General features: G+C 46.8%; 2 protein-coding genes across 5 annotated transcripts; both read right to left on the reverse strand.

The window, feature by feature from the left end:
* Positions 1-3047: 3047 nt before the first annotated feature.
* LOC133764407 (L-lactate dehydrogenase C chain) lies at positions 3048-37946 on the reverse strand. 4 transcript variants are annotated; one of them, XM_062198083.1, is made up of 8 exons: positions 37855-37946; positions 37204-37338; positions 30373-30490; positions 25052-25225; positions 24644-24817; positions 13465-13582; positions 8038-8161; positions 3048-3321 (listed from the first exon to the last, which is right to left on the reverse strand). In XM_062198083.1, the coding sequence occupies exons 2-8, from the start codon at positions 37327-37329 to the stop codon at positions 3157-3159; spliced, it is 999 nt and encodes a 332-aa protein (XP_062054067.1). In that variant the 5' UTR covers positions 37330-37338; positions 37855-37946; the 3' UTR covers positions 3048-3156. The 4 variants fall into 4 exon arrangements, with proteins under 4 accessions (XP_062054067.1, XP_062054064.1, XP_062054066.1 ...); XM_062198080.1 differs by lacking the exon at positions 37855-37946 and adding an exon at positions 37602-37752; XM_062198082.1 differs by lacking the exon at positions 37855-37946 and adding an exon at positions 37434-37752.
* A 4406-nt stretch (positions 37947-42352) lies between these two features.
* Positions 42353-55267, reverse strand: LDHA (lactate dehydrogenase A). Its single transcript, XM_062196400.1, has 8 exons — positions 55159-55267; positions 52812-52961; positions 50761-50878; positions 49057-49230; positions 48701-48874; positions 46839-46956; positions 43607-43730; positions 42353-43125 (listed from the first exon to the last, which is right to left on the reverse strand). Exons 2-8 carry the CDS (start codon positions 52935-52937, stop codon positions 42961-42963), a joined length of 999 nt encoding a protein of 332 aa, XP_062052384.1. The 5' UTR covers positions 52938-52961; positions 55159-55267; the 3' UTR covers positions 42353-42960.
* Between the last annotated feature and the right edge of the window lie 14067 nt (positions 55268-69334).

Here is a 69334-nt window from a genome sequence, read left to right on the forward strand (position 1 = left end):
GTGAGCCGAGTTTCCTGATCAAGCAAGAGGAGACTTCCTCACATTGTCACCACCACAGTGAAAGTGAAATATCAACATGCTGGGGCTGGCGCTGGCACAGCAGGGAAAGCCTCCGCCTGCAGGACTGGCATCCCATTGGGCGCCAGCTTACGTCCCTGCTGCTCCACTTCTGATCCAGCTCTCTGCTATGGCCTGGGAAAGCAGTGGAAGGTGGCCCAAGTCCTTGGACCCCTGCACCCACATGGGAAACCTGGAAGAAGCTCCTGGATCCTGGCTTCGGATTGGTGCAACTCCGGCCGTTGGCGGCCATCTGGGGAGTGAACCAGCGGATGAAGATTCTCTGTCTGCCTCTGCCTCTCTGTAACTTTCACATAAGTAAATCTTTTTTTAAAAAAAATATCATTTCACAGAGACGCTTCTAGCACATATGGCACCATCACAAAATTCCGAAAGAGGAGCCCCTAGGACCGCTGGAGAAGAGCACCTGTTCCTCCAGCATAAACCGCGGGCCCTGCGTGGGGCCCACTCACTCCCTGGCCGGGACACAACCTGTGGCTCTGCCTCGGAGGAAAAGTGACTGCTGTAGCGCAGAGCACTTACCTTCAGTACGAAGCGGAGAGCACGGGCCCAGCAGGCGATCCGGCTCCTAAATGGACATCGCCCTGGGCCCGGTGGCCTCCTCCCCAGGGAAATTCTTGGTAGGCTCACGCCTGACAGCCGCCATCAGAGCGGATGAAGAAAACCCGCACGTCCGTTTACAGATCTGGAGTTGGCGTCCAGGACCGGGGAGCTGCAGGCCACTCGCAGGCCCCAGTGTGGAAGGGGCTGGCGCGCACACGACAGGGGCCCACACAGTTCACCAGCCGTGAAGCTCGGCGGTTTCTTACCAGAGGCCCGGGATCCACAGGCAGCGATGGGAAAAGCGTCGCCACGAAAAGGGGCCGCTCCTGCCTGGACGGGCAGCCCCCTTTCTTCCCCTCACTCTTCCACCCCTGCCCTATCCCCCGTCGTCGGGGCCCGGCGCACCCCGAGGGCTGCTCCCCTCCACGCCCGCAGCGCGGCTCTCTCGTGGTTCACTCGATAGGAGCAGCAAGAGAGGAAAGAGGCGGCCACCCGCTCACTGCGACTCAAGGAAATGGATCACGGCCCTTCCCTGGGCCCCCTATAGCGGCTGCGCCCAGCTCGCGCGGACTCGCCGGCGCCGGCACACCTGGCGCTCAGGCGGCGCGGAGCTGGTGCACCTGCGCCCCCGCGGCCTCCTGCCGCCGCTTCGCACCTGCGTGCCGGCAGCGGCGCTGAGGTTCCTGTGGTTGGCGGGCACGATGAACTGCAGGGCGCTGGCTCTGCTTGCCCAGAACTCGTCCACCAGAGTCCAGGTGATCTTCCTAACCAGGCCGTCCGTGTCCCCATGTACCAGGAAGGGCTTTCTGATTCTTCTGAGCATAATTCACCAGCGCTAACCTCACGCGTTTTTTTTTTTTTTTTTTTTTTTTACCACTTCAAATGTGAGCTAAAGTAGAAAAAAAAAAAAAAATTTAAGCCCCTGTATACAAAGGGAACTTTGGAATATAAAGCCTTGAGAATTTGATCAGTGCGGTGCTAATTGGTAACCAGTTCTCCAAGTGCAAGGGAAAGTTCAACCCACTATTATATGAAAGTTCAATGTGGTATCCAACATTCCCCCCTCATCCCTTAGTCTGGGGTAAGCCAAGGTTTACCTAATTAACTGTTATCTAACTCATGCGAGACCCATAGTACATAATACACACCTGAAAATCATTATAAAACATGGAGCAGCGCTTCTCAATCTTGTTTTCTTAGCACCCTTTCAAGAGCCTTCTAGGACAATCCCCCTCTGCTACCCTGCCCCGTGGAGAAGTATTTTCTCAGTGCAGGTTGAAATCTGGAGCGCCAAAGCCCTGTAACAGCTACGTTTCCTCACCTCTCCACCACCCAGAACAAAGTTTCAACTGCTTGGGGCCAATATTGCCTTGTGGAGAGTATATGACAAAAAAATAAAATAAAAACAAAACCCACAGACGATTCCCCTCGCCCTCTATCCAAAATGAACCATAACCATATCTTATCCAATCAGGGGATGAATTAAAAAAAAAAAAAAAAGGAAAGAAACAATAGGAAACGACTCATGTTCAGTAAGTGACCGGACTGAATGCTCCCAGGATATCGAGAACAGCAGACAGTGAGCGAGAGTCCTGCCTCTGACCCATGGCGACGCGGGAGTCCACAGCACCTGCGGATCCGCCTTCTCGTTCTTCCCTTGGTCCTGTTCTGTGCTAACTTGTAAGTTACCTGGGTCTTGATTTTTTTATTTCACTGTTTACTTTCCTGGAGTTGCCTTAAATTCTTCATGTAGTTTAGGAACTATTTCATTTACACATCTATTTGTATGTATGTATCAAAAGAAATATACACACTCTCCCTTGGACAACAAGGAATTACTGATTGTTACCAAGCAGCAGGCAATAATCGATTAGTTGAGGCACCTTTAAATACTGTGGATTCTTGAGAGCAAAGATTGTAACTTGTTAGCCATAACAGCAGGTGCAGTAAATAGTGCAGTAGCAGCTGAACAAGAGCTAGAAGATGGTCTGCATTTCCTGTAGGAAAGGCACCAAAGCAGCTACTGGAGTTTATGTGGGTTGCGTATACTTGCAGTTGAATATATCATCTCCTTGAGACATTTTTACAGCATAAAGTTATACCTCTGTTTTTCCTTCTGACACCTATGCTCTTAGAAACAGGTATCTAGTAAAGTTCATACAGACACATGAAGTGATACACAGTGAATATGTTGGTTTCCTACCAGGAGAAGGCACAAGATGAAATTTCAATATTAGAAAGAGTACTGCTTCGTGAGAAGGGTTCTAAGTTCTGTGTTATCATAGGTAGTTCTGCATATGCTGTAGCTCTGCTGGCAACTATTACGCGTGGCAGGCTGGCTGCCATTAGAACAGAGCTACCTCAAGAGGAAAAACCTCCTCACCACTCGGGTTTCTCATCTTCAGGGACAAGTTACATCACAGGTCTCCAATGTTGGTTTTTTTTATTTTACAGGTCAGATAAAAATATTTTCAAAACGTAAAATATACAGCCTACTATCTTCTTTTCTATGAGACAGCAGGAAAGTGGACGGCTTTAAAATACTAGGTCCTTCTGGACATCCCACAGTGTGTTTGCACTCTTCTTGAAAAGGGTCTCCTCCTCAGAACTCAAGTTCACTTTCACAATGTCCGAGACGCCGTTCCGCCCCAAGATACAAGGGATGCTGAGGAAGATCTCTTCTTTTATTCCATATAAGCCCTGGAAGGGAAGGGGGGTTACTGGCCAGTCACCTGAGATGGAGAAGCAGCTGTGCAAGAGAGCTTCTGCGTATACGGCGAGACCGAGGGTGCTAGCACTCAGCAAGAACCACCCAGGTGGCAGGTGCTGGGGCGCAGCTGGTTAAGTCACCACTTGGGATGCCTACATCCCATACCGGGGTGCCTGGTTCGAGTCCAGGTACCTCTGTGCTTCTGATCCAGCTTCCTGCTAATGTGCCTGGGATGCAGAAGGCGATGGCCCAAAAACCTGGGTTCCTACCACCTTCATGGGAGACCTGGAAGGAGTTCCTGGCTCCTGGTCTTGCTCTGACCTAGCCTTGGCTGTTGCTTGCATTTGGAGAGTGAACCAGCAAATGAAAGCTCGCTTGCTTGCTCACTCTCCCCCTCATCACTCTGCCTTTAAAATAAATAAACATTTGGGAAAAAATAATCATGCAGAGAGCAACAGAGTAATTGTCAACAAAACCCGGGCATGTCCTATGGTCATGTGGAATTTAGGTTCAGTGACATGAAGAATGCACTCACAGGCCTTTACAAGAACCAAAAACATACACTCTCGCCCTCACCAAGCCACCTTTCTGTCACACTTCGGAGTTCCTAGGTTCAGTGCCCAGATCCAGCTCCTGATTCCAGCTTGCTGCTAATGCAGACTCTAGCAGTGGTTACAGCTCAAATAATTGGGCCCCTGCCATGCCCACTGGAGACCTGGATTGAGTTTCTGGCTCCTGGCTTTGAGCCCCAGCTGCTGCAGCCTTTTGGTGATGAATCAGCAGACAGGAGTCCCTCTCTCTCTCTCTCTTTCTCTCTCATAAACAGATAAATTTTAAACACCTGCAACTTGCCCACTGACTTGTTTAGTAAAGGCCATTAAATCAATCTCTTCTCAGACCACTCACTGGCACTTCCTAGGAGCCCTGTGAGGGTCGCTGTGTATCTCCCCACTGGTGTGTGGTATCCACTGTGGACTCCTCATTGCCTCTTCCAAATCCTGAGCCCCCTGTTCTTGTGGAAGCACAACATTATTCTCCCTTTTGTTGTTCTCGTTTGAGGCTCCTCTTAGATCTCCCCTTCCTGCTATTGTCCTGGTTACTCCATCTCATTCAGAAGACTCCGACGCACGGCCCACGGTCTTCCCTGTACATCCCCATGTCTGCCATTATCACTGCTGACGTCACTGTCCATACAGATAAGCCAAGCAGTTCCCTCTCTGTCCAGGTTCCTGACTTCAGCTCACAGCACTTTCTCTTCCCACTCCAATCACCCTGGACCTTGTCATGCGGTTCCTCCACACCCAACTTAGAGTCTATGACATCATTCTCTAACCCTTTTACCGCATCTTAAGCCGTTTTGCCCATTTTAATTTTCAGTTTTATAAATATTTTGTCTTTATGTTTAATAATTGATTCATATTTAGAGATAAAATCAAAGGGCGAAGTCTTGAATTCATATGTGATCCTTAAGCAGATCAAACCCTTTCCCAACATGTGTGCAAATTAAAGTTGCATGAGTCTCTCTCATACTTCTCCCTCTCAGCCTCTCAAATCTCTGTTTCTCTTTCTTTTCCTTCCACATTCCACAAGTAAACTCAAATCCCAATGAATTTAGCCATCTGCTTCCTCTAGTTCTATGGCTGGGTCACTGGAAAAAACTACAGCACAAAACGTTACCTTTCCCTCACATTGCAAGTGCATACAAACCAACCCAAAGCAAGCATCCAACCGTCCAGTCATTCCGTGCTTTTTTCTTAGCATTCTGTCGCCCATTATTCCCAACAACTATTCCAAATCCTGTACCTCCTCTGATTCTCCTCCACTAAAAAGAGAAGCCACCAGATGCTTCCACTGCCCGACTTACAAATCCACAGCCTGTGATGTGCTCTTAGAGCAGAGAGCTTTCCCGCCTCTCTAGGGCTGCCCCCTCCATCTGTGCCCTCCTTCCCCTGCCCTCTGTCTACTGCTTCTCCCTGCACCCTCTCCCTTACCGTCAGCACTCTGTCTTAAACACAAACACCACCACAAAGCCCACTTGGCTTGGCTAACGTTCCCCTCCAGTTCCTGCTGCTTCTCCTTGCCTTCACAAGTATCTCAGAGCAGCCGTTTGTACTTGCAAGGGTTTCCTCAGTCTACCCCAGGGCTCTGAAGCAGAGGTAATCTGCTGCCCAGGGAACATTTGGCAATGCCCAGGGACATTTTCAGTTGTCACCACTGGGGAAGAAAGTCTGCTACTGGCATCTAAATGGGGAGAGACCAGGGATGCTGCTGACGTCCCACGGGGCACAGAAGGGCTCCCACAGTGGAAAACTGCCTGGCCCATATGTCTAGTGCCACACTTCAGTTAACCCTGGAGTGCCCCAACCATGCTTTCCTTCCCATTACTTCATTAAACAGCCTCTGTCATTTTATCCTACTGGACTCTTAATTCTCATTATATATGACTTCACATCAATCATCCTTTGTTCCCTTGGTTACCATATTCCACATTCTCTTGGTTTTTCTTTGAACTCTCTCTCTGACCACAACTTCTTAGTCACAACTCTAGACTCACTATAAACTCAACCTTTAAAAAAATTTGGTTTTCTTATATTCTTATTTATTAATTTGAAAGGCAGACACATAGAAAGAGAGAGAGTACTCCAATTTGATGGTTCACTCCCCAGATATGTGCACCAGTCCAGGTGGGCAAGGCCACAAGCCAGGAACTCAGTCCAGGTCTCTCACAAGGAGGGCAGGGACGCAACCGCCTGAGTTGTCACCAGCTGCCCCCCGGGGTGTGCACTGTCAGGAAGCTGGATCAGCAGTGGAGCCAGGACTCGAACCCAGGCTCTCCAATATGAGACACAGATGTCCCAAGCAGCATCTCAATCTCTGTGCCAAACACCCGCCCCACACTCAACTCTGAGTCCAGAATCCAGCAAGGTCAATCTGCCTTCTCACATCGCATGCCTGCCTTTGGCAAGCTCACTACAATTCAGGCTTCGGTTACCATGGGTAAGGGGTGTCTACTGTCTTTGCCGGTCCAACACCTCTTCTCCTCTTTTTGTTTTCTCCTTTTGGGAACTGCCCCTCCCCCGAGCTGACAAGTACCATAGCAGTGGGTGTGTGATTTTGGAAAGGCCATTTATCTGTAAGGTAACATGGGCAAAGGGAGACTCAGAGTCCTGGGCTTATAAACTGTGAACCTGCAGCACCGGGCAGCCATCTCAGCTGCCCCGCAGAAAAAGTCTGCCAAGATCGACGCCAACAGAGTGAACAATAAGCCAAGAGAAGAGATGGCTCTGATAAAATAATTAGGCCTCCTTGGCACCTCAGTTACGTGAGTCAGTAACTTTTTTTTTCTGCTTAAACTACTTTAAATTTGCTCCTATGCCTTTTAATGAAAAGAGCACTAATGCTGTGGTTATATGCTGATGGTGCTCATATTCATATTTCCAACCCAAAACTCTTTTATGAGTTCCCTCTGTATCCCAGAACATGGGCCCAACTGCCAATGCAGATTCCTCAAAGGCATCCCAAATTCAGCTCATCAAAACTGCAAATATGATCTTCAAACCTTACTCTGAGTAGTCCCTGCCTCGGGGAATAATTTCACCAACTAAGTGTACAAACAGAAACCCAAGGATGACTTCTCTCTCCTCACTTCCCCTCATTCCACTGCTAAGCCCCATGACTTTCATTTCCTAAATATAGCCCATCTCCGATTCACCCTCTTCTCTTCACCTGCACAACTATCATCCTCTCTGCTCTGAGCTAGACAGCCCCTTAACAAGTTTGTCCATACAGACTCGCATCCGCTTCCAGTCTGCTCTCTTCATCACAGCCACAGAAATCTTCCCAGCAACACCAAAAAATCCCCACCCTCGCTTTCCCCAAGCCCCACTTGTCAGACTTCCGTCGGTCTGATTCTGGGCTTCCCTAGCCTCATCACACACACTTCCCTTTACGCTACGCATTTCACAAACTGAACTTACTCCAGATCCCCCGGTGCCCTGTACTTAGACCTCCCTCACATCCTCTGCACATGTTCCCTCTGCTTGGAATAGTAGTCCAGCCTTCCAGACGAACTGCAACTCATCATTCAGATTCGACCTTGTTTTACTTCCTTGGAAGTCTTCCCTGCCTAGCACCCATGCCTTTCCTCAGCGTAGGGAAGCTCTCCTGTTGACTATTTCTACTCCTCCACACTTTTTCCATTTCTTTTTCTTTTTTTTTTAAGATCTATTTATTTGAAAGGCAGAGAAACAGAAAGAGAGGGAGAGGGAGATCTTCCATCCACTGGTTCACTCCTCAAATGGCCACAATGACTCAGGGCTAGGCCAGCCAAAGCCAGGAGATAGGAGCTTCATCTGGATCTCCCACATAGGCCACCTGGGCCATCCTCCACTGCTTTCCCAGGCCATTAGCAGGGAGCTGGGTCAGAAGTCGAGCAGCTGGGACTTGAATGGGCACCCTAAGGGGATGCCAGCGCTGCAGGCAGAGGCTTAACCTTCTATGCCACAGCGCCAGCCCCTCCTCCACAGTTTTTCATCACAACACACACCACAATCTGCTACCATGCTTACTTGTGTGTTTTATTAAGTTCATTTCTTTTATTAAACTGTGAAATTAGATACTATATCCTCAACATTTTATACAATTTCTGGCACATACTAGGGACTCAATAAATAGTAAAGTCAAGACACAGATTCAATTTAACCTACCTTAACCATAGTGGAAACTGGATGCACTCTCCTAAGATTTTTCAGAATTGATCCTACCAGATCTGTCACAGACAGTCCGATAGCCCAGGAGGTATATCCCTTCAGCTTGATAATCTCATAGGCACTACCATCGTAGAAAGGAAAGCAAATGCATAAGAAGTCAACTCAGAGAAAGTATAATATTCTCAACTATCTGTTTTGAAGCAATCGTCATGTCAATGCCAATCTATTAAAATTTTATCAGAGATTTCTTCTAGAAATTATTTATGAATAGGCAATAAAAGTTTCTATGTTCATCTTATAAAATCTCACTGCTCACTTTAAATAAGAATTCACCTGTCTTTTATCATAAAAATAGAGTACTAAGATATATGCCACTCAAAATAGAACTAATTTTTAATATTTTGTATTGTTGCTTAAATATCCAAACATAGAGTCTCATCTCCTTGAAAGTTATCATATATATCTCTCTGAACATTTAAAATTCTTACAAGTGTGCCAATGTGACTGTATATAGCTTCATGACATGTGTACAGATTTTTCTGATGAATAGGTCATTAAACCTACAGCAAATGGATACAGAGGTATGTTTATATTTTCAAAGGAAAATTGAACATTATATACTTTCTTATCTCTGAATTATAAAATATTTTATAGGAACTTCAGAATTACATCAATTCTCCTAGTTACTAACAGTAATTAGTTTTGAATGACAGGTCTACATGTGAGCTTTCTTTCTACTTTCCTAGATTTTTAAATTTTCTACAATAAATATGCATTTCACTTCTATTTTGGCATTATTATCAACCGTGATTTCAGGTTTGAACTGGCAGTCTAATTTATAGGACAAAGAGGTTTTCCCCTTGCACTGAGTCTAGTTTTGAGAAACATTGCAGGACAAGAAACAGAATGCCCAGCGTCATCTTCCCTGTCAGGAGGCCGTAGAACCACCCTGGCCCAGGACTGCATATAACACACTTGCCTGCACAAGGTAAGGTACTGTGCACACAGACCAGTACAAGGAAGCTGAGCCCAGACTAGGCCTATTGAGGTGTCCTGTGATTTATCTGCCAGTCCCCAGCCCAGAGTCACTGTTGAAAGCTGTGTGGATTGACGTCAGAAGTACTGTAAGACCTTCAATTCAGTATGACCAAGATACTGTGGGGCTACAGTAAGTAAAAGAAAAGGGAAGCAGATCCTGCCTAGTTACTGTTAGAAAGCTCTGAAGAGAGAGAGACAGAGAGAGAGAGAGGTACAGAGAGGAGAGGAGAGGAGAGGAGAAGAGAGGAGAGAAGAGGGGAGGGGAGGGGAGGGGAGGGGAGGGGAGGGGAGGGGAGAGGAAGCAAAGCAGGCTCTGCAGTAGACAGCTGGGGACAGCTCTCACCAGTGAAATCTGGATGGCAGATTTATCCTTTCAGAAATGAACAGAACGGACTCAGAAGGGTAGAAAGTTAAGAAGAAAATGGCTAAATATGTGATCGTTTAGTTGCTATGAACCATTCTGCTGAAAAATAAAACTGCTGGGGGTCAAAGGAAGGGTAAAGGCATGAATAGAACAAGCAGTTTTAAGGCACTTTTTTAAAATGTTTATTTATTTGAAAGGCATAGTTAGAGAGAGAGATACAGACAGACAGACAGAACTTTCATCTTCTGGTTCACTCCTCAAATGGTTGCAACAGCCAGGACTGGGCCAGGCTGAAGCGAGAAGCCAGGAACTTCATCCAGGTCTCCCACGTGGGTTCTGGGGCCCATGCATGTGAGCCATTCTCCACTGCTTTCCCAGACAATTAGCAGGGAGCTGGACTGGAAGTGGAAGAACCAGGACTCAAACAGGTGCCCATATGGGATATTAGCTTTGCAGGCGGTGGCTTAACCTGCTATACCACAGCACCGGCCCCAAGGCTGGTATTTTAAGACAAAAACTGATCCATACTGTAAACTGAGTGTCCTGCTAGAAACCTGGAAGAACATCCTAGGAAATCATCACTCATACCCCTGCAATTGTTGGACAGGCCCTGGGAAATCAGAGGCTAATAGTATAAAAAAGTTAGTTTTTGGATAAATACTTTAGAATTCTTTATTAAATATAGGCCCTATACTAAATCATAAATGGGTAAATAATTTAATTTTGGACACACAGAGTTCAAAGTAGTAACTGGAATGAATCCTGATCTATAACATTTTACAATATTAGGTATTCAGATCCTACAGGATTTCAATGGGAAATGTGGTCTTGATTTTTATTTCCTTATAGTAACAGTGTGTCAAATTAAAAAGAAACTAACATTCCCAATGTACAACTATTAGGAATTGGGTAGGCAAAAAACCAACAGTGTAATATCACTGTAGGAGGTAGATGGGCTGCACCACGGAACTACACACTAGTATCGGTTAAAACACGTTCCTCAGTGGCTGTGGTATGCTTGTGCCTCCAGATCAGTTATATCCCCCAATCGACTGGAATCTATGGCCCCTATAACTGAAAATATAGGAGTAAGAAACATTCCTATTAAAAAGAATAAGAAGGAACACTGTAACATTGTACTGTTATCATGTTTGATAGACACTGATTTTAATAAGATTCAACCTCTCATCCAAAGCTATTTGGTATAAGAAAATAGCAAAGCCTTTGTAGGTTCCACTAAGGAAATTTAACAAAATAACACGCCAATAATTACTAGCAAAGTGAAAAGATATTTGGGCCAAATTTCCTATTGCTGTGATCCCTATGGAAATAGCCTGGCCAGGAGAAGAAACAGATCTCCTTTAGAGATATAGAACACACAATGAATGTGCCTGTGAACACCTCTAATGAGGCGCAGTAAACAAAAGAGGAAGGGAAGTACAATCAGCTAAGGACTACCAAAACTACCTGTGAGAGATTCTGCTAACTTCCTGGATCTTACAGATCCTCGTGGCGTAGCTGTACTAACTTGTCTTTTTCTAAGTATAAAATATGCATTCATGTTTGCCAGTGGAACTCTGAGTAACACAGGACATGATGGTAGTGCCCCAAGGTCATGGAAAGGTACTATGGGTAAAGGGTTAACACCAGGTATGAACCCTTCCAAAAATCCAGGAGTAATGGATGATGGCCTTCAGTTTGCCACTAAGCAATTTAGTGTTCTGAGTGTAGTTTTAATTTTTCAAATTAAAAGGCATTTAGAGAATAAGACTCACCCTTAATCACATAATCATGTAGCTTATTAGTCTCTTCCCCAACTCTTACACATTTTTGTAGTGTTGTTACTATTAAGTACACATATGAAAGATCTTCAAAGAGTTCATGGAAATGCATATTATCAAAAAACTGTGCATGAAGGCCGGCATTGTGGCACAGAGGGTTAACACCCTGGCCTGAAGTGCCAGCATCCCATATGGGCACCAGTTCAAGTCCTGGCTGCTCCACTTCCTATCCAGCTCTCTGCTATGACCTGGGAAAGCAGTGGAGGATGGTCCAAATCCTTGGGCCCCTGCACCTGCATGGGAGATCTGGAAGAAGTTCCTGGCTTCAGATCGGCTCAGCTCTGGCCGCTGTGGCCAACTGGGGAGTGAGCCATCGGATGGAAGACCTCTCTCTTTCTTTGCCTCTCCTCTCTCTGTGTAGCTCTGACTTTCAAATAAATAAATAAATCTTTTTTAAAAAAACTGTGCATAGATTTCATTTTTTGCACCAAAATAAACATCTTAATTCCATATTTTCTGTGAACTTTTTGAAGTACTCTCATGGTAGACTTGTGGCATTTGTAGGTATAATATTCCAAAGTGTGATTATCCAAAAGTGATTTATAAGTTAGATAACTTCTATTAACACATAACTGGGCTGATTCATGGAAAATCACATGTGCTGTAAAGGCTGATGTATGCCTAAATGGCGTCAGATGCTTCATTCATTAAAAACACCTGTTGACTTCTGACCCTCATCAAATCATATGATAAACACTTAGTAAGCTCCAAGATATGATTCTACATTTTAAATGAACTAACTTATTTACTTTTCATTATAGTCCTAAGAAATAGCTTCTATAGTTATTTGCACTTTAAAGATGAATACAGGGGCCAGCAGTGTGGTGTAGCGGGTAAAGCTACCACCTGCAGTGCCGGCATCCCATATGGGTGCCGGTTCTAGTCCTGGCTGCTCCACTTCCAATCCAGCTCTCTGCTATGGCCTGGGAAAGCAGTAGAAGCTGACCCAAGTCCTTGGATCCCTGCACCTGCGTGGGAGACCTGGAAGAAACTCCTGGCTCCTGGCTTCAGATCAGCTCAGCTGTGGCTGTTGCGGCCAATTGGGGAGTGAACTAGCAGGTGGAAGACACCTCTCTCTCTCTTTCTGCCTCTCCTTCTCTTCTCTGTGTAACTCCAATTTTCATATAAATAAATAAATAAATAAATAAATCTTTATTTTAAAAAATATGAGTACATTGAGCTTTTGATACTTCAAATAATTTCCCAATATTACACCACTAATAAATAGTGAAGACAGGGACAGAAGTTTGGCATAGTGGGTAAGATGCCACCTGGGGGTTGGCGCTGTGGCATAGGTTAAGCCACCGCCTGCAGTGCCAGCATCCATCATCCTGGTTGCTCCACTTCTGATCTAGCTCCCTGCTGATGCACCTGGGAAAGCAGTAGAAGATGGCCCAACTCCTTGGGCCACTGCCACCCACCTGGGAGACCCGGAAGAAGCTCCTGGCTCCTGGCTTTGGCCTGGCCCAACCCTGTCCATATGTCCATTTGGGGAGTGAACCAGTAGATGGAAAGTATCTCTCTCTCTCTCCCCTTCTCTTTCTCTTTATCTCTGCCTTTCAAATAAATAGATATTTAAAACAAAAAACAAAGAAGACTCCACCTGGAACGCCCACATTCCATATTGGAGTGCCTGGTTCAAGGCCTGGCTCCTCGGCTTCTCACCCAGCTTCCTGCTAACATGACCCTGGGAGGCAGCAGATGATGGATGGCTCAAGTACTTGGATCCCTGCCACCCATTTGTGAGGCCCAGACTTGGTTTCAGGCTCCTGGCTACAGCCTCGCTTAGCCCTGACTGTTGTGGGCATTTGGAAGTACAGCAGCAGATCTGTGTCCATCTGTCTCTTCCTTTCAAATAAAATGAAAAATAAATAAAATTGTCTTTAAAAAAATGGTGGAGGCCAGTTTAAAACATGGGCAACCTGGCTCCAAAGTCCATGCTCATACTCACCATGTCTTATTATCCCTCAGATACGAGTTTCTCTGAAAGGACAGGTGCTTTTCCTTTTCAAAAAAAAATGCCCCCAAAAGAAGACATGCATATTATAAATCTGAATTTATGGATTTTCAGAAACCTAGTGTTATTGGTCTCACAAAATGCAAAGCACGAATGTTTTGCCTGTGAAGTTTATTCCTAATATTAATTATTATGGCATTAAGAAATTGAATGAGAACTTTTACCTTTCAACGACTTGTTTATGAATAGTTTTCCACTGCTCCTTGTCTGCGTCAGTTCCTAATTTAGGGTCCAGAGACTTCAGGGCAACTCCAGCAACATTCACTCCACTCCATAAAGGCACTAAAAAATAGGTATCTCAGAATACATTTGCTGCTAATATTACAAAAGTTGTTGGGGTTTATTTTAAGCTAGGTTATTGCCTTACACCATACATAAAATAAGTTTCAGATTGACAAAAGATGGAAATATAAAAAATAAAATTATACAGTATTATATTATGTATCGAATTCCTTTATAACTGTATGGTATGAGGCATTTTTAAGCAATATAAGAAATGCTTACTTCACAAAGAAAAGGACTGATAGGAAAGATAAAATATAAACAACAAGAAAGAAAAGAATACAAAGTAGTACCATACTTCTTAACTGTAGCAAAGAGCTGAGGCGGAATAACCATCAGTCTGGAATCTCATGTCTACTTAAACTGTGATCCTGGAATGCAGTGAGACTAAAACACTTCCGTATAAACAACACCGACAGGATATAGTTCAGGAGGAAACAAAACAACTCCAGAGTAAGGAGTTGTATGCCACACATAAAGATAAGCAACGAAATTGGTAAATATGTACACAGGTCAAACCAAGTATTGGCTACTGAACAATAACTACCTTGCAAGATATAAAAACAGGATGGAAACAGGGAAGGCACTAATAATTACATATGTGGCAGAAAGAAGGTGAGCAAACTTAAAGATGATAATTACTTAGAGGATATTTAGTATGAGTGCTTAAAATTTACTGATGGGGGTCAGCACTGTGACAAAGCAGGTAAAGCTGCCACCTGCAGTGCCGGCATCCCATATGGGTGCTGGTTTGAGTCCTGGCTGCTCCACTTCCGATCCAACTCCCTGCTATGGCCTGGGAAAATACGAGATGGCCCAAACCCTTGGGCCTCTGCACCTGTGTTGGACCTGGAAGAAGCTTCTTGCTCCTGGCTTCAGATCGTCACAGCTCCAGCCATTTCAGCCAATTGGGGAGTGAACCAGTGGATGGAAGACCTCTCTCTCTCTCTCTCTCTCTCTTTCTTTCTTTGCCTCTGCTTCTCTGTAACTCTGCATTTCAAATAAATAAATAAATCTTTAAAAAAAATTACTGATGACCATTTACAAGGTGAATGTATACTCCAAAGTAGTAGAGGAATTTAATTGATCCAACAGAAAGAAAAAAAGAAACAAAAGGAAATCACTCTATATAGAAGAGTAAATACATTCAAATTAATACTATTCAGAAAATACTATTTTCACAGAAATAAAGTCATTGAGTATTAAATGTAGAAAATTATTTTTAATGACCTTCAGGAAGAATATCTGAGTTATGATAATAACATGAATCAATCTGGTCTATTTAAGGCACTAGTCAAAGAAGTATTTGTCCAAGTCAGATCAAAGGCAGAGTGACAGAGAAAGGAGGACAGATATCTTCCGCCCACTGTTTCCCATATGCCTGTAACATCCAGAATTGAGCCAGGCTGAAGCCAGGAACCAGGAATTTCATACATGAGTCTCCTATGTGGGAGGCAGGGACTTAGTGTTTGGACCTCATCAGATGCCTTCTCACGCACACAGCAAGAAGCTGGATTGGAAGCAGAACAGCCAGGACTCAAACCAGCCAGCACTCTAACACGGGACTCTGGCATCCAAGCAGTGGCTTAACCTGCTGGGCCACAACTCTGCTCCTCATGTACAATTTCTGCTGCTGGAGAATCCTGCAATCCTTGGAGTTGTCCTTCAGCATCATCTAGGGAGCTGCCTGTAACACACAGGATTAAACAGTTCTGAAAAGTGGTCTACATGGTACTCCCAGCTCCTGGGACCCAGGCCGCTGCTGTACAGTGTCATCTCAGCATGAAAGCCATTACTAGAAGGAGCCAGTAGTCATGATATTGCTCCATCCTGACGTGCTATGCCACTGATCTGTGCTCACACACATAGCTACAGCACCATGACTCCATTATGGGGAGCCCAGGCCCAGCAGAATAGCCATGACCCACGCAGAGCCCAGTCAGCCCCTATATGCCCAGGATCTTACGGTTTCCACCCACAGTGTGGACAGTGCCACATACCACCTGGGCCTTGAGCCATGCTTCAGCCAAGAAGCCATGCTCAACTGGCAGAGCAACTGCACAGACCCCACAGCCAGTCAACTGAGGTACACTTAGACACTGCTGACACTGACTACAGCTGAAACAACCCTACAGAGACTACACTACTGTGCCTACGTGTAACCCAAACCAACACACCCTACCCAACCAACACCTTAGGTGAAAATTATTGCCTACAAAAGCTACTCCATAAAATCTCAAGAGACAGTGTACAGATCAGACAAACAGATATCAATGCAAGGACACAAAATGCATAACAAAACACAAAAAATAAGAAAATAAGACACTGCCAAACAACAACAATAACTCACCAGTAACTGAACTCAATGAAAAACATTTTTGAAAGGTCTGAAAAGGAATTCAAAATAATGATCCTAAGGAGTCAAGATACAAGAGAATACACATAAGCAATTCAGCAAAACCAAGAAAATATTTTGTGATCTAAATGCAAACTTCATTAAGGAAATAGATTTTATGTAAAGAAAAGAAAAGCCAGGGACAAGTATTTAGCCTAGTGGTTAAGATGCCAGTTAAGACAACTGCATTCCATGGGAGTACTGGGTTAGATACCCAGATCCAGATCCAGCTCCTGACTTCAGCTTCCTGCTAATGCATACCCTGGGGAGGCAGTGGTGATAGCTTAAGCAGCTGAACCCCTGCCACCCATGTGGGAGACCTGGATTGAGTTCCTGGCTCCTGGATTTAGCCTGACCCATGTCTGGCCACTGAAGGCATTTGAAGAGTAAACCAGCAGATGAAAGTTTTCTATCACTATATCCCTCTCTTTTCCCCCTCTCCGTCTTTCTCTCTCTAAAAAACAGCAAGGTGGGCATGGTGGCAGGGATTAAGCTGCCACTTGGGGTGCCCACATCCCACTTTGGAGTGCCATTTCACATTCCAGCTACCCTGCTTCCAATATGGCTGCCTGCTAATGCACCTTGGAAGCAGCAGATAGTGGCTCAAGTACTTGAGCCCCTGCCACCCATATGGGAGACCCAGATGGAGTTCCTGACCCCTAGCTTTGGCTTGACCCAGCCTTGGCTATTTTGGCCACTTAGGGACTGAACCAGCAGAAGGAAGATATCTCTTTTTCTGTTTCTCCTCTCTGTTTTCAAATAAATAGATAAATATTAAAAAAGAAAAGAAAAATAACAAAAAACTAAGTGTAACCTTGTAACTAAAGACTTCAATGCATGAAATAAAAATTACAACTGAGAGCATCAAAACCAGATGAGAAGGGACCGCACTGTGGTGTAGCAGGTAAAGCTGCCATCTGAGATGCTGGAATCCTAAATGGACACCAGTTTGAGCCCTGGCTGCTCCACGTCCAACCCAACTCCCTGCTAATGCACCTGGTAAAGCAGTGAAAGATGGCCCAGGAACTTGGGCTCCTGCCACCCACATGGGAGACCTGAACAAAACTAGCCTGGCATAGCCCTGGCTGTTGTGGCCATCTGGGGAATGAACCAGTGGATAGAAGACCTTTTTCCTGTGTGTGTCTCTCTCTGTCTCTGTAGCTCTGCCTTTCAAATAAATAAATAAATAAATAAATATTTTTCTTTAAAAAAAAGATTAGCTAAAGAAGAAAAAATTTCATGACCCAAAGACAAATCTTTTGAAATAACATAGTCAGAGGGGGAAAAAAAAGAAAACATTAGCCTAGCAGTTGAAACACCCACGTCCCACATCACAGTGCCTGGGTTTCATTGTCAGCTCACATTTCCAGCTTCCCACCAATACAGATTGTAGGAGGCAACAGTGATGGTTCAAGTAACCGGGATCCTGTCACTTTTGTGGGAGACCTGGATTGTGCTTCCAACTCCTGGTTCTGGACCTGGTCAGACCTCAGCTGTGGTGGCCATTTGGGTAATGGATCAGTGGATTAGTTCTTTTGGCCTATCTCAAATAAATTAAAATATAAAAAAGACATGCAATGGCTGAATGCATAAACAAGCAAGATCCAACCTAATAGAAACTATCTAAAAGAAACTCACTTCACCTTTAAGGTCACACACAGAGACTGAAAGAGATAGAAAAAGATATTCCATGAAAATGGAAACCTAAAGGCAGCAGCTAGAGCAGATACATTTACATCATATGAAACAAACTTTAAGGGTGGTGCTGTGGCACAGAGAATTAAGCTGCTGCCTACAGTGCTGGCATCCCATATAGGTACCTATTTGAGTCCTTGCTGCTCCACTTCCAATCCAGCTCCCAGCTAACGCACCTGGGAAAGCACTGGAGAATTGCCCAAGTCCTTAAGCCCTTATAACCCCATAGGAGATCCAAATGAAGCTCCTGACTCCTGGCTTCAGCCTGGCCCAGCCCTGGCCATTGCAGCCATTTGGCGAGTGAGCAAGTGAGTGGAAGATCTCTCTGTCTCTCCTTCTCTCTCTGTAATTCTGACTTTCACATAAATAAATAAATTATTTTTAAAAATAGACTTTAAATAAAAAATCTTATCTAGGGGGCCAGCATTGTGGCATAGAAGATAAAGCCACCTATGATGCCAGCATTCCATAGCAGCACAAATTCATGTCCTGGCTGTTTCACTTCCAATCCAGCTCCCTGCTAATGGCCCAAGAAAAGCAGCAGAATATAGTCCAAGTGTTTGGGCCCCTGTTACCCACATGAGAGACATGGATGAAGCTCCTGGCTCCTGGCTTCACACAGGCACAGCTCTGGTTGTTGCAACTATTTGGAGAGTGAATCAGTGGATCAAAGATTTCTCTTTCTCTCTTTCTCTGTTTCTCCTTCTCTCTCTGTACCTCTGCCTTTCACATAAATAAACTTTCAATCACACAGAACATACTAAGATTGAATCATGAAGAAATAGAAAGTCTGAACAAATCATTAATGATCAACAAGCAGAAATCAGTATAAAATGAAAAATCTATAAATCAACAAAAAATATATCAAAGAAAATCCCAGGACTTGATAGCTTCACTGCTGAATTCTACCAAATGTTTAAATAAGAATCAATGACAATTTACCTCAAACTATGCTAAATAACTGAAGTGGGAGGAATTCTCCTGAACTCATTCTACAAACACAACATCATGATACCAAAACCAGACAAGTATACAAGATAAAAAATAAAACTGTAGTGCAATATTTCTGATGAAGATAAATGCAAAAATCCTCAACAAAATGCTAGTAACCTGAATTCAACAGCATATTACAAAGATTATTCATCATGATCAGTAGGATTCATCCCAAGGATCCAAGAATAGTTCAATATATACAAATCAATAGGTGTAATGTATAATATTTAACATAATAAAGGACAAAAATAGGATCATCTAGAAAAAGCATTTGGGGCGTAGGTAGTCAGTCTAATGGTTAAGACACCAACCTCCCAAATTGAAGTGCTTGGTTTCATAGCCTGGCTCTGACTCCTGACTCCAGCTTCCTGACACAGCAAGCCCTAGGAGGCAGTGGTGGTGGTGCAAGCGGTTGGTTTCTTGCCACTTATGTGGAAGACCTCGATCACATGCCTGGCACTTGGCTCCTGGCTTTGACCCTGGCCCAGGCCAAGGCCTAGGCCCATCCCTAGCTATTGTAGGCATTTGGGGAATGAACCCAATGGGTGGGCAAGCTGTCACTTGCTCTCTCTTTCTAATTTTAAAATAATTTTTTAAATTTTAAAAATAAAAGAAAAATCATTTGATAAAATTCAATATCCATTCATGATTTAAAAGAAACTATTAACAAACTAAGTACCAAAGGAATAAAGACCATATATAACAAACCCACAGCAAATATCATACTGCTCAAATCTTTAACAAAATAAAGATGTCCACTCTATTTTATGCAGTATAGTATTGGAAACTCTATTCAAAAAAAAAATTAGGCAACAAAAAGAAATAAAGGAACCTCAAATCGGAAAGGAAAAAGTTAAATTGTCCTCATTTGCTGACAACAACAAAGCAAAGCTACAAGCCTTAATAAACACAGATGCAAAAATCCTCAACAAAATTCTAGTAAACCAAATACAGCAGCACCTTAAAAAGACCATTCACCATGATCAACCGAGATTCATGCCACGGATGCAAAGAGGGTTCAATATATGGAAATCACTAAGTGCAATACACACAGCAACAGAACGAAAATCCCATGATCATCTGAATAAAGGCAGAAGTGCTATTTGCTAAAATTTAATATCCCTTCATAAAAAAAAAAAAAAAAAAGACCCTCTGGCCAAACTGGGAATAGAAGGAAAATACCTAACATAATAAAGCCATATATGAGAAACCAACAGCTCAAATACCACTTTTATTCTCCATTTTACTGGAGGTCCTAGCTAGAGCAAGAAAAATAAAGGACATCCAAATCGGAAAGAAGGATGTCAAACTGTCACCGTCTGCAGATGACGTGGTCTTATCCAGAGAGAACTAACTCCCAAGACTCCACCAAAAAGCTCTTTTTTTTTTTAACTTTTATTTAATGAATATAAATTTCCAGTGTATAGCTTATGGATTACAATGGCTTCCCCCTCCCATAACTTCCCTCCCACCCACAACCCTCCCCTCTCCCGCTCCCTCTCCCCTTCCATTTGCATCAAGATTCATTTTCAATTCTCTTTATATACAGAAGATCAATTTAGTATAAAGATTTCAACAGTTTGCACCCACCCAAAAAGCTCTTAAAACTAATAAATTCAGCAAGTTACAGGATACAAAGTCAATGTACACAAATCAGTAGCATTATTGCACACTAATAGCGAATCACCCGAAAAATAAATCAAGAAAACAACCACACCTGCAACAGCTACAAAAAAGTTAAAATAATTTTAAACAAATAAATCATAATAAATTTAACCAAAGAGGCTGGCACCGTGGCTCACTTGGCTAATCCTTCGCCTGCAGCGCCGGCACCCCAGGTTCAAGTCCCGGTTGGAGCGTCGGATTCTGTCCCGGTTGCCCCTCTTCCAGTCCAGCTCTATGCTGTGGCCAGGGAGTGCAGTGGAGGATGGCCCAAGTCCTTGGGCCCCGCACCCGCATGGGAGACCAGGAGGAAGCACCTGGCTCCTGCCTTCGGATCAGCACAGTGTGCTGGCCTTAGCAGCCATTTGGGGGGGTGAACCAACATAAGGAAGACCTTTCTCTCTCTGTCTCTCTCTCTCTCACTGTCTAACTCTGCCTGTCAAAAAAAAAAAAAATTAACCAAAGAGATGAAAGATCTCTATAATTAAAACTGTAAATCACTGATGAAAGACATTAAAGAGGATACAAAGAAATGGAAAGATATCCCATGTTTATGGATTAGAAAATCAATATCTTTAAAATGTGTATACTACCAAAGCAATTTACAGGTTCAATGCAATCCCTACCAAAATCTCAATGTCATTTTTAACAGAACTAGAAAAAAACACTATTAAAATTTGGATGGGACCACAAAAGGCCCCAAATAGCCAAAGAAATCTTGAGTAAAAAGAACAAAGCAGGAGGCATTATACTACCTGACTTTAAAATATATTACAAAGCTACAGTAATTAAAACTGTATGGTATTTGGCATAAAAGAGATAACAGATCAATGGAACAGACTAGATAGAAACCCTGGAAGTAAAACCATGTATCTATAGCCAATTGGTCTTTGACAAAGCTGCTAAGAATATGTATTGAGAGGCCAGTGTTTTGCCATAGTGGGATGGGGATGTGGGGAGAAGCTGCTACCTGTGACACTGGCATCCCATATCAGAGCACTGGTTTGAGTACCTGGCTGTTCCATTTCCAATCCAGCTCCCTGGTAATGTGCCTGGAGAGGCAATGGAAGATGGCCTAAGAACCTGGACCCCCGCCACCCATGCAGGTGACTGGGATGGAGTCCCAGGCTCCCGGCTTCAGCCAGAAGTGACAGTCATTCAGGTTGTGAACCAGCAGATGGGAGATAATGTTCTCTTTCTCTCCCTTTCTTTCTCTGCATTCTGCCTTTCAAATAAATAAAAAATAAATCTTTTTTTAAAAAAACATGCATTTACAAAGGATAGCTTTTTAAATAAATGATGCTAGGAAAATTGGATACCTTCATGCAGAAGAATGAAACTAGACCACTATCTCTCACCACATACAAAAACAGTTGGAAATGGATTAAAGACCTATATATGGGGCCAGTACTGTGGCGCAGTAGGCCACTTGCAGTGGCCTTGGGAAAGCAGTAGAAGATGGCCCAAGTCTTTGGGCCCCTGCACCCATGTGGGAGACCTGGAAAAAGCTCCTGGCTCCTGGCTTCAGATCAGCCTAACTCTGACCTTTGCAGCCATTTGGGGTGCGAACCAGCAGATGGAAGATCTTTATCTCTGTCTCTCCCTCTCACTGTCTGTAACTGTCAAATAAAATTTTTAAAAAAAGAAAAAGACCTATCTATGCGACCTGAACCTTTGAAATTATTAGAAGGAAACAGAGAGAAAACACTTGAAGACACTGGAATGGGCAATGATTTTCTGGATCAAAACCCAAAAGCATGAAAGTAAAAGCAAAAATAGATAAATTGAATTTCATCAGACTAAAGGGCTTATACACAGGAAATGAAACAATTAAAAGAGTAAAGACACAACATATAGAATGAGAGAAAATATTTGCAAGCTATACATCTGATAAAGGGTTAATATCTAGAATATATAAAACACTCAACTCAGAAGCAAAAACAAAATTTAATTTTAAAATATGTAATAGATCTAAACAAATATTTCTCAAAGGAAGATACACAAATGGTCAACAGGTACATGAAAAAATGTTTCACATCACCAATCATTAGAGAAATGCAAATCAAAATTACAGTGAGCTATCACCTCCCTCCAGTGAGGCTGGCTAGTACCAAAAAGACAAACGTTAACAAGTGTTGGTGACAATGTAGAGAAAAGGGAACCTTGCACATTACTGGTGGGAATGTAAATTTCTATTGTGGAAAACAGTATGGAGATTCCCCACAAAGGAAAAGAGGGCCTACCATATGATCCAGCAATTCCACTTCTGGGTATTTATCCAAGGGAAATGAAATCCGTCTGTCAAAGAGACATCTGTACTCCCATGTTTATTGTAGCACACTACTGACAATAGCAAGGAAATGAAAGGACCGAAGAATTCATCAACAGAAGTATGGGTAAAGAAAATGTGCTACATATACACAATGGAATATCACTCTGTCACTAAAAGGGATGAAATGTTGTCACTTGCAATAACATAGGAGGAACTGGAGGTCATTATGTTAAGTGAAATAAGCCAAACACAGAAAGACAACTCTCACACGATCTCACTCATGTGTGGAATCTTAAAAGATGCGATCTAGTAGAAGTTAAAAATATAACTGTGGTTACCATTGGCTGGGGAGGGAAGAGAGGAGGGAGGGTTGGGAAGAGCTGATTGACAGGTACTTGGTTATAGCTAGATAGGAGGAGCAAGGAGTTCGGGATTCTGTTGCAAGTAGGGTGAAGACAGATAATGTGAATTTACTGTGTATTTCTCTATTTCAAAACTGGAAGATAGGGGACAGCATTGTGATACAGTAGGTTAAGCTGCCACTTGGGAAGCTGGCATCCTATATCAGAGCGCCAGTCAAATCCTGGCTGCTCTGCTTCCGATACAGCTCCCTGCTAGTGTGCCTGGTAGAGGAGTGGAAGATGGCCCAAGTACTTGGAACCCTGAATGGGAGATATGGATGGAGTTCCAGTTCTAGGCTCTTGGCTTCTGGGGAGTGAACCAGTGGATGGAAGATCTCTCTCTCTCTCTTTCTCTGTAAACTCTGCCTTTCAAATTAATTAATCAATCTTTCTTTTTAAAAAAGTAATTCAGTAATTTTATTTTCATACAAAAAATTTGAAATTCATTCATATGGGGAGCATCAAAAAATTCATGATAGTGCACACTATGTATGAGGAACTCAAACATCTCAATAGCAAAAAAAACTACTTCAATTTTTAAAAATTCACTAGCAAAAGATTTGAACAGACATTTCTCAAAAGAAAATATACAAGTGGCCAACAGGTAAATGAAAAGATGCTCAACACCACTGATCAGTGATATTCAAATCAAATCACAACAAGATAGCATCTTAGTGTAGTTATAATGGCTACTTTCAAAGTCAAGAAAAAAAAAATGCTGGAGAAGTTATGGACAAAGGAGAACTCCCATACACTGCTGATGAAAATGTAAATCAGTATAGCATTGCAAAAAACCATTTTTGTCTTAAAAAACTGAAAACAGAATTGTCATAACATCCAGCAAGCCTGCTACCAGGCATAAAACCAAAGGAAATAAAATCATTATATCAGAAAGATAGCTACACACTCATATTTATGGCAAAACTATTCATAACAGCCAAGATTAGAAATCAACCTAAATTTCCAAAGACAGATGAATGGATAAAATGTGTATGTGTATACACACACACACACACACATACTCACACACACATACACACACCATGGAAGGCTATTCAGTTGGAAAAAAGAAAGAAATTCTTGTCATTTGTGACCTGGGGGACATTATACTAACTGAAATAAACCAGACACAGAATGACAATGTATAACTTCACTCACGTGTGGAATCTAAAAATGTTGAGCATACCCAAGCAAAGAGTCGAACAGTGACTATCAGAAACTGGGAAGGGGCAGGGGAAGTGTATGATGGGGACAGACTGGTCACAGGCCCAGGAAGACAGGAGGAACAGGTGCCTACAGTTAACTATAATGCACTGTATATTCCAAAATAGGTAGAAGAGTGCTTTTTAAATGCTCTCACCTGAAAAAACATGTGAATGTATAAAGTGATAGATAGGCCAGTTACTCTGATTTGGTCATTACATGATATACACATGTACTACATCATTACATTGTACCTCATAAATATGCACATTATGTGTCAATTAAAAAATTTTGAAAGCAATAGAAAAAGATACCAGGGAAATAGCAACAAAATGAAAGTTAGAGAGCTACATTAACATCATAAAAACAAATTTTAAAGAAAATAAGCATTATTAGAGGTAGGCAGAGTAATTCTATAATGATAATAGGTTTATACTCACCACTAGAATCACCATGTTCTCCAATAATCCAGCCATGGCAGCTTGTGGGATGGACACCCAACTTCTCTCCAATGAGGTAACGGAAACGGGCAGAATCGAGATTACAGCCACTTCCAATTACACGAGTCGCAGGTAAGCCACTTAGCTTCCAAACCACGTATGTCAAAATATCCACTAGTAAGAACAGTGGTATCATGTTGGAAAAGATTCATCATAACTTTTTTTCACAATTTGCTTTTCTGAACAGTGATTTCATCCTCCAAAATGCCTTCCTTACTATGCACTGAATGAGTGCAGTTTGTTGTACATAATGTTACTACAGCAATGAAATTGTTTTTGTAAAAAAAAAAAAAAGCAATGATACGGAATATCATCCTTAGGCAGTAAAAACGAGGGGGAAAGACTCACCTGGATTTGAAACAATAAGCATTTTGCAGTCAGGGCTGTGACGGACTATGGTAGGAATGATTGATTTCATGATATTCACATTACGTTGGACCAGAGCAAGGCGACCTTCTCCCTCTTGCTGCCTTGCACCTGCTGTGACAATAACTAATTTGGAGTTTGCAGACACGATGTAATCTGAAAAGGAGCAGAAAACAAGATGTGGATCAAGATTCCTAGGATCACTATGCCTTAACTCTTGAAAAGTCTACTGCATGTTCTTGGTGTTAAAATACTCACGGGCTCTCAAGCCCAACATCTGCAGGTAAACTGACTTTCTCTGTAGTACGATTATTTTGCATAACCTGAAGGAGCACTTGTCACAACTACTTGCCAATTTTCACATAGTCGGCTCCAAACTTCCAGAACAACAGAATTTACCATCCCCTTTAACCCACATTCTCATTTGTCATTAAGGCCCAGCTCTCTGACTTCTCAGAAACACCATAATAAATCAGAAATTTTGAGAACCTGCATCTATTTCTGCATTCTAAGAGTAGAAATGCATTTATTCCTATTATGAAGAACTGGATTTGAGATCACAAACAAGTTCTTGATGCACATAAGAAGATACAATGCTTAGTAAAATTAACAACCAACCTCCACTGTTTCACCCATTGAGTCCAGTGCCAACATGATGCAATGCTTACTAACCCATGCTGGACTGTTTGTTTTTTTTTTCCAAAGTGTTATACAGCTGAGAGTTCTTTTCCAGGTTCTATTATTGAAGACTTAAGTTATATAGAGGTAACAAAATTCTAAAAACAAATAAATGTGGATAAATTTTAGTTAAGTTTTAAAGATGAGAAGAGCTCAAAGACTAACTTCATTAGCATGTGAATTAAATTGTGAAATTAGCTAAACTATTCTCTATCCCATTAGTTTTGTTTTTTTTGGTTTGTTTTTTTTACAGGCAGAGTGGATAGTGAGAGAGAGAGAGAGAGAGAGAGAGAGAAAGGTCTTCCTTTTTGCCGTTGGTTCACCCTCCAATGGCCGCTGTGGCCAGCGCATCGTGCTGATCCGAAGCCAGGAGTCAGGTGCTTCTCCTGGTCTCCCATGCGGGTGCAGGGCCCAAGGACTTGGGCCATCCTCCACTGCCTTCCGGGGCCATAGCAGAGAGCTGGCCTGGAAGAGGGGCAACCGGGATAGAATCCGGCGCCCCAACCGGGACTAGAACCCGGTGTGCCGGCGCCACAAGGCAGAGGATTAGCCTGTTGAGCCACGACGCCGGCCATATCCCATTAGTTTTTAAATTTAATTTGAAAGAGACACAGACAAGAGAGATATTTGCTAAGTTGAAATCTATAGTAATCTATTTCTATTAATTCAACTTTTTTGCTTGTACATTTTCTTGAAAGTTTATTTTGGGGCCAGCACTGTGGCATAGCGGGCAAAGGCACTGCCTGCCGTGTTAGCATCCCACATGGGCACCAGTTCGAGTCCTGGCTGCTATTCCTCCAATTCATCTCTCTGCTATGGCCTAGGGAAGCAGTAAGAAGATGGCCCAAGTGCTTGGGCCCCTGCACCCACATGGGAGACCCAGAAGAAGCTCCTAGCACCAGGCTTCAGATCAGCCCAGTTCCAGCCATTGTGGCCATTTGGAGAGTCAACCAGCAGATGGAAAAATCTCTCTCTCTCTCTCTCTCTCTCTCTCTCTCTCTGCCTCTCTGTAACTCTGCCTTTCACATAAATTTTTTTAAAATGTCTTTAAAAAAAGGAAAGTTTAATTATTTCTACTATGAGATGTTCAGTTTCCTTGGAATTTTGTGGAAGCTCTTTACAAACTGAAAGAGAGTTTCCTCCAGGTTATCTGGTTGCTTCACACTTTTCATAACTCAATTAAGAACCAGCTTGTGACTGCAAACCCTCAGCAGTCGTTTCCCCCCACTGAACTGTCTAAGACACTTAATTTTTCTTGTGGTCCTCAGAGGTAGCCGAGGATGGCTGTCCACTGACTTATGTATTATCTACAACAGAGTTGAGTAGTTGAGACAAAGATGACATTAGCCAGGAAAAACTAAACTATTTCTCATCTGGCCCTTTACAGAAAAAGTTTACTGATCCCAGCGTGGTCCACTGGGACACAGCTTAGACTCTCTCTGGCTCCCTAAATTCTGTGAGCAGTGAAAACCAAAATTGGTGTTAACTAGTTTGGCTAATGCTGTTGAGTGAAAACTAGCTACAGTGTTCAGTTTAACTCTCTGGTTTCCTTCACTTCACTCAGGGTCTGTTCCGAAAATGCCTTACTTGTTATTCAAAATTGAAGGCAGAATGATTTTCTTAAAAGTATTTTAAGGCAGTAGCAGGTCTTTTAACTTGACTCCACAAAACCAGTCCACCAGAGATACACTGAATGCTGGCAGCTGGCTGATTACCATCTAGTAAGCCAGTGCACTTGCTCATCTTGTCACTGCACATGCAGAATTAGCCACGTTTGTAACCAAATGTATTTAAAACAGTTATATTACAATGTATTTATACCAGTTATATTACAATGTATTTATACCAGTTATATTACAAACCATTAAGTATGAAAGAAATCATGGTAAACAGCATGGTCAAGGTGGAGGTTTGGGAGCTGGCATTGTGGTGTGGGGGGTTGAGCCTCCCCCTGCGGTGCCAGCATCCCATATGGGCAATGGTTTGAGAACTGGGTGCTTCACTTTCAATCCAGCTCCCTACTGGTATAACTGGGAGAGCAGCAGAGGAAGGCCTAAGTCCTTGGGCCCCTGTCACCCATGTGGGAGACCTGGAAGAGGCTCCTGGCTCTTGGCTTCAGCCTGGCCTGGCCCCAGCCATTGTGAACATCTGAGGAGTGGATCGGCAGATGGAAGATCTCTCTCTCTCTCTCCCTTTCAAATAAATAATCTTAAAAAAAAAAATTGAAGTTCGGAGGACAGTAGGATATGAATAGGTAGCTTTAATCTCTGTCAAATCTTTCATAATTAGTTAACCTTAAAAAAATAATCGTCTCTATTAAAACTAAACTGAATGCTTTGGAAAGATTAACTAAAAGTCAGTTGCTTAAAAATTGTCTTTTTAGGGGCCAGTGTTGTGGCATAAAGGGTAAAGCTTCTGCCTGCTATGCTAGTATCCCATGTGGGCACTGGTTTGTGTCATGGCTGCTCCACATCCTATCTAACTCCCTGCTAATGGCCTGGGAAAAGCAGCCAAGGATGGCCCAAGTGTTTGGGCCCCTGCCACCCACATGGGAGACTCGGATGAAGCTCCTGGCTTTGGTCTGGCCCAGTGCTGGCCATCGCAGCCATCTGGGAAGTGAACCAGCAGATAGAAGATCTCTCTCTCTTTGTGTCTCCTGCTCTTTAACACTGACTTTGAAAATAAATAAATCTTTAGAAAACAATTCTTATAGGTTTAAGAGAAAAATGAAGGAAAACCACAAAACTGAGTTTCATGATCAAATTGCTACATGAGTATCTTTAAATTTCTAATATTATTCTTTTTAATATTTATTTATTTTGATAGAGTTACAGAGAGAGAGGGAGAGACAGAATGACATCTTCCATCCACTGGCTCAATCCCCAAATGGCTGCAATAGCCAGGGCTGAGCCAGGTCAAAGCCAGAAGCCTGTAATGTCATTCAGGTCTCCCACATGGGTGCTGGGTCCTATACACTTGAGGCCATCTTCCACTGCTTTCCCAAGCATGTTAGCAGGAAGCTAGATCAGAAATGGAGCAGCAGCCAGGACTCAAAATAGCACTTATATGGGATGTCTGTGCAACAGGTGGCAGCTTAACCTGCTGTGCCACAACACTAGCTCTCTTAAAAAAAATCACTTTTAAAAAAATCAAAATGACCATTTTTGGTGTGCCTTCAGAAAGACATTTCAGGTGGCTGGCACTGTGGCATAGCGGGCAGAGTTGCTGCCTGAGATGTTGGCATCCCAAGTGGGCACAGTTCATGTTCCGGTTGCTCTACTTCCAATCCGGCTCCGTGCTAATGGCCTGGGAAAAGCAACCAAGAGTGGCCCAAGTATCTGGGTACAGGTCACTCACATAGGAGACCTGGATGAAGATCCTGCCTCCTGGCTTTAGCCTGCCCCAGCCTTGGCCTTTGAAGCCATCTGGGTAGTGAACCAGCAGATGGAATCAGTCACCCCTGTAATTCTTTCAAATAAAACTCTTTTTTAAAAAAAAAAAAGAAAGCAAAGAAAGATAATACAAAATTCTCATCTGGTAATCCATACTCAAATGTCCCCCTATAATCAGAATATTGGCAAATAAACTTCTGAGTATAAGTCAATATACAAAGTTTGTGGTTGTCCTTTCTTTTATTTTTTTTAAGACTTCAATTATTTATTTATTTGAGACGTAGAATTAGTTACAGATAGAGAGAGGGAGAGACAGAGAGAAAGGTCTTGCAACCGCTGGTCTACTCCCCAAATGGCTACAGTGGCCAGGGCTGGGCCAGACCAAAGCCAGGAGCCAGGAGCTTCTTCTGAGTCTCCCACATGGATACAGGGGCCCAAGCACTTGGGCCACCTTCTACTGCCTTCCCAGCCCAAAGCAAAGAGCTGGATTAGAAGAGGAGCAGCTGGGACATGAACCAGTGTCCATATGGGATGCCAGCACCGCAGGCAGAGGAACAACCTACTGTGCCACAGCACGGAACCCAGTGGTGGCCTTTTCTAACAGTTACATTTACATTAAGTTGCCACCTTCAGTTCCAATCATGTTAGATGACAGAGCTTAAGCAGACAGTCCACCTGTTGAGCCATATTACCAAAGATGGCACTACAGGAGTACACGTTAGTGTATAACAAAACAATTATTTTTTTCCTAATTTTCTGAAGCATCTTAGTTGGCCTATGCATGATGGTAATGATAATACAGCAAATTCTGCATTTCCTGTGTTCTGTGGCCTCATCTCATGTCTTAAAACTTGGTTCTCTGCTATAGAAAGAAAACCATGTTAAAGAGTACATATAAATATACTGATTATATTACAAAGTTATTCAAGACTACAGAACCTTAGGTAAATATATAAGACTAAATGACAAGTTTAAAAAATATTCATATACTATAATGCCAATTAAGTAAAAAACAAAGATAGAGAGAAGTAAACAAAATCATAACAGAAGAGATTCAAAATTTCTTTACACTTTCCTGTATTTGCCAAATCTCCTCTAATTATAGCGTTCTTCTCTTATAAACTTTGTCCTAATAACAAAGAGATTTTTTTATTTTATGTTTATTTATATCAACTTAAATAAACATTACTTTTTCTTAAGCTCTGAAAATAACTTCATACAATGAAAATTAACCTTTTCCAGATGTAATCTTTGAAGTACTAAAGAAAAGGCTGCCATGCTGAAGATCCATCATCTCTCCCTTCAGTTTGTCCTCTGCAACATCAACAAGGGCGAGTTCATCAGCCAAATCCTGGAATACACGGAAGTTCTAAATAAGATGTTCCAGGAAAGGTTCCTGTGTGAGTTTTAGGAGAATAAGAACCTTTATAATCAAAGGAGTCTCATATTTATGGTAGGAGAATAAATGATACAAAAATAGTTTTTGAATCTTTTTTTAAGGGCCAGACAGGTTCTCAGGTCCTTATCTTTCTGTTTTTTCTTTTTTGCCCCCAGATTTATTTATTTGAGAGAGAGAGAGAGAGAGAGAGAGAGAGAGAGAGAGAGAGATCTTCCATCTGCACTAGTTCACTCCCCAAATGGCTGCAACTGCTGGAGCTGCACCGGTCCAAAGCCAGGAGCCAGGAGCCAGGAGCCAGGAGCCAGAAGCTTCTTCCAGGTCTCCTGCTCAGGTGCAGGGGCCCAAGGACTTGGGCCATCTTCTACTGCTTTCCTAGGCCACAGAAGAGAGCTAGATTGGAGGAGAAGCAGCCAAGTCTCGAACCAGTGCCTACGCGGGATGCCAGCTCTGCAGATGGTGGCTTCACCCATTTCACCACGGTGCCGGCCCCTTGAATGTGTCTTAAACACACCAGAATTCAAGGTAAATATTAGGAAGTGGCAAAAAGTATTACTGTCTTTGCCTTCACATAATTGTTTTGAAATTGCTAGAATTGGGACTTTTTTACCTTTCACAAAACAGTTATAAAGCCAGTGAAGAAGAGGGCATTGTGGCACAGTGGTTTAAGCCACCACTTGGGATGCCCGTATCCCATGGTCAGAGTGCCTGGTACGAGTCATGGCTACTGCACTTCCTATCCAACTTCCTGCTAATGCACCTGGGAGGCATCAGATAATGGCCCAAATACTTGCGTTCTTGACACCCATATGGGAGACCTGGATAGAGTTCCAGATTCCTGGCTTCAGCCTGGCTTACCCCAGTCTGCTGCAAAGTGTTTGCAGAGTGAATCAGTAAATGGAAGATCAACCTCCATCTCCCTCCCCTTCAATCCACCCCCTCTCTCCCTCCCTCCCTCTCCCATCCCTTTTTCTCTCTCTGCCTTTCAAATAAATAAATAAATATTTTTAAATATGGAAAGTTATGAAATTCTTTGAAAGGAATTTTTATACTTGATATCAAGCCTATTTTCTGAGTTGGATCAAGCTGCTTTTAGCATGCATGCTTACAGCCAAAAAAAAAGAAAGAAAAGCAGTGACAGACAACGAACATCTGCTGTTTTCACCAGTCTCTTCTTGCTATTTGTCCCCAGTATCCCCTTTTCTGGTAATAGAATTCCTCTTCCCTGCAGGAACCCACTGAATGTGATGTGGTGCCATACAACAGTTAACCACTGGTCCTCCAAACCATAACCAGAATCAGCCAATTGTTCCATCCCTTCCTTCTAGCCATAGCAATTAGTTCACAAATCAGCATATGGCACAGGCACAAAAATGGACACAATTTCCACAAGGTTTGAAAATGGAAGTTAGGATACTAAATCTCACTTCTCTTTGGAATCCTGAGCTCTAAGAATGACATAAGATTAAGAATAGGGGCCGCCGCCATGGCGTACTAGGTTAAGCCTCCGCCTGCGGTGCTGGCATCCCATATAAGTGCCGGTTCTAGTCCTGGTTGCTCCTCTTCTGGTCTGGCTCTCTGCTGCAGCCTGGGAAAGCAGCAGAAGATGGCCTGGGTGCTTGGGCCCCTGCACCCACATGGGAGACCAGGAGGAAGCTCCTGGCTCCTGGCTTCGGATCGGTGCAGCTCTGGCCATTGCGGCCACTTGGGGAGTGAACCAACGCAAGGAAGACCTCTCTCTCTCTCTCTCTCTCTCTCTCACTGTCTGTAACTGTCTGACAAATAAATTAAAAAAAAAAAAGACTAAGAATAAACTGCATAGCCATCTTCCATATAGGAAGACCATGCCTAGGAATTAAGTCAATGAAATAAATCTGAGCCAAGATATCAGGAACTAAACTATGCCTTGATATATCTGAACGCCAGAATCCAGTACCACCAGAAGCTAGTTCTGCTCAGATTTTTCAGCTGCCTGCTCAATGAAGTCTCTTTTTGCTGACTCTAATTTGAATTTTCACTAGACAAAAATGGAATGCAGAAATACACAGCAGAAATGTATTTTCTCAGATTCCAGTGGCCAGATTTCCAAAGGTTACCAGTAAAAGACAAGGGTTGGGGCCAGCACTGTGGTATAGCGGGAAAAGCCAGCACTGGAAATGCCATCCTATATGGGCACCAGTTCGAGTCTCAGCAGCTCCACTTCCAATCAAGCTCTCCGCTATGGCCTAGGAAACCAGCAGAAGATGGCCCAAGTCCTTGGTACCTTGCAATCACGTGGGAGACCTGGAAGATGCTCCGGGCTCCTGGCTTTGGATCAGCATAGCTCTGGCTGCTGCAACCAACTAGGGAGTAAACCAGCAGATAGAAGACCTCTTTCTCTTTCTCTCTGCCTTTGCCTCTGTAACTCTTTCAAACAAATAAATAAATCTTTAAAAAAAAATTAAAAAAAAAAAAGGCAAGGGTCAAAGTCCCTGCTTGCTACTGTTTTTTTCTGAGATCAGATACCATCTGGCCTTTGTGGAAAGCTGTATGTAGTCATTTCGTGTTATCCATGGATGGATGGATGACTGGTTTCAAGACCCTGTTCAGATCCCAGCATCCAGAGATGCTCCAGTCACTCATTTCAAATGGTCATATGTGAGGCTGGCATTGTGGTATAGCTGGTTAAACTGCTGTTTGGGATGCCCACATTCCCAGCTGCTCTGCTTCCTGCTAGTGTATCCTAGGAAGCAGCACATGATAGTTCAACTGCTTGGGATCTGTCACCCACATGGGACACCTGAATGAAATGCCTTGCCCCTGGCTTTTTATAATTTCAATTCTTGGTTGATTCAGTCTATGTATGTGGAACCTGTGGCTATAAACAAGCCCAACAATATTCTAAAATTTAGTAAATCATGTGTAATATATCAGTAATCAGGGGAGAATAAGAAATTTTATCTAGAACCATCACATAACACTTCTTAGCTAATTGAAAAGAAAACCAGATCATATTTATAGATTCACTTTTACAATTATAGATTCACTTTTACATCAGTCTGTGTCTCTATCTGGGTCTAATCAGGAAAACAGAAACCACTCTAAGAATTTCAACAGAGAGAAATTAATGTAGACTGATGTTGGGGCCAGCGCTGTGGCACAGTGGGTTAAAGCCCTGGCCTGAAGCACCGGCATCCCATATGGCTGCTAGTTCTAGTCCCGGCTGCTCCTCTTCTGATCCAGCTCTCTGCTATGGCCTGGGGAAGCAGTAGAAGATGGCCCAAGTCCTTAGGCTCCTGCACCCATGGGGGAGACCTGGAAGAAGCTCCTGGCTCCTGATCAGCGCAGCTCCAGCCATTGCGGCCAACTGGGGAGTGAACCATCAGATGGAAGACCTTTCTCTCTGTCTCTACTTCTCTCTGTAACTCTGTCTTTCAAATAAAATGTAGACTGATGTTTAAAGGCTCAAAGAACATAAAGGGAATACTTGAGGTAAGCAGAGATAGACAGCAAGTGCAGTTGGAAGCCACCATTCACAAGGCTAAGGGGAACAGAGAGACTACAGCAGTACTTTATGGAGCTAGGCTGAGACCTCTGCCAAAGGCAAAATACAGCTGCTGCTGCTGCTATCACCAAAGGGACAAGATGGGCTGAAGCTCAGAGTTCCAAAAGAAACCAGAAGCTAAAACCAACCTCTAGCACTGGGGCAAAGAGCCATGGCTGGGATGACAGAGAACAACAAGCAAACACTCCTCTCCTCCTGTTACCTTCCAATTTCCCTCCAGTGCCCCTTCTCGGTAGAACCTAACGGGATGCCAACTGGCAAAGGAGGGAAATGTTATGCAGAGATCTAGCACCAACACCACAAAATGGAGTACACAAAGTTGGCTTTGGAGCTGAGTGACAATCATTTAATAACCAATACAATTTTTAAATAATTCTTTCAATTTGATTTCTATCCCTTTTCAACAGGCTACCAGACAATTCTTTTACAAAAGGAATCTTCCCACCTCCATCCTCCTTAATTATCAAAACAGAGTGAACATAGTCTCTAAAAGTTTTTGTTTTCTTGCTTGTTTGTCTGGTATTTTTTAAGAATTACTATGTCTTTGTGAGTCATTTCTCAAATAGAATTTTTTAACAAGAGGCCTGAGCTTGCTTAGCCTACCAGAATTTATAAGAGCAGTTATATGAGCATCTCCAGGATCTTTTCTCCAGAGAGTATCAGAATGACCATAGTAAAGTAAAGAACAGAAAATGAAAATCGGTCTAAGTGGGGTGGATGTTGTGGCACAGCAGCGTGAGCCACTGCTTAGGACACCTGCATCCCATATGGGAGTGTTTGGTGAGAGTCCAGCTACTCTACTTGCAATTCACCTTCCTGCTAAAGTGTCTGGAAGGAAGCAAATGATGGCCAAGTACCTGGGTCACTACCACCCACGTGCGAGACTCAGATGGAGTCCCTGGCTCTTGCTTTGGACTCACTCCAGCTCTTGCAGGCATGTGGGGGTGAACCCACAAATGGAAGTCTCTCTCTCTCTCTCTTTTTCTCTCTCTCTCCTCATCTCTGTCTCCCCTCATCTCTGTCACTCTGCCTTTCAAATAAGTAAATAAATAAATATATTTTAAAAAATCAGTTTAAGGGGGACCTGCACTGTGGCATAGTGGGTGCTGTTTGCAGTGCCATATATCCCATATGGGCGTCAGTTCTATTCCTGGCTGCTCCTCTTCCAATCCAGCTCTCTGCTATTGCCTGGGAAAGCAGTAGAAGATGGCCCAGGTGCTTGGGCCCCTGCACCCACATGGGAGACCAGGAAGAAGCTCCTGGCTCCTGGCTTTGGATCACCTCAGCTCCGGCTGTTGCGGCCAAATGGGGAGTGAACCAGCAGATGGAAGACCTCTCTATCTCTCTTTATATACCTCTCCTCTCTCTCTCTGTAACTCTTTAAAATAAATAAATAAATCTTTTTTAAAAATCAGTTTAACTGGCCAGTGCCGCGGCTTAACAGGCTAATCCTCCGACTTGCGGCGCCGGCACACCAGGTTCTAGTCCCGGTTGGGGTGCCGGATTCTGTCCTGGTTGCCCCTCTTCCAGGCCAGCTCTCTGCTATGGCCCTGGAGTGCAGTGGAGGATGGCCCAAGTGCTTGGGCCCTGCACCCGCATGGGAGACCAGGAGAAGCACCTGGTTCCTGGCTTCGGATCAGCGTGATGCGCCGCCGGCAGCGGCCATTGGAGGGTGAACCAATGGCAAAAAGGAAGACCTTTCTCTCTGTTTCTCTCTCTCTCACTATCCACTCTGCCTGTCCAAAAAAAAAAAAAAAAATCAGTTTAAGTAAAACTTTTATGGCTACTTTGTTCTGCACCAGACAGGGAAAAATGTTGTGAGTCCACATATTTCTAAAACTTTTACATGTCTTTATAAACACTTTAAAGTTTGTCTTTCAATGACATATGAAGAAGGTAAGATTTTTTTTTCATTTTTTAAACGATTTTATTTATTTATTTATGATAGGTAGAGTTACAGACAGTGAAAGGGAGAGCCAGAGAGAAAGGTCTTCCATCCATTGGTGTTCACTTCCCAAATGGCTGCCATGGCTGGAAGTGGGCCAGTCTGAAGCCAGGAGCCAGGTGCTTCCTCTGGGTCTCCCATGCATGTGCAGGGGCCCAAGTGCTTGGGCCATCTTCCACTGCTTTCCCAGGCCATAGCAGGGAAGCAGTTCAGAAGTGGAGCAGCCGGGACTCAAATCAGTGCCCATATGGGATGCCGGCACTGCAGGTGGCTGTACCCACTATGCCACAGTGCCAGCCCCCAAGTGGCTCTTGTGTACCAAAAGGCCGCCCTGTGAATACATTTAAATAGTTTTGGGGTTGGGGCTGTGGCTAGTGAGCTAAGTCTCCACCTGGGGTGCTGGCATCCCATATGGGTGCTGGTTCTAGTTCTGGCTTCTCCTCTTCTGATCCAGCTCTCTACTTTGGCCTGGGAAAGCAGTACAGGATGGTCCAAGTGCTTGGGCCCCTTCACAGGCGTGGGAGACCCAGAAAAGTTCGTGGCTCCTGGCTTTGGATTGGCACAGCTCTGGCCGTTGCAGCCATTTGGGGAACAAACCAGCAAATGAAACACCTTTCTCACTGTCTCTCCAGCTCTAAAATAAATAAATAAAAATTTTTTAAAAATAGTCTAGCAAGGCTCAGTTCCAAATATTTCCTAAATTGTGTCAGAATCAGATGACAAGATATATATTTGCTGTCAAAGAATTAGCCCTTGCAGCCTGAACTCATCAACATACAAGAGCAAAAAAAAAGTGCTTCTTTGGGCCAGTGCCGCAGCTCAGTTGGCTAATCCTCCGCCTGCAGCGCCGGTACTCCAGGTTCTAGTCCTGGTTGGGGTGCCGATTCTGTCCCAGTTGCTCCTCTTCCAGTCCAGCTCTCTGCTGTAGCCTGGGAAGGCAGTGGAGGATGGCCCAAGTGCTTGGGCCCTGCACCCGCATGGGAGATCAGGAGGAAGCACCTGGCTCCTGGTTTCGGATTGGCGCAGTGCGTCAGAACGTAGCGGCCATTTGGGGGGTGAACCAATGGAAGGAAGACCTTTCTCTCTGTCTCTCTCTCTCTCACTGTCTAACTCTGTCAAAAAAAAAAAAAAAAAAAAGTGCTTCTTTGATTTCCAGCCACAGATGGACCAAGCACTCACCTTCAGCAAGATACAAATAGCACACGCCATGCCGACGGCACCAGTTCCAACAATGGTGATCTTGCACTGGGAGGCTTTATCTTCTGCAGTCAGATTCTCAATAAGCTGTTCCTTCACCGTTGACATTTTGAGAACCTGCCAGGGACAGGGCAATTGTCAGTGGAACCAAATCCTCTAAATGAAGCCCTCTGACAGCTACGAGGTATTTCGGCAATGAACATCTCAACTACCTCTTGAGTTTGCAGATGCTGGAGCTGGGGGAGAAGGAAAGCCAAAGAATTTCCTGGGCTGAGGGTGGGGGTGCAAAGACTCTAACAAGGCTAGGGGCTGGGACACCAAGACTTTTTTTATTTCTCCCCGCCCCCAGCCGTCATTTTTCCCCAGCACCAGCCACTCACAAGCACTTTGCTTGGCGAAAATCAGAACAGATGGCCCGAAAGCACAACGCCCTGCCTGTCAGCAAAGCCAGAAAGCGGCATCAGCAAAACACATCAACGACGGTTGAGGTGCGAAGCCCAGCAACGGTCATGGCCCGCGAGCTGCCCTGCAAGGACGCGCCCACGCACGGCGGGCGTCCTGCGTCAGCACGCAAGCTCCGCCCCGCGCCGGCCCAGGCGCATGCGCGTTAGCCAACGCAGATAGCCTGGCTACCCCGTGTTGGGCTGAAGGCTTGTAGACTGGCCCTGCGAGTATGCAAGGCCGAGACACTGGAGTGTTGCTTCACTTCCCTCGGCCTGCCTAGGCTTGGGGTTGCGTTTGGGCTCCAGGGCTCTTTGCAGACTCCACAGCCAGCTGATCACGGAGGGGCTAGGCTCTTGGGAAGGATGCCTCTAGGGGCGCTTGCTGCTCCCGCGGCGGTGCCAGGTCCTGAAGCGACAGGGAGACTGCAGCTGGGGAGCTGGCCTGGGCAGAGTTCGCTGCCTGACCCACCTAACACGCAGCTTCTGGAGAGGCCACGCTGAACACGCCCAGTCCCCAGCCAGGGTGACAGGAATGAACGGAGACGATGGGCAGGGAATGGCCAACCCTAGTTTAAGGAATACACCGTTTCTTGATAAATCACCACATCCTTGTTCGCATGTCGATTTGCAGACATTTTAAAAGTTATTGTCCTCAGTAACATCAGGACCTAGTGCTGAAGAAGCTGAAGTTTGGATTTCTCTTGAGAGAACAGAAGGTAGCAACGAAGTGAAAGAACAAGTCTGGCTTTCTAAGGGTGCTTATAATTTACAAGAATTCATTTAGAACAGATGAGAACACAACATCCTCCATCTTTTTTTTTTTTTTTTTTACTTGAGGGACATAGTTACAAAGAGAGGGAGAGACAGAGGGAGAGGTCGTCCATCTGCTGGTTCACTCCCCAAAAGGCTGCAACGGCTGTAGCTGAGCTTACCCAAAGCCAGGAGCCAGGAGTTTCTTCTGAGTCTGCCACGTGGGTGCAGGGGCCCAAGCACTGGGGTCATCTTCTACTGCTTTCCCAGGCCATAGCAGAGAGCTGGATCGGAAGTGGAGCAGCCAAGACACAAACCGGTGCCACAGGCGCATGGTTAACCTGTGCCACAGTGCCGGCCCCCTCCTCCATCTTGCTTGTTGAATATTTGCCCCTTAATGCTTTCCAAAATATAAATGATGATCGATTTTTCATAGAGATTGTGGTGTTTGTTTTTGTCTGTATATAGTTCAGATCATGCAGTATCCCTGCTTAAACCCTAACATGGCTTCCCATTATACTCAGAATAACCAGTTTCTGTCACAACCTATAGGACCTTCAAGATGTGACCCCCTTCTGCCTCTCCAACCTCCTCATCTGAACACACTCACCAAACTCTGGCTCAGGGCTTTTCTCTGCATCAGTTCTCTATCTGGAAAACTGCTTCCTGGTCTTTCTAAGGTAAACTCCTCGCTTTCAGTATCGGGCTTTCATAAATCATACTTCCTCTAGCTTTCCTTGACCAACGTGTCCCCTGCCACAACTTATCCCTCCATTTGTCTTTTGGCGCTTTTTTCAACCTTCTCCCAGCACCAAAGAAGAGATCTCCTATCCCAGAGTGGTAGCCATTGTTCCTGTACCCCCACCTTGATTGTGTGCTTCCGGGAAAATCCATTTATACCCCTGGCATGGAAGGAACACTGTTGGCTGGAATGACCTACAAATTCAGGCTTTACACCTGCCTGAGCCCCTGATGAACAAGGAAGGTATCATCTTGGTAGTGACCAAACTTCTGTTAGGTGAAGAGAGAGAATTGGCTCATCCATACCTGCCCATGAACCCCAAACCTATTATTTTGCTTATTGGTGCAGTAAATATCAGACAGCCAAGATGTGTTCTTATTCACTCCTGTACAAAGGACCTTTAAAAAGTTCATGAGAAAAGTATATTTTGAAAAACTGCATGGATTTCAAAAATGTTTTGCACCTAAATAAACTTACCTTTTAATTCCATTTTCCATAATTCTTTAAAAAGATTTATTTACTTATTTTGAAAGTCAGAGTTACAGAGAGGGTGAGAGAGAATCTTCCTGCTGCTGGTTCCCTCCCTAGATGTCCACAATGGCCAGCTCTGGGCTGGGCTGAAGCCAGGAGCCAGGAGTTTCATCTGGGTCTCTCGTGTGGTTGGCAGGGGACCCAAATACTAGGGCCATCTCCTGCTGCTTTTCCCAGGCCATTAGCAGGGAATTGGGTTGGAAGTGGAGCATCTGGGACCTGAACCTGGTCCAGTACTGGCCATTGCAGCCATCTGGACTGAAAGAGGGGCAACCGGACAGAATCGGGCGCCCTGACCGGGACTAGAACCCTGCGTGCCGGCGCTGCAGGCAGAGGATTAGCCTAGTGAGCCGTGGCGCTGGCCCCTCTTACATTTTAGAACTGCCATCCACCTCCAAAATTAGTAGCTCTCATAAAGAAAACATTGAGAAAAGATCCTGGAGGCAGGAAGGATAGACAAAACAATTGTTCCAGTTAACTTCAAGTAGTTTTCATGCCTGGATGAGTCATAAGAATATTTCTGAAGAGGGGCCGGTGCTGTGACGCAGGGTGTTGAGCCACACCTGCAGTGACAGCATCCTATGTGAGCACCAGTTTGAGTCGTGGCTGCCCCAATTCCCATCCAGCTCCCTGCTAATGTACCTGGGAAGGCAGAGGAAGATGTCCAGGTTCTTGGATCCTGCACCCACATTGGAGACTCAGAGGAAGCTCCTGGCTCCCTAGCTTTGGCCTGTCCCAGCCCTGGCCATTTGAGGAGTGAACCAGCAGATGGAAGATCTCTCTCTCTGTAACTCTGGCTTTCAAATAAATAAATACAATCTTAAAAGAAAAATTTTTGAAGAAAATCTTTGAGTAAACCACCACCAAGGATACTTGCTTTGAAACTAAGTACCACTGGGGCTAGCACTGTGCCGTAGTAGGCTAAAACTACACCTGCGGTGCCGGCATCCCATATGAACGCCAGTTCGTGTCCCAGCTGCTCCTCTCCCAATCCAGCTCTCTGCTTATGGCCTGGGAAAGCAGTAGAAGATGGCCCAAGTATTTGGGCCCATGCAACTGTGTGGGAGACCCAGAAGAAGCTCCTGGCTCCTGGCTTTGGATCAAATTTGGCTGTTGAGGCAATTTGGGGAGTGAATCAGTGGATGGAAGACTCTCTCTCTGTAGCTTTGCCTTTCAAATAAATAAACCTTTAAAAAAGAAAAAACAAAACAACTCTCCCGGTCTGTAACTCTCAAATAAAATCTTAAAACAAAAACAAAAACAAAAAAAGGCCGGTGCCGCGGCTCAATAGGCTAATCCTCCGCCTGCGGCACTGGCATCCCAGGTTCTAGTCCCAGTTGGGGCGCCGGATTCTGTCCCAGTCGCTCCTCTTCCAGTCCAGCTCTCTGCTGTGGCCCGGGAGTGCAGTGGAGGATGGCCCAAGTGCTTGGGCCCTGCTCCCATATGGGAGACCAGGAGAAGCACCTGGCTCCTGGCTTCGGATTAGCACAGTACGCCAGCCGCAGCAACCACTGGGTGAACCAACGGGAATGGAAAAAACAAAACAACTCTCCCTGTCTGTAACTCTCAAAATCTTAAAACAAAAACAAAAACAAAAAAAGGCCGGTGCCGCGGCTCAATAGGCTAATCCTCTGCCTGCCACTGTCCACTCTGCCTGTCAAAAAAAAAAACCACCTAAGTACCATTATACTACTAGCTTCCTTTCAGAGGACAAAGGATCTCAAAAATCTGACACCTATAACAAAGTACCATTGTTCAACTGGCAAATATTTTCTTACACTCATGTATAGAATGATTTAAGAATTATAGGTTGCCAATGATTAGCACCAACATCATCAAATATATAAACCTTGGGGCATAGTAACACTATTGATCATCGAGGTTGGGTGTTTGGGAACCAGTAGGCTGCCACTTGACGCCTGCATCTCCTATGGAGTGCCTGAGTTTGAATCCTGGCTCCACTCTCCATTCCAGCTTCCTGCTAAAGCACAGCCTGGGAGGCAGCAGGTGGTGGCTCAAGTAGTCAGGTTCCTGCCACAGACACTGGAGACCCAGACTGAGTTTGCAGACACCAAGTTTCAGCCTCGCCCAGCCTGAGCCATTGCAGCATTTGGGGAGGGAACTAGTAGATGGGGGATCTCTTTCTCTCTGCTTTTCAAATAAGTAAAAACTTAAAACTGTTGATGTTAATGGAAATGGTATCAAAACAAAGCAACTGACCTTTCATTTATAATGTATTCATTCATATTAAACCAAAACTACTCACTAGTAAATAGCACCCCTTAAAAAAAGTTACTGCAGGGGTTGGTGCTATGGCGTAGTGGGTTAAAGCCCCGGCCTGTAGTGCTGGTATCCCATATGGGCCATGGTTCAAGCCCCGGCTGCTCTACTTCCTTTCCAGCTCCCTGGTAATGCACTTGGCAAAGCAGTAGAAGATGGTGCAAGTCCTTGGGCCCCTGCACCTACGTGGGATACCCAGAAGAAACTCCTGGCTTCGGATCAGCTCAGCTCTGGCCATTGCAGCCAGTTAGGGAGTAAACTATTGGATGGAAGACCTGTCTTTACCTCTCTCTGTAACTCTTTCAAATAAATTAATCTTTAAAAAAAAGTCACTGCAGATTTGCCCATAATGTAATGAATAAATGGCAGCTTTAAAAACTTATCTTAATAATAAAACAAGAGAGCAGTCACTGTTCAAGGTTTATTTGGTGATTTAGTTGGTATGACACATGGATAGCTGGTTGCATTGCTATATGTAGATCTTTCTTTTTACATTATGTGCAGTGTACACTATTCATACATACAATACACAAAATAAGATCCTTTAGAACAGTTATGCACAAGACATGCAATACTGAGTTTATACAATATTGGATCCCAGGTTGTGACTGACTGGGAAAAAAAAGTTGGACTAAGCACGTTTGGTGAAGGGACCAGAAGTTACGTAGCACACAGTAAACGCACGTCTAGTCGGAAGGGCAACTGGAGCTCGTGCAACACAGGCAGTGGCACCTCAGAGGTGGCGAACTATATCTTGGGCTGCCCAGCTCAGGATGACACAGTCAGTGTCACCCAGTACCTGGATGTAGCTGTCGGATTTTGTAAACCATTCTATTTCTAATTTTAGGAAACTGATGGTTTTTTCCCTCTCTAGGCCATCATGATCTCACTGCTTTAATCATGGATCAGATTAAAAAGGACCACATGCACAACCTCCAACTAAAACCCTGTTGTAGCCTAGACAGTGAAGTGGTAGGACATTATCCGAAGACTTTAAAACTGCAGCTCTTTTTGGATTCCCCAAAGCGTGTCCGCGCTCTTCTTCAAGTGGGCCTCTTCTTCAGAGCTCAGGGTCACCTTCACAACGTCGGAGATCCCATTTTGTCCCAGGACGCAAGGAACACTAAGGAAGACATCCTCCTTTATCCCATAGAGCCCCTGCAAACAAAACAGGAAGCGTTTTACCTTTTGTCTGTGCGTTCTGGGGCTTCCTGAGACTTACAAAGCGTATTGAACACAAATTGCTCAGTGGACATTCCCTTCCGGGTGTTCCACTATGATGCAATGAGCACTACCAGGAATGTCATCGAAACAGCAACAAGACTTCCATTCTCAGAGAAATCTAAACTCTGACCACTGAACATGGTAACTGTCCAGTTTTTATCCTGTAACACTTTGGTAACCCTACCTTCAGTGCAGTTTCTATTTCTCCTAAGGGGGAAAAAAAATGTTTCTTTTATAGACTTCCACCTACATCAATATAGTTTGTGAGCCCTAAATATAATTAGTTTTTGAGTCAAGTTGTCAAGTGACAATTTGGGGGTGGGAACACTTGATCTGGCCCTGCCAAAGCGGAAGAATCATTGTTTAAAACCAGGAAACACAGCATTCAGATACACTGTTGGCCACACAGACCCACCTTAATCATGGTGGAAATCGGATGCACCCTCCTGAGATTCTTCATTATGCTCTCTGCCAGATCTGCCACAGACAGTCCAATGGCCCAGGACGTGTAGCCCTTCAGCTTGATCACCTCGTAAGCACTGCAGGGGAGGGCAGAAAGCAGCAGAGCAAGAGACACAAAGCAAAACAAAGCTTTAACTGAACTGCATGTGTTACACTAAATCATGCCACAATTGCATTGTAAACTTAAGAGTAACTCTTGCACATGGATAGCAGGATATTATGTATAGGAATGTCCACAACATTGCTGTTAGCAATAGCAAAAACATGATGTCCAATGCTCTCCAACAGAATGGACAAATTGTGGGATATAGATGAGATATGATGGAATATTACACAGCTGTCAAAACAAATGAACCATAGGGGCAGATATTGTGGTACGGCACATTAAACTACCTCTTGGTACATCCCATACTAGACTGTCGGCGACCAAGTCCCACCTCTCCCTCCAATCCAGGTGCCTGATGAGGCTCACACTGAAAATTCTGCTGCCATCCGCTGGGGAGACCCAGCTGGAGCTCCTGGCTCTTGGCTTCGGCTTATCCCAGCCCTGCCAGTTGTGGGCATTTGGGAAGTGAATCAACGAATGGAATACCTTTGCACCCCACAGCTCTGCCTCTCTGCTTCCCAAATAAATATACTTAAACAAAAAAAGGACTATAGCTACTGGCAAAAAGACTGTACTTTTAGAAATGTGATATTGAAGGTTGACAGCCGAAGGGGAAAAAAAAAGGAGAAATATAATTTTGAATCTCAAAAGGTAAACCTGGCCGGCACCGTGGCTCAACAGGCTAATCCTCCGCCTTGCGGCGCCAGCACACCAGGTTCTAGTCCTGGTTGGGGTGCTAGATTCTGTCCCAGTTGCCCCTCTTCCAGGCCAGCTCTCTGCTATGGCCAGGAAGTACAGTGGAGGATGGCCCAAGTGCTTGGGCCCTGCACCCGCATGGGAGAACAGGAGAAGCACCTGGCTCCTGCCTTTGGATCAGCGCGGTGCGCCGGCCGCAGCGCGCCGGCCATGGTGGCCATTGGAGGGTGAACCAACGGCAAAGGAAGACCTTTCTCTCTGTCTCTCTCTCTCACTGTCCACTCTGCCTGTCAAAAAAATAAAATAAAATAAAATAAAATAAAATAAAATAAAAAGGTAAATCTGACATTACACAGAGTGTACTTGATTCAGGATCATCTCAAGAGGGAATGTCAGGGAGACAGATGGGCGGGTGGAGTCTGTGGCACAGGATTCACTGACAATATTTCCAAAACTAGCACACTAGTAAGACCCAAGCAACTCTCTACCCACTTGACAGTTAATGTTTCCTGGGCTGAGTGGTGGGTTTAACTAAACAAATGTTAAGTAAGAAGACCTTGCAAAGACCAATCATGAACCAAGGATTATGACCCACTCATAATCTTGAGACTTGAAGTCCGTACATGACTGCAAAGTTTTTTAATAAAATATTGCCACCACATGGAGAGCTTCTCATCATGAATCTAGGCCTAGCTCACAACTTGGTAACCATCAGAATAAACAAGCTACCTGTGTCTGTTCATAAGGGCCATATAATAGGTTGGAAGTAAAAGTTATTTTCAACTAAGCGAATCACATATGCTATTGAAATAAAGACTAACACCCCTAACAGAATGGACTTGAGATAACTTGTTTTAAATTAACCATTTATAATATAGGCATAGGACTACAAACAAGTATGTCATTTAAAAAAAGGAGAAGACTTTAGCAACAGGGTGGGTATTGTGGCACAGTGGGTTAAGCTGCTGCCTGTGACTCCAGCATCCACACAGGTTCAATTCCTGGCTGCTCCTCTTTGGATATAGCGCCCTGCTCATGCACCAGGGAAAGCGGCAAAAGATGGTCCAAATACTTGGATTCCCGCCACCCACATGAGACCAGGATGGAGTTCCAGGTTCCTGACTTTGGCCTGGCCCAGCCCCAGCCATTGTGGCCATTTGGGGGGTGAACCAGAAGATGAAGATATATCCCTCTCTCTATGTAATTCTGTCTTTCAAATAAATAAAATAAAACTTTTTAACAAATTACATCTCTAGGGAAAGATGGATAAAGTGTTTAAAACTTATATAGCATTAATAAACATTACACATTTGTAATTATACATTATGTATCATTAATTAATAACTGTAATATTCTTTTGTGTATGTGTAAACATACGTTTTTATTTCCTTGGAATTCATTATCTATAATTGCCGAGTTGTACATACATCCGTTTTCAGTTTTAAAGGAACTGCCAAACTATTTTCTGACTAGTTGTGCCATTTTACATTCCCACCAGCAATGGATGAGTAGGGGTCAGCATTGTGGCACAGCAGGTTAAGCTGGTATCCCGTATGAGCACCAGTTCGAGACCCAGCTACTCCACTTTTTTTTTTTTTTTTTTATTTGACAGATAGAGTTAAACAGTGAGAGAGACAGACAGAGAGAAAGGTCTTCCTTCCATTGGTTCACTCACCAAATGGCTGCCACGGCTGGAGCTACACCAATCCGAAACCAGGAGCCAGGTGCTTCCTCCTGATCTCCCATTCGGGTGCAGAGCCCAAGGACTTGGGGCCATCCACCACTGCCTTCCCAGGCCACAGCAGAGCTGGACTGGAAGAGGAGTAACCAGGACTAGAACCCGGTGCCCATACGGGATGCCGGCGCCACTGGCAGAGGATTAACCTAGTGAGCCACGGCACCGGCCTAGCTCCACTTCTGATCCAGCTTCCTGCTAAAGTATTTGGGAAGGCAGCAGCAGATGGTGCAAGTGCTTGGTCCCCTGCCATCCATGTGGGAGACCTGGCTGGAGTTTCATGGCCTGGTCCAGCCAAAGCTGTTGTGACCATTTGGAAAGTGAACCAGCAGATGAAAGATCTCTCCTTCCTTGCCCCTCCCTCTGTAATTCTGCCTTTCAAACAAATAAAGTTAAAAAAAAAAAAAAAAAAAGAATGGACACACGATCTAGTTTCTCTACATCCTCACCAGCATTTGGTGTGGTCACTGCTTTTACTTTAGCCACTCTTTTCCTTTTAGTTTCTTGTTGTTGTTACCTGTTTTTATAGTATGATCTTTAACAATGCTTAATAAAACAAGTTTTCTAACAAAAAGAACACAGATTTTAACCTTTTAAATAAAAATAAAAACTTAAGCTTCCATGTTGCCAGATTGCGAGATCTATTACCTGTCTACCACTTGCTTGTGAACCTGTTTCCACTGTTCCTTGTCTGCATCGGTGCCCAGCTCTGGGTGCAGAGTCTTCAGGGAGACACCAGCAACATTCATGCCGCTCCACACAGGCACTAAAAGAAACAGCACAGAATACACTGATTTGCATACACCAGTAGTCTAGTAATTGCAACTCCTTTCTCTAATTCTCTTTCTGATCTGCACAGGACAGTTATTCCCTATTGGCAGATGGACAACACTACCAATATCCTTACTCCTACATTTGCATCTAGATTATATAAAACTAAGAATTCTATACTGTAACCTGTTCTCCTAACCTACAGGAAAGGTTAATCTGTATCTATATCTATACACACACATACACACACATATAGATATATTTGAAATATAAAAACAGCACGAGAACATAAGGGGAATGTTCTTGGTGTAACAATTCAGACTTCTGTACAGACTGAAATATTCTTCACATGTGATCATAACAGAATTTTTCTTGGACTCCATTTGGACTGGCTGGTCTTTTCAGGACCAAGAAGTTCACCCAAGTATAAACATTTGTGATATTAAATAATTGAAGTCAGGGCCAGCATTCTGGGAAGTCAAGTCACACGCAATGGCACCCCATATCAGAGTGCTGGGTCAGGTCCCAGCTGTTCTACTTCGATCCAGCTCCCTGCTAATGCACCTGAGAAGGCAGCATATGATGGACCCAGTACTTGGGCTCCTGCCACCCCCACGGGACCGGAGGTGGAGTTCTGGGCTCCTGGCTTCAGCCTGGCCCAGCCCCAGACTTTGCAGTCATTTGGACAGTGAACCAGTGAGTGAAAGATCTCTGTGTCTTTCCCTCTTTTTTCTGGTGCTCTGCCTTTCAAATAAATCTTTAGAAAAAAATAATAATTGAGGTCATCCTAAGAACTATAGTCATAACACCTCCATGGAAGAAGTGTCAATCCCCACCTCCTGTGCCGTCAAGTCATACAAGGGAACCAGCATCGTGGGATAGTGAGTAAAGCTGCCACCTGCATCCCATAGGGGTGCCAGTTTGAGTCCTGACTGTTCCACTTCCGATCTAGTTCCCTGCTAATGTTCCTGGAAAAGCATTGGAGGATGGCCCAAGTGCTTAGGCCCCTGCACCCATATAGATGGCCCAGAGGAAACTCTTAGCTTTGGATCAGCCCAGCTCTGGCCGTTGCAGCCATTTGGGGAGTAGGCTGGCAGATAGAAGACCTCTCTGTCTCTCTCTGTGATTCTCTCTCTCAAATAAATAAATCTTTAAAAAAAAAAATGAACTCATACAAAATGGCTAAAATTCTAACAAAGCTTAGTGTCATTATACAAAATGGTAGCATATTAGTCAATTTTTCATGACTCCAACAAACTATGAGAAACTAACTTTATAAAGAGAAAAGTTTACTTAGCTCCTGGTTTGGGAGGTTCAAGTCCAGGATCAGGTGGTCCCACTGGTTTGGCCTCTGATGAGGGTGGCAGTGGTGGAGCAAAGGGCATGGGAGGATCACAAGACAAAGAGGGATGCAGGGAGAGGCAGGGGCCCACTTAGGCTTCAGAACCAACCCTCTCTGAGACTTGTTTTCCGAAGGGACACCCCCAGTGACCTATGCACACCTGTCACTAGGGCTACCTCCTAAACACCGTATCTGGATTAAAATTCCACCCTCTTACTACTGTTAACCACAGGAATGTGGGAACCAATTCTCATTCAATCCGCAGCAGGTAGGTAGCAGGGAACCAGTGTTCCCTGACTAATGGATATCTGACTTGGGCTCTGGTTTAAGAGTAAGATGCCTGTCAGCTTTTATACAACCTTTCCGGACACAAAAAGAGGAAACAACCGATGCTTACCACTTGAATCTCCATGCTCGCCAAGGATCCAGCCGTGACAGCTCAGCGGGTGAACTCCCAGCCTTTCCCCCATCAGGTAACGGAAGCGAGCTGAATCCAGATTGCAACCACTTCCAATCACACGGTTTTTGGGAAAGCCACTTATCTTCCAGGCCACATAGGTCAGGATATCCACTGTAAAGAAAACATGGAAGGAAAGAGAATAGCTGAATCACGAGATGATGGCTGGCTACCAAGACACATGGTGCTACATGGATCTTGACAGCAATCGTAGCTCATCAATGAACATGTGTCCACAGGGTATCACACAGTCAGCTTCCCCACAGCTAGCCTACTTCTGTGCAGAGAAGTCTCACCTGGATTGGAAACAACAAGCAACTTGCAGTTGGGGCTGTACTTGACAACATTAGGAATGATGAATTTGAAGATGTTCACGTTACGCTGGACCAGGTTCAGACGGCTTTCTCCCTCTTGCTGCCGTGCCCCAGCTGTGATGATCACCAGCTTGGAGTTGGCCGTCACACTGTAGTCTAGAGAGAAGTGACACGGATCAAGGCCTTTAAGAGAACTCTCCCCCCAGCCAGTGAAAATCTACTTCCCACTTCTATGGACAGTTTTCTCAGGGATTTGTTCATGTGGCACAATAAATGTCCCCACTTCCCTGTAGATCTTTCCTTTGGTTTTTGGAGTTTAATCACTGTTTTATCACCCTCTAACGGAGGAAGAATATGCCAATGCCTGGCTGTATTCCAGTGCTGAGTCCCACTGCAACTTCACGTAACTACAGCTGGGGAAGCTTGATTCTCATTATCAACTCTTTATACTTCCCTAAACTTCTCACTTCCTGAGCTCAATGTTCACTCTGCCACACTCCTACTTAACTACTTAATTGTTGTCACACCAGTCCAGGGATAGAATTTTTTTTTTTAAGCAGAGACACCTTTACAGTTAACATGTTTTGCTTCTAGATACCCTGTGGGAAGGCTAATCCAGGGATGAAGATAACACAAGGAGTCACTAACAGGGGCACTGTGGGGTAGTGGGTAAAGCTACCGCCTGCAGTGCCGGCATCCCATATGGCTGCCGGTTTGAGTCCTGGCTGCTCCTCTTCCAATCCAGCTCTCTGCTATGGCCTGGGAAAGCAGTAGAAGATGGTCCAAGTCCTTGGACCCAGAGGAAGCTCCTGGCTTTGGATTGGCTCAGCTCCAGCCATTGTGGCCATTTAGGGAGTGAACCAGTGGATGGAAGATTCTCTCTCCGCCTCTGCCTCCCTGTAGCTCTGCCTTTCAAATAAATAAATAAATCTTTAAAAAACAAAAAAGGAATCACTAACAGTAAGTGGCACTGATGACTTGGGGTCATGTTAAGGTTCCCTGGCTGGAGCTGGCATTTGGTGCAGCAGGTTAAGCTGCCAGCAACACATATCAGAGTGCAGTTCAAGTCCCCATTGCTCTGCTTCCAATCCAGCCGCCTGCTGATGGCCTGGAAACAGCACAAGATGGCCCAAGTGCTTGGGCCCCTGCCACCCACGTGAGACTCGGAGGGAGTTCAGGTTCCTGCCTTCAGCCTGGCCCAGCCTCAGCCACTGTGGCCATTCGAGGAGGGAACCAGTGGGTGGAAAATCTGTCTCTGTCTCCCCTTCTTTCTGCTACTCTGCCTTTGAAGTAAATAAATAAATCTTTAAAAATCTTTTTTAAAGATTTATTTATTTGAAAGGCAGAGTGAGAGAGTGAGAGAGAGAGAGCGAGCGAGAGAGAGAGCGCTCTTCCATCTGCTGGAAGATCCAGATGGTCGCAACGGCTAGCTCTGGGACAAGGCCGAAGCCAGGAGCTTTATTCAGGTCTCCCAGATGGGTGGGAGAGGTCCAAGGATTTGGGCCATCTTCTGCTTCTTTTCCCAGGTCATTAGCAGGGAGATGGATTGGAAGTGGAGCTGACAGGACATGAACCAGCGCCCTTATGGGATACTTGTATCTTACCTGATATGCCACAGTGCCAGCCCCAAATCTTAAAAATAATTTAAGTCTAGCATGAACTATAATATAAACTTGTTGAACTGACCCTTGCCAGAGACAATTTTGGGGGTTCTAAGGAAAAGGCTGCCATGTTGGAGATCCATCATCTCTCCCTTCAGTTTATCTTCCATGACGTCAACAAGAGCAAGTTCATCAGCCAAGTCCTAAAAGACACAAAATTGTCAGTTAAATGGGAAATTGCCATTTCTACTAGAAGGCATGAAAAATTTCTGTACTGCCGACACAGGAAAGTTTCATTTATAGATCTGTTATCAGTATTAGTATCAGGACATACTTCAAAGTAGAGCTAGGCTCCTGTTTTAAAATCGGACTCACAGGGGACCAGCACTGTGGTATATTAGGCTATGGCACCAGCATCCTAAAAGGGTGCCAGTTCGAGTCTCGACTGCTCCTCTTCTGACCCAGCTCTCTGCTGATGGAGTAGGAAAGCAATGGAAGATGGCCCCAGTGCTTGGGTCCATGCACCCATGAGGCAGACCTGGAAGAAGCTCCTGGCTTCAGAGAGGCCCAGCTCTGGCTACTGTGGCCAATTGGGGAGTGGGTGGAAGACCTCTCTCTTCCTCTCCCTCTGTGACTCCGCCTCTCAAATAAATAAATAAATAAGTACTTTTTAAAAAATCCGACCCACAGAGCTCCCATACCCAGCCCTGGCCCTCCCTCGAGCCGTATCTCCCCATCGGAGCATCCTCCACAGGAGTTCTGCTGCTGCTGGTATGGAAGCAGAACGGACTGGAAGTAGCTACAATTAACTTCCAATTGTGTAAGATCATTCTATTTACTCTCTCAAATTCACTTTTATGCACTAACTTTAGGTTGCTATTCATTAAGTAGGCTATATCGATCACTATCAAGACTTGAAATTAAAAAGTAATATTTTGGGGTCAGTGAGCAGTGTGGTACACTAGGCTCGACCACTGCTTGGGATGCCTGCATCCCATGTAGGAGTGCCTGGCATGGAGCATGCTGCTCATAGGTACCCTGCGAGGAAGCAGAGGATGTGGTTCAAGTGTCTGGGTCCTTGCCACCCATGTGGGAGACCTAAATAAAGTTCCTGGTTTCAGTCTGGCCCAGTCCTGGTTGTCACAGGCATTTAGTGTGGAGCAGCAGCTATCTCTCTCTTGCTCTGTCCCTCTGCCTTTGAAATCAATAAAAGTAAACTTGAAAAAAAAATTCGGTATCATTCTCCTGTTGTTTCCATATATGAACCAATATTAACAGTTCTGCATAAAGACAGATTGTGCATTGCATAGTAAAAGCAAAAAAATATTCTTGCAGTTGAGCCTACAGAAGTTCAGACCAGCACTGCCAACGAGACATGGTCTGCTGCAGATTTACCCCCAATCTACGATATAGAGTGATCTGGCAGGAAAAAAGACCATAGATGCTTCGTACGTGTGGGAAAAATAACATCAATTTCAGGTCCAGTGGGAAAGGAATTAAGAGCTGGTATATCATTATGCGCTCTCTCCTAAGCTTAGGACATTCCCAGCCTAACACTAGGCCTCTGCATAGTTCGTTTCTGCCTTTGGTCCCTTCTCACTTTAATCCAGTTCTGTTCAGAATGCCTAATTCCTCATTTTACTCTCATTAGGAACTCCAAATTGGAACCTTAAAGTTGCCTCGATTTCTTTTTGATGTAAACCACATTTCAATACTCTCAAGCAGTCTTTATTCACAAGTTCTCTTTCTCTAATGAGATTTTAGTCCCCTAATCATTAACAAAACCGTTATCCAAGGGTGTGGGTGGGGAGGACTTCACATCTCCCAGATTTAGCATGATTTTAAATTTACCATATGAGACATTCTCAATTCAAAAACCTAGCAGAGTAAAATGAGAGTCTGGACTCATCCTACTGAGTGACGGGCAATCCACGCAGACGCCCTGCTACAACAGCACAAGGAATTCGAAGTGCTGGGTCCGCTGATATTTTTGTTTCAGATACACTTTATGTAAAGTCGCTTCCACAGAAAGGTATGTGAGTGGGCACATAAACCTAAATATTTTCATATGTGACATGAAGACGCAAGCGTCGGGGATCGAGTGGGAAGCAGGGGTGTGGTTGAGGACTCACTCACCTTCATTAAGATACTGATGGCACAGGCCATGCCCACAGCACCAACCCCCACCACTGTGATCTTATTTTGGGGGACATGTTCTTCCTTCAGAAGGTTGTGAATCAGCTGATCCTTGAGAGCTGCCATTTTGGACCTGGAACCAAAAGGAATCTATAGGGGGGAAAACATTCAGGGTCACTGATCGGCTTCATGTTTCTCAACCAAGCGCTGCTCTCAAGAGCTTTACTTCCTTTTAGGTACCTGCCACTCAAAGTCACGACAGATGTCCAAAAAGGAGGGAAGAAGACCTAAAGGTGTCCAAAGGAGAGCTTAAAGACCTAATGCTGGCCTGCACCGTGGCTCACTAGGCTAATCCTCCGTCTGCAGCGCCGGCACCCTGGGTTCTAGTCCCGGTTGGGGCGCTGGGTTCTAGTCCCGGTTACTCCTCTTCCAGTCCAGCTCTCTGCTATGGCCCGGGAAGGCAGTGGAGGTTGGCCCAAGTGCTTGGGCCCTGCACCCGCATGGGAGACCAGGAGGAAGCACCTGGCTCCTGGCTTTGGATCGTGGCGGCCATTTGGTGAGTGAACCAACGGAAGGAAGACCTTTCTCTCTCTCTCACTGTCTAACTCCGCCTGTCCAAAAAAAAAAAAAAAAGACCTAATGCTGTGGTCGTCTGCCCGGGAACTTGGCATGAAAGGGCCTCACCTTGGCATGGAAAAATAATATGGACGTCTGGGTGTAAGTATAGCCTCCCGAGGGCTCACTCATCTTGGCTGATTAACCCCAAGAGGGGCCGGCCTTCCTCAGACAGAACGCAGCGAGCTGCCCGCCCAGCCACTCTGCAGCCACGCAGGCGCCTACAGCAGGGGGACTGCCAAGCCCCTCCTGGAAGGACCTGAACTACGTGCACAAAGTGCCATTAACGGCCACAAGCCGCTACCCCAGCCCCGAGGCGCACGCCGAGCTCCGCGCATGCGCGGCTTCCGCCCACCAGTGGGGGGAGCCCAGGGCAGGGGCTCCGCCGCGGGAGCCCCCAGGTTTTACGCCCGGCCCAGATCCGGAAGATTAAGGGACACCGGAGAGCTGTGCGCACGCGCACTCCACAGCGGCGGTGGCTGCGGGCGTAAGCCGCGCCCGGGAGCGGAGATGGGGGCTCTGCCGCTCTGTGGTCACAGGCAGGGAGTTAGACTTTAGACTCCAGAAGCAGACGCGAGCGACGTGAAGCCTGGCTGGCAGTCGGCCTGCCCTGGCGTGAGGCCAGAGCCTCTTAAGTCGCAGTAAGAGAACCAGGGGCTGTTGGGCAACCGGCAGGGAGGAGCCTGGCCTCGTGTGGCTTCTGCTGTGATCCGGGTTGCAAAGGCGTGAGGGCCGGTATTAGGAAATTTTGACAATCCAGGAAGTGCAGAAGCCTGGAGCCCTGTAGTTAACATTTATTTCGTGGAACTCTCGGATTCCACAGCCCAGAGAGGGGGGCTCTTCTCTCCTGCGCCCCCAACCCTGCACTGCACTCACTGGGCAGAACCACCGGTCACCGCCCCGAAGAGCAGAAATATCTGCGAGGACCTCCAGGCAGGCCGCCCGGAGTCAGCGGGCTGGGCTCAGGTCTCTCCTTACAAATCCCTGCTATTTCGAGACCGCGCTCTGCAGCCTGGCAGGGGGAGGGGACTTCTTCCTGCAGAGAACTTTGCCAAAGCCTCAGCCCTGGGGTCTGCGAGGCCCCCTTCCGTGAGGAATGGGGGTGCACGTGGGGGCGAGCGCCCTGCAGAACGAGGGTCTACTGCAGATTCCCCAGCACTCGGTCTCCCCGTTTTAGCAAAAGGAGGGGATGGGCGGGATGAGCCCCCTCTCAGTGGGCCGCCTCAGGTGCTAAGGCACTGGGGCTCTGCCTGAAGCTTCGTGACCTTTGCATGCACGGCGCTAGGTGCAGCCCCCGACGCACCGGCTGCTAATTAAGAACTACCACTGCGCAAAGGGCGTCTCGTAACCTGTAGGCGCCAGCCGCCCCGGTGGAGCCCACCGCGGCGCTCGGTGGCTTTCCGGTTCCCAGGAACCCGCCCCGGACCTGCTGAGGCTTTCTCGGCTCCAGGGGCTCCGAGTTGTTGCACCGGTGGCCGATTTCGAGCCTGAAGGCACCCTTCCTTCTGCATCCACCCCAGGTTGGGTGCGGCCGGAGGCCATGGTCCCCGCTTAGGGAGAAAGCAGAGCGTGGCGCGGGCTACCGCCCAGGTCTCCCAACTCCACTCTTGGGAAGCGACTCCTACAGCCCCTGGGAGCCCGGAGCCCTCGGTGGGAGCGCCCGGCCGCCGGACCAGAGGCGAGGGCTCGCCCTCCCGCCCCTCGGGCGTGGTGCGCGCGGGGCCTGACCTACCGGGAGTGCAAGTCGGACAGGCGTGGGGGGCGCTCGGTAATGGGACCCGGGCTCGGCGGCAGCGGCTCCAGCACTCGAAGCTGAATGCAGGAGGGGCCTTAAATGGAACCACGAGGCTGACGTCAGGGGGGGAGCCAGGCGGACGTGCGGGAACCCACGTGTGGGTTGGGCTGGGGGCGGGCGCCGAGCCGGGCGGGGCGCTGGAGAGGCCCGGGCGGCGCGCGCAGCCGGACCGCAGACCTGCAGCCCGAGCCACGTGCGCCCGGGCATCTAAGGGGCCTCCGCGAGCCAAGCGCCCCGCAGCCGCTGGAGCCCGGGCCGGAGCTATGGGCCGAAGGCAAGAGGGCGGACCCTCGGCTTCCCCTTGCGCAAAAGGTGGAAGTTACTCTCCAGGAAAGGTGATCTGTGTCTTCATCACCATTTCCCGGTGCCCTGAGCAGCTTCCGACTCGGAAGAGGCAGTCGACAAGCATTTGTTAAATGAAAGCAAGGAAATATTTAGCACTGTGTCGGTCTATCCCTTCTAACCGTCTGCGAATCTTCCGCAGTTTTCAACGACTCCCAGGAAGCCCGGGCTGCCCAGGCCTTTGCCAAGTGACTCGTCTGCGCTCCCTCCAGCCCCACCCCTCTGGCGGCCCGGGCTACCGGAGTCCTAGCATCTCCGCACCCGACCTGCGCCTTAGGCCCTGGTCACCGCCACTCTTTCTCTTCTACGAGTTTAATTTTATTTTTATTTATTTATTTAGCTTTTCAGTTTTACTTTTTTTTTTTTTTTTTAACCTCTGGGCCTTTATTTATCCTGGGGCCTTTGCCTTCTCCCTCCCTCTCTTCTGGTGCTCCCCCAGTGTGGAATGATACGAAATATATTTGGTAAACACTTGGAATTTCCTGAGTGAAAGGAAAAACCAAGGGATTAAAGGGTTGGCACTTTCAGTCCCGGCCACCAGGAAAAGGCGGGGTGAGGGCTAGCCCTAGGCAACTGGAACAAGGTTCGATGAACATTGTGCAGCTGAGCGCTGCAGGTGTGGGCCGGGTGCAGTGGCCACATCCGCTGCTCCATATGGTGCCCTAAGCATCCCGTCCTCTCACGGTATCCTTCGTGATGTCTTTCATAATGAAACAGTCAACGTGTTCCCAAGTTCTGTGAGTCACCCTAGGAAGTTATCAAACCTAAGCAGGAGTGTGCCAGAGGAGTCCCAATTTCTTCCTGATCGGTCCCAAGCACAGGTCACACCCTGTTACCTCTTGTTAGCTTCTGAAGTGGTAGACAGTCTAGTGGGACTGAGCCCTTCCCTGTGGGATCTGATGTCTCCAGGTAGACAGTGTCAGAATTGGAGTGGATTGAATGGGATTATAGGACACCCAGTTGGTGTCCACTGGGGAATTGCTTGGGAAGGAGGGGGGGACCCACACATCAGGCTGCAGAAGTGTTCTGACTGAATGCCAGAGTAGAGGGAGAAAGGTTTTGTCCTCTCCATCGCCCATACATCCAGAGTTGGTACCTCCCTCCTTTCTGCTCCCCCACACTTCCACTGGCTTACAACACAGACGGGGTGGATGCTCTGCTGGCCTGCCAGTGATCCCCTCCAGGGTGCAGATAGATCTACTTCCTCCCAGCTCCTGCTGCACCGGCTCTGGGAAGGATCAAGAGCTGTGAGTTCCCTGGTTTCCAAGGAAAACTCTAACCTCAGCTCCAGAAAGGCAGGACATCTCACCAAGGTGTCCTGTCAGTGTTCCTACCAGTCTAGCTGGCCCTGAATCCTGGGCTCGCACCTCAACCACAGCTGGAGGGGCTTGGGGTAAGCCCTGATTCTCCAGGGTGCCTCGGGGCAGGGCAGATTGCAACAGTGTCTCTGTTCCACATTCTTTGCAACAATGTTTTCATTCCATCAGGGCTGGGCCTCTGCCACCTCTCAGATGTGACCCCAGCTGCTGGAAGGAGGTCGGCAAAAGGCAGAGAGCCTAGGTTAGGTTGGGAGACAGGTAAGGTAAGGTAAGGTAAGGTAAGACAGGTAAAAGGTTGGAAGATGGCGGCTCAGGGGCAACTTGTGAAGACTGACTTAGCGGAGTCTTCATTCTCCCTAAGTTAAGGCACTGAACAGCAGCTTAGCTCTCTTTAAGCACCACTTCCCTTTTCTTACGCAGAACAGCCACTATTTGACTCCACAGATAAGACCATTTACTGAGCACCTGCTATGTTCAAGCAGCAAGCTGGGCAATGCCCACTATCATCTTCACTTTAGTTCTTTGGAATAGGCATCATTACCCCCATTTTTTCAGATAAGGAACCAAGGCTGGGAGATTAGTGGTTTGCCAAGGTTGTGCAGCTAATCAGTGATTCCAGCAGAGACTTGGGCCCAGGGTGGACTGACTCAAAGCCTGCGGTTTTCTCCCTACAGGATGTTGCCCCACCCTGCTCCTGGCAAAGGGCAAGACAGTTATCTGGGCGGCCAAGCCAGCCGCTGCTCAGAAGGGTCGGTGGGGGGGCCTCTGCTCCTGGGCTTGCGCTGAGACATGGACATCGTTCAGCTGTCAATGGGGACTCCTATGTCAGTCACTTCTCCGGGATCTCAGGCCTTCAGACTCTGCCCGGAATCCACCGTGGCAGCTCTCCTGGCTGTCCAGCTGGCCCATAGCTAATCATGGGACTTTGCAGCCTCCACAGCTGCAGGAGCCCTTGCAAATAAATCTGTATTCTCCTCTTGGTTCTGTTTCTCTGGAGAACCCTGACAAATACCAAATCACGACTAAGCCAGTGCACGGTAGAATGTCTGTGTTCACACCACAGCAGCATGGGGCCCCTGGGAGGGGTGGGGAAACACTGCTTCAGAGGACATGACTACACCAAGTGTTTCAGCCTCACCAAATGCTCTTGCGTATGGCCTCTTTAAAAGAAAAAATCCCCAGGGGGCCAGGGATGTGGCATGCTGGGTTAAGTGAGTGACGCTGGCATTCCATGAGTTCCAGCTGCTTCCCATCCAGCTCCCTGCTAATGCACCTGGGAGAGCAGCAGAGGATGCCCAAGTGCCTGGGCCTCTGCACCCACGTGGGAGACCTGGCTCCTGGCTTCAGCCTGCTCCAACCCTAGCCATTGCAGCCATATGGAGAGTGAACCAACTGATGGAAGAGTCTCTCTTTCCCTCTGTAACTCTGCCTTTCAAATAAAATAAATCTGTAAAAAAAAAAAAAAATCCACAGCCAGTTTGCCCAAGGGACAGGCTGGCCTCCGAGAATGGTGGGTATCAGCAGCTGCTGAAAGAGCTTCCTAAAATGGCCCTGGTCGCAGAATAACGTCCACTCCGAACACAGTTTTTTGTTTTTTGTTGTTTGACAGCCAGAGTTAGACAGTGAGAGAGAGAGAAAGAGAAAGGTCCTCCTTCTGTTGGTTCACCCCCCAAATGGCCGCTATGGCCGGTGCTGCGCTGATCCGAAGCCAGGCGCCAGGTGCTTCCTCCTTGTCTCCCATGCGGGTGTAGGGCCCAAGTACTTGGGCCATCCTCCACTGCCCTCCCGGGCCACAGCAGAGAGCGGACTAGAAGAGGAGCAACCGGGACAGAACCGTGCCCCAACCGGGACTAGAACCCGGGGTGCCAGTGCCGCAGGCGGAGGATTAACCTAGTGAGCCGCAGTGCCGGCCCCAATCCCAGTTTTGAGTCAACCCCTCATCCAGCATTTGTCATGCTCCTCAAGAGCATGCAATGGCTCCCAGTTGCCTCCAGAATAAAATCCAAACTCCCTGACTGGCACACCAGGCCCTCTGCGACCCGGCCCCATGTCCCCTCTCTGGCCTTCTCTCCCACTTTGCTCCATGCTTCCTCTGTACCAGCCCATGTCTATCACCGCATTCCCCACGTGTGCCAGGCACCATCCCACCTGGATGCCCTCGCCCTCACCCCCTTCCCAGCCCACCTGAGGCCCACATAATCCGAACTCAAGTGCTGTTCTTTGGGTTTTACACTAAATTAATTCTTATTGCTGTGCATCTTCCTCTTTCCATTCTGGGGTGGGTGTTGTGTTGCAGCAGGTTGAGCTGCTGCTTGGCACACTTGCATTCCTTGTCAGAGTGCCCGGATGGATCCCAGCTACTCCGCACTTCTGATCCGGCTCCCTGTGAATGCATCTGGGAGGCAGCAGATAATTTCCCAAGAGTTAGGCTCCTGCCGCCCATGTGGAAGACCCAGCTGGTGTTCATGGCTCTTGGTGTTTGCCTGGCTCAGCCCTGGGTGTTGTGGGCATTATGGGGAGTGAACTAGCAGGAGGGAGAGCTCTCTCTCCCTCCCATCCTCCTGTCTCTCTACCTGCCTTTAAAAGAAATAAATACGGGGCTAGCATTGTGGCATAATGGGTAAGGCAACCGCCTGTGGTGCTGGCATCCCATATGGGCACAGGTTTGAGACCCAGCTGCTCCACTTCTGATACAGCTCTCTGCTATACCTGGGAAAGCAGAATATGGCCAGATGGCCCCAGTACTTCTTTTCTTTTCTTTCCTTTTTATTTTTGGAAAAAGAAATATCTCATTCTTCTCTGTAACCTCAACACACTTATTTGTTTAGCAAATATATTTTAAATTAGATGCCTTGCTATATTAAGGGACTGTACTGGGCACTGGGAATACAAAAATGAATAAGCCAAATTTATTAGCCTTCCAAGACCATACCATGTGGTGGGGGAGGCTGACAGCATGCCCCTCCCCCTCTGGTGGAAGCACAGATGGGCTGTAACCCTGCTGTAAAAGATAGAGAGGAATGCTTGGCATTCAGGGAAGAGAGAGGCCTGAGATACCACAGAAGGCTTCCCGGAAGAGGCAGCATCTGAGGTGGGGCTGGAAAAAGACTTCAACTCGTGAAGATGAGATGTTGAGAAAGCAGGAAATAGAGCATGAGTAGAGGCACAGAAGTAGGAAAATGTGTGTGTCTGGTGACTCCTTTACTTAAACACCAGGCCGAGAAATGTAGGGTTTTCTTCTTGGTTGGTGATCAGTGGAAGCCACTGAGGTTTTGAAGAATGGGAGAGAGAGGATGAAAGCAAGGTGACTGGGTGGCCATGGAAAGAAGGGAACCTTGTTTTGCAGTGACACAGAGCATCTGTGTCGCACACGGAACATCACCTCTGCACAGCACACGTCTCTGGCCCGACCTGGCACATCCCCGCGGCCCTCTGCACACTCACTGACAGTCTGGTTTCTTCGCTGTGCTTGCAATGTGGCTGGCTCTCCTCTCTTGAGATGCAGATAACCTCACCTGTCTCTGTCCTTGATGCACCAGGGCCTGCTGTGTACGTGCCAGTGTGAAGGCTCCTCTCTCTGGCAGGAGAGCAGGTGCCTGCCCTTGAGAGACTGCTGTGTGTCACCCCCCATGCCAGCCCCATCCACCTGTCTGATGATGGGAGTGGAAGCCAGGGACTCCACCCTGACGGCTCAGGCGCTGTGGGTAGCATCTCCTGGTCCCCCTCTGCTCTGCCTCATCCTGGGGCCCTAGGGGCTGCCTTTCTCTCCCTTTCTGACCTGGGCTCTCATTCCCTCGAGAGGTCACTGCCCACCCAGTTCCCTGGCAGGATCCATCTCAGAAGCTCCAGTCTCCTTCCCAGCTACTTGCCCCCAGGAAAGAAGCAAGAGCCATGCCCTTTCCTCTCCACCCTTCCCAGGGGAGGAGTTGGACCTCACGCTTCCCAAACTATGAACAGATTCCAAGCAAAGGCTGTCACCAGAATGTAAGTGGCTTCGCCGTGGAGCACCTCCAAAGTCAGGACAGCAGAGTGAGTCCCAAGGCCCCTCCAGTGTGGGCACAGAGCAGAAGGTGCCCCGTATCTGATCACAGCTGGGGGGCGAGGGTGGTAGCAGCCTTTCTTTCCAACCTCTTGGGTAGAAAGAACAAGGAGAGGAGTGGGGAGCCTGTCGGAGGTGACACTGACCCAGGCTTGGAAGACTGGGTTCTTGCTCTGGCTTTGTCACGGACCCCGGAGAACACAGTGGAGTGCATTCCCTCCACAGCCTCAGCTCTCCTGACTATAAACTGAATGGCGCCCTCTCTCTCTCTCTCTCTCTCTCTCCCAGTTCTAATATGTTAGGATTGGAATAGCTTGAGGTTCTGGCCTTTCGTACCCCAGAAATGAGATGGAGCCAACCTCCGCAGAGACAGGGTGCTTTATTGAAGCCGCTGGGGACTTGCTTCTCATCTGTTTCACAAGCTACCCTGTGCAGCTTATCTGTCTTGCCAGCTGCTTTGCAAGGAGTCTGAGGAGACAGCTTGGTTCCCACTCGAGGGTCTCAAAAAGAGGGGAAGTGGAGGGGTGACATCTTGTGAGCTTTATTGCCCTTTATAACATCTGCGGAGACGCCATTATTTTTACAGTTGCTCCAGACTCGGAGGCAGAGCGGTGCCTGCTTCCCCACATTTTAGGAAGTGATTAGGGCTGCTCCTGGGGTAGAGGGAGCTGTTCACAGGGCCAACAGGAACCATGCCTGCCATCCTCCACATTAGTTTCAAAGCAGGACCCAATATTCTCAAGACACTGGGGAGTGTAAAATTTGTGAGTAGAAATCTCTTGGGGTGGGTGTTTGATACCATCGTTAAGACAACACTGGGGATGCCTCTATCCTGTATCAGATGCCCAAATTCAAGTCCTTGCTTCACTCCCAATTCCAGCTTCCTTGGTAACATGCACCTTGCGAGGCAGCAGATGTTAGCTCAAGTGCTTAAGTCTCACATCTAGAGACCCAGACTCAGTTCCAGGCTTCAGGCTGGCCCAGCCTTGGCTGTTGTGGCATTTGGAGAGTGAACCAGTAGATGAAAATTTTCTCTGTAAGTGTGTGTGTGTGTGTGTGTCCCCTACCACATACTCTGTTGAATAAATTGATCTTTGGGGCCAGCACTGTGGTGTAGCAGGTAGTCAACACTTGCAGTGCTGACATCCCTGTATGGATTCTGGTTCGAGTCCTGGCTGCTCCACTTCGGATCTGATTCTCTGCTGTGGCCTGGGAAAGCAGTGGAGGATGGCCTAAGTCCTTGGGCCTGTGCTCTGGCTTCTGGCTCTTGGCTCCTGGCTTCTGGCTTTGGATCGGCCCAGCTTTAGCTGTTGCAGCCATTTAGGGGTGAACCAACAGATGGAAGATCTCTCTCTCTCTGCCTCTTTGTAACTCTGCCTTTCAAATAAATAAATAAATCTTTAAAAAGGGGGGAGAGAGAGAGCGAGAGAGAGCAAGCAAGCGAGCACAGAGCAGGCATTTTCACCGTTTCCAGGTGAGGGGACACATAGAACACAGAACATTCATTTCCCAGGCCCCACAGCAGCAAAGCAGCCAGGTGGATTTCAGGCCGCACTGGTTTTCCTTCTGCACATCCTGCCCCTCTGCTTCCCGCCTCGGCACCATGCGGCTGGGGGATGGTAGAAAGCAGATAGCCCTTTGCCCCCTGCTTACCAAAGGGCAAATGTATGTGATAAATTCTCCTCCCTGCCAGCCCCACACTGGCCAGGGACATCCAGGAGCTCACCTGGTCCCGGGCCGCTACAGGGCCCTATCTAATCTGCCTGCACCGTGCTGGCCTTGCGTGGCCCACGTGTGTGTGCACACACACCTGCAGGGGTAGGCCCTCTCAAAGGACACGGTCACTTCTCTCCTTCTCCAGTTTTAGCCACAGAAAGCATGGAAGCTGCAGAGAGGTCCTCACAGCCTTGTTCCCCCGACTCCCCACCCCGCCACCACCTTTACCCACAGAATCAGAGGGGGCTGCCAGCCTTCACACCTGCCCTGCTCCACGGACACTGCAGGGTCTCAGAGTAGCCTGCCAACCCCAGGACAGCCATCATCCACACCTAGCGCTCCTGGCTCCCTAGTACCACTACAAAGGGGCTGGAACCTTGCGAGCAGTCTAGTGCTTCCTCCTCTGCACTTGCATGGGCATTTGGACAAGCCTGGGCTCTTCCCTGGCCCAGTGGGTGTGGCTCGCCCTCTGGTCTCTGACTCCTGGGGTTTTTCCACTGCATCACAGCCTTGGCGGACAGCTGAGGACTCACTGCAGGAGGCCACACCCAAGCCGTGTCAACCAGCAGGCGGGAGGCTGCCTCCGTGGAAAGCTCCCAGCTCTCTGAGCTGTAAGGTCAGGACTGCTCCCATTCCTCCTCCCCCTTTCCCCGGGGAAGGCTGCCTGTCAACAGCAGATGGGCACACACGGTGCCAGCAGCTCCCTGGTAACCAGGGCCCGCAGCTTCCTGCTTTTTTTTTTTAATTTCCCCAATAGATAGCCAATTAAACTGTCACCATTTGTTTAAAGGACCATTTTTTATTTTTCTATTACTTTGGATTACTCCTTTATCATTAATCAAATGTCCTAATATTCACATATTTATTTTATCCTTCTTAAAAATGATTGATTGATTTGAAAGGCAGAGTTACAGAGAGACAGGTTGAGACAGACAGAGAGAGATCTTCCATCTGCTGGTTCACTCCCCAAATGGCCACAAAAGCTGGGGATGGAACAGGCTGAAGCCAGGAGCCTGAAACTCCATCTGGGTCTCCCATATGAGTGCAGGGCCCAAGAACTTGCACAATCTTCTGCTGCTTTTCCAGGTGCATTGGCAGGGCACTGGAGTGGAAGTGGAGCAGCTGGGACTCGAATTGGTGCCCGTGTGGGATGTCGGTGTAGTTGCAGATGGTGGTTTAGCGTGTTGTCCCACAACAGCCTCCCCAGCTACCCACTTTATATATATATATATATACATATATATATATACACATATTATATATATATATATTTTTTGACAGGTAGAGTGGACAGTGAGAGAGAGAGACAGAGAAAGGTCTTCCTTTTTCCATTGGTTCACCCCCCAATGGCCGCTGTGGCCGGCGCACCGCGTTGATCCGAAGCCAGGAGCCAGGTGCTTCTCCTGGTCTCCCATGTGGGTGCAGGGCCCAAGCACTTGGGCCATCCTCCACTGCACTCCCAGGACACAGCAGAGAGCTGAACAGGAAAAGGAGCAACTGGGACAGAATCTGGCGCCCCGATTGGGACTAGAACCCGGGGTGCCAGTGCCGCAGGCAGAGGATTAGTCTATTAAGCTAACCGGCGGCACTGGCCATGCTACCTGCTTTATAAAAAACTTGTAAAGCAGAGTGACAGAAACAGACACAGAGATGAATTTTGCACCTGCTGGTTTTCTCCCCAGATGCCTGTAACAGCCAGTGCTGGGCCTGGCCAAAGCCAGGAGTCAGGAACTCAATTCAGGTCTCCCACAGGGCAGCAGTAGCCCCAAGTATCTGAGCCAGAATTTGCTGCCTTCCAGTATGCATATTAGCAGGAAGGTGGGATTAGAAGTACAGCCAGGACTTGAACCCAGGCACCATGAGATGAGATGCAGGTCTCCCAAGCAGCACTTTTTTTTTAGAAAAATATTTATTTCTTTTAAAGGCAGAGTTACAGAGAGGCAGAAGCAAAGAGAGAAAGAGAGTCTCAGACCAGAGTCTGCTGCTTCACTCCCTAGATGGCTACAACGGCTGGAGCTGCGCAGATCCGAAGCCATGAGCCAGGAATGTGCTTCCTCTGGGTCTCCCACATAGGTGCAGGGGCCCAAGGACTTGTGCCATCTTCCACTGCTTTCCCAGGCCATAGCAAAGAGCTGGATTGGAAATGGAGCAACCAGGACTTGAAGCAGCTCCCATATAGGGATGCCTGCACTGCAGGTGGCGGCTTTACCGGCTAAATCACAGCGCCCCTCCCCCCTCCCCCAGCAGCACTTTAAACTGCTATACCAAATGCCTATCACCCCCTGCTGCCTTCCTGCTTTGATCCTTGGCGGAGTTTCCTTGCAGACCTTAAGGGGTTGGCTGTCGCACACCCTGCTGTCCTGCCGGCTCTTGGGGACAGCTTGGCGAGGCAACTCCACTGGGTCATTGCAGGGGACTTCAGACCGAGAAGAGTTCTCTGAGGAAGGTCTGGGCAGGCTAGGAAGCCTTCCTTGGGAGCTGGCCCTCTCCCTCCTGTGGGAAATTTCATTCCTCAGGATAGGCTGAGGGGCTCCAGTATGAAAGCCGCTTCAGGGCTATAGGCCAAAGTTGAAGTTTCTGGCTTGTTGGTTGGCTTTAGACTTTGCTCTCCTAGGGGTGCTGGAACTGGCGGTGCAGGGGAGAGATTGCAAACAATTAGGCAACAATCCCATAACATAGTCCCTGAGTAAGCTCTCGGCAGAGGTGCTGTTTATTAAGGTCAAATCAAAGCCTGCAGAGCTGGAGAGTGGCTGCAAGAGGCAGAGGGAAAGGGGAGGGATGGAGAGTCCACCTGCTCCATTGTACAGGGGTGGGGGTGGGCGTGCGGGGCGTCTCTGCTGAGAGATTGTTTGCAGCAGGAAAACAAATCAGAATGCAAAGCAGAACTGTTGTTGCTTCCTGCCGCTCCTCTTCTCAGCCCCGCCATGCACCTCTCCGCTTGCCATGACAGCACCGGGAGGCAGAGCGAGAGAGTGAGCCCCCAGTTCTGTCAAGTACACAGTACCGCACAAATCCTGTGGCGGGCACGCGGTCACACCTTTCCCGCTCCTTTCCCACTGCCTGCGAATCCCCCTTTCCCTGCTCTGCTTCTTTTCCCAGTCTCCTTCAAAGGCAGTTGCTTCTTCATTCAACTTGTTCTTTGGTTAGGGGTTGCAGAATCAGAAGGGAGGGAGAAGGGTTTGGGCCCACATAAGAGGGTGAGGGGATTTGGCGGGGTGGAAGCGTGCAAGAAATGCCTTACCTTCCGCCAGTGGTGATCAGCGAGGACCGGAGAGGACCGGAGAGGACTCTGGTTATGCTCATTACGTGATGCTGGCATCTCCACCCTCCCATTGTGTCATGGCTCTGAGCTATTCTGAAATTCCTTTTGATAGCTGAAGGGCATGTCTTCGACACTGATTATAGACCAAACCTCGGGGGGCCCAGCCTTTGTGAGAACTGCAGTAATAATCCCTCCCAGATTTATTGAACACTTAATATGTGCAAACCTATTAATAGTCTTCACCTAGTGGGTTAGGTTTAATGCAAAGCGGCATTGTGGTGTAGCCGGTAAAGCCACCATCTGTGATGCCAGCACCCCATGTGGACCCTGGCTGCTCTACTTCCAGTCAAGCTCCATGCTGATGGCCTGGGATAAGCAGCAGCAGATGGCCCAAGTGTTTGGGCCCCTGTACCCACATGGGAGACCCAGCTGTAGCTCCTGGCTTCGGCCTGACCCAACACTAGCCATTGTGGCCATTTGAGGACTGAACCAGTGAATGGAAGATTCTCTCTTTCAAAATAAATAACTAAATACATCTTTTTAAAAAATCATGTGCAAAACCCTGTAAATGCATTATCTCATTTAATACCGGTGATAAGGAACATCATTATCCCCATTTTACAGAAACAGGAACTAAGTTGTAGGGAGGGAAAGTCACACGCCTAAAGGGACACAGCCCAGTGGGCTGGAGCCAGGCTTCCAAGCCCCAAAATCCAGGTGGCAGCAGACACAATGCTCCTTCAGAAGCTCCCAAGCCCCTTGCCAGGCTACGATGAAGAGGGCTCTCACGGATCTAACGAAGCAGAAAATGCACACGGAGCTGCTCACTCGCTGATCTGAGCACCAGGAATGCTGGCAGCCATCTGGAGCCGCTCCTGCCAGCCTGGATCTGTGCCGCTTTGTCACGTCTCAGGGTGGGGGTGGGGAAGCACGGAGCCCAGAGTGACCTCTAAGGAGGCCCAAACTCTCTGTCCTTCTGCCCCCTCCCTTAAAGATTTATACATTTATTTGAAAGTCAGAGAGAAAGAGAGAGAGAGAAATATTCTCCGTTTGCTGGTTCACTACCCAAATGCCAGCCACAGCCAGGGCTCGGCAGAACTGGGTCAGGCCAAAGCCAAGAGCCAGAGCTCCCCCTGGGTCTTCCACATGAGTGGCAGGAAACTCAACACTTGGTGTTCTCTCTGCAGCCTTCCAGGGTGCACATTCCGAATCTGGATCCAAAGCGGAGCTAGGACTCGAACCCAGGCACTCCGATACGGGATGCAGGCATCCCAAGTGGCGTCTTCCGCTGCACCAGACGTCCTGGCCAGGCCTTTTAGAATCTGGACATCCCTCCTCCTGCTCCCGCCACGTGGGGAGAAGCTCATCACATCTCCGAGGCGCAGGAGGCGCACGCAGCAGGGACTCTGGCTGCACTGCATGTTCCCCCAGGAAGAAGCTCCCGGGCAGTCCTCGTCACACCACGGGGACCTCAGGTCTGGGTGCCATGAAGACTCGGGCTCATGGAAAGGAAAAGATAGTAGTCCTCACCTGATGGGCTGGGTTTCATGCAAGCCAAATGACTTGCGGGGTGGGTAATTGCTCAATGAAGCACATTCCCACGGCAGGAAGTGAGCTGGGGCAAGAGGTGAGCTGTGGGCAGTGTTCCGGTAGTCGGGGTGTGGTGCCATTTGTGGGGTGTTATTGAGCAGCATTCTGTGCCCTGCACCCAGGCGCAGCCCTGACTCCTGGCTCAGGTCACGGCTCCTCTACAACCAGGGCTCTTCTGCCTTTCTGTTTTGGTGTGTGTGTTTAAGCAGAACACCGTATGAGTGCCGTATTCAGTTGTATTTACTGGGCTGGCCAGGGACAGCTGTCTCTGAGATGGGAGGCGCTCTGGGGGCTTCTGTCCATTGCCCCACGCTGGTTGGTCTCTGCCCCTTGCACACATTCAGAAAGGCAGCCCTGGCCTCGCTCATGTTTGGTTTCCTCTCTGGTTGGAAAGAGGCAGCCATGCAGGACCCCAGGGCAGCAGAGTGTGGCGCAGTCCTGCTCAGTGTCTCTCTACCCCACAACCACTCTTTGCTCTGGGCTCCCTCTGCCCTGATTCGGGCTCCCGGCTCTGCCTCGCACCCTGAGAACTTGCAGCTTGTTTGATCTCATGGGGCCTCTGTGGGATGGGGACAGCACCATTACCACAGGTTGTTGTGAAGTTAGAAGTAAAACTCTGGGCACACAGTAGGTGCTCAATAAATGCTAAGCCCCTTTTCTATCTCGTTGGGGCAATATGGAATGAACTGAAGATACTTCCTGGGAGGCTCTCAAGAGCCAATCTAAGAGGATCTTTGGGGTCAGCGTTGTGGCACTGAGGGTGATGCTGCCACTTATGACACCAGCGTCCCAAATGGGTGCCCGTTCCGATCCAGCTCCCTGCTAATGGTCTGGGAAAAGCAACAGAGGATGGCCCAAGTGCTTGGGCCCCTGCCACCCACGTGGGAGACCCGGATGGAATTCCTGGCTCCTGGCTTCAACCACTTGGGGAGTGAATCAGCAGCTGGAAGACTTCTTTCTCTCAGTTTCTCCCTATTTCTCTGTAACTCTGTCTTGCAAATAAATAAAAGAGAAAAAAAAAAAAAAAAGGGAAGAGGGACCTTTGACACCACCTGCTTCCCAGCCTGCTGCTGCCTGTCGGGCAGGTCTGGGACAGGTGAGGACCCAGCTGCTTGCCCTGAGGCTAAGACAGGAGCACTCTTTGTAACTGTCAATCACCAGCCCCTCCCATATCCTCAGCCTGCTCTCAAAGCAGCAGGAGCAAGGTGCAAAGGAAGGGAGGGGAGGGGGGTGGTGATGCCAGTCCGCACAGTCTGTGGGTAGCCTCTTGCAAGGGCGAGCTGACACTGGCAGAAGTATTTCTGCACTCCTTCCGCACACAACACTGATTTCTGGAGGCTTGCACTGTAGAGCCCTGGCAGCTTCTGTTCCAGCTTGGGACCAGGGGCAGGAGAGGAACACAGGTCCCAGTGTTTGCAAAGTCTTTTCCGATCATGCAGCACTTGCCAGCTGTTCCTTAGCAGTAGTAGTGTTGCCATTGTCACAATGTTTGCCATTCCCAAATGGCACCTATATCATTACTTAACACTTTAAAAAAAACCACAAAGATCTATTTTATGTATTCAAAAGGCACAGTTACAGGGAGAGAGAGAGAGAGAGAGACAGAGAGAGAGAGAGAGAGATCTTTCACCTCTGGTTACTCCCCAGGGCCAGGTTGAAGCCAGGGGCTTGGAACTCCATCCAGGTCTCCCATGTGGGTGGCAGGGGTCCAAATACTTGAGTCATCTTCTACCACTTTCCTAGGTACATTAGCAGGGAGGTAGATTGGAAATGGAGCAGCCAAGGCTCGAACCTGTGCACACATGGGTTGCCAACATCCCAGACAGCAGCTTCATCCACGGTGCC

Source organism: Lepus europaeus, chromosome 7 (assembly GCF_033115175.1).
Source record: "Lepus europaeus isolate LE1 chromosome 7, mLepTim1.pri, whole genome shotgun sequence".
NCBI classification, from domain to species: Eukaryota; Metazoa; Chordata; class Mammalia; order Lagomorpha; family Leporidae; genus Lepus; species Lepus europaeus.

Excerpts from the sequence above, each read along its gene's own strand:
- LOC133764407 (XM_062198083.1), bottom strand. The coding sequence starts at position 37,329 with ATGTCAACGGTGAAGGAACAGCTTATTGAGAATCTGACTGCAGAAGAT. Across the intron at positions 30,491-37,203 it reads CTATTTGTATCTTGCTGAAG|GATTTGGCTGATGAACTCGC; the intron begins GTGAGTGCTTGG and ends CGTGTATTCCAG. Across the intron at positions 13,583-24,643 it reads AGAACATGGTGATTCTAGTG|TGCCTTTATGGAGTGGAGTG; the intron begins GTGAGTATAAAC and ends CCTATTTTTTAG.
- LDHA (XM_062196400.1), bottom strand. The coding sequence starts at position 52,937 with ATGGCAGCTCTCAAGGATCAGCTGATTCACAACCTTCTGAAGGAAGAA. Across the intron at positions 50,879-52,811 it reads CCATCAGTATCTTAATGAAG|GACTTGGCTGATGAACTTGC; the intron begins GTGAGTGAGTCC and ends TGTGTCTTTTAG. Across the intron at positions 43,731-46,838 it reads CACAAGCAAGTGGTAGACAG|TGCTTACGAGGTGATCAAGC; the intron begins GTAATAGATCTC and ends CCTCCCCTGCAG.